Source organism: Tiliqua scincoides, chromosome 5 (assembly GCF_035046505.1).
Source record: "Tiliqua scincoides isolate rTilSci1 chromosome 5, rTilSci1.hap2, whole genome shotgun sequence".
Taxonomy (NCBI): Eukaryota; Metazoa; Chordata; class Lepidosauria; order Squamata; family Scincidae; genus Tiliqua; species Tiliqua scincoides.
Genome location: NC_089825.1, coordinates 142,969,611 through 143,041,699, shown reverse-complemented (window position 1 = coordinate 143,041,699; position 72,089 = coordinate 142,969,611). Strand labels below are relative to the sequence as shown.

The 72,089-nt window shown below is 46.0% G+C and overlaps 1 protein-coding gene and 1 pseudogene across 1 annotated transcript; both read right to left on the bottom strand.

The window, feature by feature from the left end:
* Window positions 1-40,253: 40,253 nt before the first annotated feature.
* On the bottom strand, window positions 40,254-53,070 carry LOC136654033 (zinc transporter ZIP2-like; annotated as a pseudogene).
* Window positions 53,071-54,331: 1,261 nt separating this feature from the next.
* Window positions 54,332-67,016, bottom strand: LOC136654032 (vomeronasal type-2 receptor 26-like). The gene is made up of 5 exons (XM_066630894.1): window positions 66,656-67,016; window positions 63,814-64,097; window positions 57,289-57,513; window positions 56,467-56,581; window positions 54,332-55,242 (listed from the first exon to the last, which is right to left on the bottom strand). Exons 1-5 carry the CDS (start codon window positions 67,014-67,016, stop codon window positions 54,332-54,334), a joined length of 1,896 nt encoding a protein of 631 aa, XP_066486991.1.
* Window positions 67,017-72,089: the final 5,073 nt, after the last annotated feature.

Here is a 72,089-nt window from a genome sequence, read left to right as displayed (position 1 = left end):
CAGGGTGGCAGTTGAGGGCCTGGAGCGCTGTCTGGAAGCAGTGAGGATCTGGATGGGGGCTAATAAGCTGAAATTAAATCCGGTTAAGACAGAGGCTCTCCTGGTTCGGAAATCCTCGATGCAAGTACTGGACTATCGGCTTACTCTGAATGGGGTTGCACTCCCTCTGAAGGAGCAGGTCCGCAGCTTGGGGGTCCACCTAGATTTACAGATGCTCCTGGATTTCCAGATGGCGGTTGTGGCTAGGGGGGCCTTCGCTCAGCTTCGGCTGGTGCGCCAGCTGCGGCCGTACTTGGATGGTGCAGACCTGGCCACGGTGATCCATGCCACAGTGACATCGAGGTTAGATTACTGTAACGCGCTTTATGTGGGGCTGCCCCTGAAGACGGTTCGGAAACTGCAATTAGTGCAGAATGCAGCAGCCCGTGTGGTCACTGGAGCTAGACGGTTCGACCCTGTCAGTCCGCTTCTCCAGCGGCTGCATTGGCTGCCCATTCATTTCTGGGCCCAATTCAAGGTGCTGGTTTTGACCTTTAAAGCCCTATACTGCTCTGGGCCAGGGTATCTTAGAGATCGCCTACTCCCGTACAATCCGTCTCGTCTTCTTAGGTCATCAGAGGAAGCCTTTTTACAAGTGCCGCCGCCTAAGGAGGTACATGGGGGGGTGGCAAGAAATAGGGCCTTCTCAGTAGTGGCACCAACGCTGTGGAACTCCCTTCCCCTTGATTTGAGAATGGCTACCTCTCTTGACACTTTTCAGTGAGGCCTGAAGACCTTTTTGTTTAAACAAGCCTTCTGAGTTCATGGCCTTTTTAAACATCTTTTCTATATCTTTTTAGTATTTTTACAGGCCTGATTCCTCTATGATTTGCTGCATTTTGCTCTTTTTATCTGACTTTTTATCTGACTACTGTTTTTATGGGTATCTGTTAATGTGTTTTAATATGTTTTTATTTGTGGTTAAATTATGTTTTTAATCTGTTTTTAATATGTTGTAAGCCGCCCTGAGTCCCTTTTGGGGAGAAGGGTGGGATATAAATAAAGTTTATTTATTATTATTATTATTATCAACAATGGAGATGAATTTGAGAAACACCACAACGCCATAGTATTCTTACGGAGGTGATGCAGCTATGCCGCAGCAGTGAGGAAGGTGTCATAGACGGACAGGTGCAGGAACGTGGCATTGAGGAACACATCAACTGGTAGAAAATTAAGCAGTTCCTATGTTGACATGTGATGACCCCTGGAAGCTCGGGTTGGGACTGGATCCTGGGGCTGAAGAGCTGGCACAGTCCCCTATCCAGCTGGTATGCCTGGATGCAGGACACATCTGTAAGAAGGGCCTGATGGATGAGAGGCAGGGTCCTCTAGGGGCGGTACCATGTATGCCCTTCCTCTTGCTCGACGAGGTAGTGTGCAGGAGTGGCACATGCAGGGGGTCCTGACAATTGCTGGGAGGGAGGAGTGCCACTGCAAAGAGCTTCCCCAATGGAAAAATGAGCCCCGTGGGATGTGACCTGTGTTTTTTGTCCCACTGGTGTGCATCAGGGTGCTGCCATGGCCTGCTGCTCCCAGCCCCCCCACCCCCAGCTGTGCTTGCCACATACTTCAGTCCAGACCAATTGCTACACCTGGTGCTGCTTGCACAACCTATCCAACCTGTTCCAGCCAATCTTCCCTCAGTCCTCCCCCAAACCATAACCTGCCCTCATGACCCACAACTTCCTTCCACCTCTGACTTATCTGTTCCAGCTGAGCATCTGGAAGTTCACAACATCGCCACAGCTTTTGTGACATGGTTAAGAGGACATAACAGCACTAGAGTGTGAGATCTGCTGCCGTGGGCTCTCTATGGAATTGGGCTGCCCGACTGCTTTTTTCCATGAGTCTATCAGCCCACCAATTTTCTCTCCCGAGGAACTTCCATGGAACAATGAGGCACTACCAATCTTCTTGTTGCCTGTGAATTATTTATTTTAAACATTTGTATCCTGCCTTTCCTATGCTGAATCAAAAGCAGAAAGTGGCTTTTGAGTGGCAAAGAGCAACTTTTGAGTGGCAACTTCAGCTCAGCCCTCAATTTAACTTCCCATCAAACAGAAGGAAAAAGTTTCATTTGCTTTACTTAATAGAGTAATGTTTATAGAGAGATGGCTTCATTCAACGTTATCTTATGACTATGAGGTGCTTCACAAGCACAAAGGTGGACCGGATTTTGCACATGGCCTATAGCCTTAAACAAGATAATACACAATACGGAAAGTGCAACATTGATAAGAGGAAAGGAAGAATTAGGGAGGGACCAAAATTACTTTTTCCTTACTAGCTGTTGCCTGCTATTCAGTTCAGGCTTCAGTACAATAATGTAGATTTTAGGGATGAAGATGCAACCCAGCAATCCAGCACTGGAGGCCAAGATGGAGAAGATCTCCATGGCCACCATGTATTTCCCCTTGGTGCTCAAGTAGGCCGGGATAAATGATACCCAGACACTGCAAAACACCAGCATGCTGAAGGTGATCAACTTGGCTTCATTGAAAGTATCTGGCAGTTTTCTGGCAAAGAAAGCCACGGCAAAGCTGATGATGGCCAGAAAGCCCATGTAGCCAAGCACAGTGTAGAACATGGTGGGTGCACCTTCATTGCATTGCACTATGATTTGAGTGGGTTGAGAACGCATGTCTGATTCTGGGAAGGGGGGAGACGTGGTCAGCCACACTGCACAGATGGCACTCTGAGTAAGAGAAGAGAGTATGATGACTGACACTGCCAGCCTCTTCCCTACCCATTTCCTCATCCTGTTTCCTGGCTTGGTGGCCATGAAGGCCACCACCACAGTGAGGGTTTTGGCCAACACACAGGAAACAGCAGTGGAGAAGATGATGCCAAACACGGTTTGGCGGAGAAGGCAGTTCACCCTCCCAGGCTGGCCAATGAACAGAAAGGAGCAGAGAAAGCAAAGCAGCAGAGAGCAGAGGAGGGCACAGGTGATGCTCCAGTTGTTGGCCTTGACTATGGGAGTATCGTGGTGTTGAATGAAGACCCACATCACTATTCCAGTGACTGCAGAAAAGAAGAGAGCCAAGGAAATCAATGTGGTTCCCAAGGGCTCTTGACTCGACAAGTAAGTTATTGTTTTAGGGATGCACTGATCCTGCTTCCTGTTTGGGTGGTGATCTTCTGGGCACTTGTGGCAATCTTGTGGGTGTCACTCACGGAGTCCTTCTCAAAGGAAGGGAATGTTTGTTCCCTTATCTTGGAGCTGCATTGCCCTTATGTCAGTGCTGGAAAGGGGTTAGGATTGTGCCGTTAGTTATATATCCACATACTGGCATGTAAGTATTGTCATATTCTCTCTATGGATTATGGCAATCCTTTCATCACCAGGATTGGGCTGTCGCATGGAGCTACTTATGACAGCAGAAAAAACATCCTCTGTTGTAAGGTGGCTGCCAGCTTAGTGCGCAGCACTCCGTTGGTGGCCATTTTGTGAGCGCTGCTTCAAGAGGCAGCAGTGCTGCAGCTCAGCCAAACAGACTCTGCAGAATCAAGTAAGGTCGCAGTGGGGGGAGGTGATGGATAGGAGCGGGTGTGGGGGTGGGGGGTGGGGAGGGGTGGCTACTGGCAAAACCGGGTGAGGAGGGGGAGGATCAGGGGCATGGAGGCAGCAGGAGTTGATGTCCCTTTGTATTCTTTTACTTACCTGTCTGGACCGAGATGCCATCTTCAGAGCACTGAGCGCAGTCACAGCAACACACCTGAGCACCCTGACGAACAATCCTGCCGTGTCCAGGAAGGCAACTCTCCACACATGTGGAGTGTGGAAGCATCTGTCAGTAAGTAGAAGGGATGGGGTTGAGAGTGGAGATCATCTGTTTCTTTTCTGCAGCTCCACAAAGTGAGGTTCCCATCCATTTTACACAAGAACACACTAATGACTAATCCATAGTGAATATCTATGGAGCAATCAGTGTTCACAGCAATGTTCTCTGTGATTTACTAGCCTTTTGATTTGTCTTTCTACATTTTACTTTTTGTTTTATCTTTTACTCTCTGCTCTGTTTTCCATTTGCAGTTCAGCCTCACCAGCCATAGGAACTTATACCATCTGCTAGACCAGTGATTTTTCAACCAGTGTGACATGGCACATTAGCGTGTCATGAATGGTCCATAGGTATGCCGCAGGAATTTGGGAGAGGGTCACTTATTTGTGGGGCCATTGGGGATGTGAGCCCCCATCAGTCATATGAGGTGCTTTGTCAACTCTCAAAAAACTGATAGTATGCCTTGACAACTTCACTGCATTGTCAGTGTGCCATAAGGTGAAAAGGGTTGGAAATTGTTGTGCTAGATACATGGTCCCTCTAGACCAGGGGTGCCCAAACCCCAGCCCAGGGGCTACTTATGACCTTTGGGGACTCCCAATTTGGCTCCCAGGGAGCCCCCAGTGTCCAATGAGCCTCTGGCCGTCCAGAGACTTGCTGGAGTCTGCATTGGCCTGATGCATCTGCTCTTAGCATGAGGGCAACTGTTCAACCTCTCGGCATAGAGTCATCCCTGAAAAGTTGAAATCAGAGAAGGGAATGGGAAGGGAGAAAAGAAAAGAGCCTTTCTCTGTTCTTTTTGAACTGGCGATTGTATACTTTAGAAACATGCTAGTGTTTCCCACCTGCTTAAACTTGTGATTCCACACTATGGCACTTTGGTTGATAGTGAACTCTTTTCCTTCAGAAGTCCAGGGATCCATCTTTCCCACGCAGATTCTATGAAAGGACTTATTGGGATAAGTGACTGTGTTCATGATATCAAACGGAGCGGCAAAATCCATATTTTCATCAAAAAATATTTCATCTCCAGCACTATTATTGAAGTGAATGTTTTTCAGAAAGGAATGAAGCTGTCTTGGAGGAGAGGAAGAAAGAAATGAACTTGGGTCAATGATCAAGAACAAGCTGGAATGCAATTTTTTTGACATTTGACCCATAGCCCCCATTTTTTTTTTAACCTTGACTGTACCGGGTCCTGAAGATGTGAAATAACATAGGTAGATTAGAGGTCAGAATGTGGTTGCCAACAGGAACCAGTTACTGGTCAGATCAGCAGTGAATCAAGAAGAATTTGTTTGCTGCCCCCAAAAAGGTGTGGTAGTTTTGCAGGTCTCAGTAACGCTTCCAAATAACCCCCCATTTTTGCAACCTGTGAAAGGAACAGCATACATGGAGGCTGCTATTCATAACATACCTGGTGACTACATCAATTTTCCCAGACAGTTGCAATTGCCAAGAGAATCCACCCTACCTGCCACTGCTGGACATTCCGAAGATCCCATGTGCCTCCATCCCCCATCAGCTTCTGTTTGGACTTTGATGACTCCATGGCATGGAGAGCATGCGCTACAGCATAAACAGCATTGTAGATACCATAGCTCTGCCCAGACAGTTTCATTTCAAAGATGGACTTGGGCAGGCTGCTCAATTTCTCCTCCCCAGTGCAATCTTCTGCTCCTGGTATATGTAGACCAATTGAAGGTACAGAACAGTGAAATACAGTAGACCAGAAGAGTTTGAAGTGATAAAGATTAAAATTGTTAAGATTTATTTTCTCAAGGATCCCTGATATCCTGCCACGTCATTTCTGTGCAGTGAAAAGGACAAAGTGCCATTGAAGGACTGTGGTGTGAACAGATCCAGATGGAATACGGAAGAGAAATCCCAGTGAGCTTTTATGATCCAAACCCTCTCTATTGGTTTCATTTCATCACGTTCACTTGTTGATATAATCTTGCGCAAACCCCCCATAGCGCGTAAACCCCCATGAACAAGAATCACATTGCTTTTGGCTGAGGAGATGGTAGAACGTGTTCGTTCCAGTTGGTCATGAATCTGCTTTTCCATTTCTCCCCAGAAGGACTTGAGCATTGGAACAACTTCCCTAAAAGCGATGCAAATGTGGCTCTGGAGGAGCCTGGGCTTGAGGATCCGCCCAAAGGTCCCTCCGCTGTCATCATCTGAGACAATGAGGCCAACCCAGGTCCATCTGAAATGCTGAAGCAGCTGCACAATCCCATCGTACTGAGCCTTTTCATTTGGGATCATCCGGTATAAGGAGGGGAACTGAGTTTTGTCACTTAAGGCTGGATCAAAGGAGCCGTAGCTGAGCTGAAGGGAACGCCAGGGATATTTTCAGAGCACAGTAGAATCTTTCACAATCTGCAAATGCCAATTGATGCCCCAAAATGTGTGACACAATAGAAGTTTGATTTCAGTTTGTGTTCATTGTCCAGCAAATATTGTGGAGACTTCTGATGCTGCAGTCTGCGCAGGATTACTGGAGTCCTAATTATATTTTATGCATAATTTCACATGTCAGAGTCTAATTAATATTTTTAAAACGTTTAGGAATTGGAATTTGGAGCAGAGAATTGGGTGATATGTGCTGAGCTCTTTCCCTACTTACAGTTTCTCTACTAAAAATTCACTTGTATCTTTCCCCCCTCAGGATTCCAAAGAAAGGCCAACACATGTTAGGGGTTTCCCAGGGAGAACTGGGCTGGAGTCCAGCAGGAGCCAGGAAGGAGGGGAGAGGAGAGAAGCTATGGGTGAGAGACAAAGAAGAAGACGGGTTCCTGGAATTTGGGCTGCAGCTGAAGGCAGGATCTTTTTATAGTTGCCTGTAGCCTGAACCAAAGGAGGCCTGGAGGATCTGAGACCTCTTGCCATCAGTCCTGCTTCAAGGCACACTACTGGCTTGGGTCATGCTCCCTTGGGAGGCACCCAGCACCACATGCATGTGCAAATGGGGCTCAAAATAAAAAGAAATAAAAGTGCTTCTCAAGCAACAGAGCAAAGGAGATTAGATTCTGCTTGGTAAAAAAAAAAAAAAAAAAGTCACCAGGGCTCTAATACACATTATACACAGAAATTCAGGTACTGCATTATTTAATACCTGATGATGAATACCTGAATATCTAACATGTTGTGGGCTAAACAGAACAGAGCCATTTTAAGTCATAAATCTTGATGGGAAACATGCTTCGGACTAAAGAGAGGTTTTCCACCCCCAAGGCTGTAATCCTATAAACATTGTCCTGTGAGTAAATCCCATTGAATTCAATGAGACTTACTTCTGAGTAGAAATGCATAGGATTGTGTTGTGAGGCTTCCACCTGTTGCACCAATACTTATGGGTAAAGACACATTTCATGAAAGAGTTTGCTGAAGATAAAAGGACAAATCCCCCTCCCCCGTCAGTGCAGCCAGAAGTGATGGTTCAGTTCAGTCCCCACCCCCCAATAGCATGGACAAAACAGATGCTGCTCTTAAGAAGTCAGACTCCTGAGTCTTTAGGGGCAATGGTCTAAAAACTCCAGAACATCAGAATCAAAGAGTTTATTGTCAGGTTAAGGAGAGAAAAGGGGATGAAAAGGATGAAGCTGATTCATCATAGTAAAATCCACAGGAAGATAGAAAGAACCACATTGTCCTGTACATTTAAGAATCTGGCAAGCTAATGGAATGTAGAATGGCTGTGAGGAGGTGACTTCCATTTCCAAGGAGGTGGAGCAGAATTCATGCCTCCAGATCACCGGCTCTGATGCTCTGATTATCACGTTGACTAAGAGATTACTTCTCAAGGAGCTTGAGGCAAATGGGTCAAGCCCATTGGTGTCCCACACATCCAAGCTTACCACTTTTGAGAGCAGCCAACTGAGTCTTACTCAGAGTGTAAAGAAAGAGGAGAGAAGAGGTGCGAACCAGAGAAAGCTGCTTCTCTCCTGCCAGACAGGAGTCAGATGCACATAGGCAGCAATCTTATATACAACCTTTCCTGGGAGTCAGCTTCATTGGACTCTCCTTCTGAATAAACATGCATACATTTGCACTGTTAGGAAGATTCCTGGACAAGTATTCATAGGATCAGGACCATTTGATCCAAAAAGAATGATTTTGTGATCGTCCCTTGTTGAAAAGTAGTATGTAAATATTAATCATGTAATCAGTGCTACGTCAGTTTGCCTCTAACGGCTTTAGCAAGATAATCAAGTATCAAAATGGAGTTAGTAAAATGAAAAAAAAAAACACCACTAGCCATAATCTAAAAAATACCTTGTTTAAGGAATGCCATTTGAATTATCTACATTAAGTATACAGATGTAACTGCACATATAATTTGTTCTAGGGTAATGAAGTATTTTTTTTCTGAATGTACAGGAGGATATTTGATCAGACTTTTCACTTGGACAGAAGTTCACTTTTCAAATATTTAGGTACTACTTACTAGCCGTTGAGTAACAAAGGTGGAATTGTACTAAACTGGAACTCGTCCCATATGGGAAGAAAAAGAGAGACAAATTCAGCAACGAACAGATCCTCTGGAGAGCCATAGATACGAGTCCGAGGTCTGGGCTGCCAACCACATCTGTAGCCCTGATTCTGGCAAGTGCTGTGAGGCAGCTGAATCAGAAAAAGGAACAGCAGAAATGGCATTGGGGTGACTGGTAGCAAAGCTTGCTTTCCATCCGAGGTGAGCATATTGAATGTGGCATACGCACCTGACAACTCTACCCCCACAAGCAGCAACCTGAAATGCTGCTTCCAACCTCCCCTGAATCCCCTAATAATTCAACACTCTTTGCACAGATGCCAACCTGAATTCTCAAACATCTGTAGAAAGAGACCTGACTGTCTCCAAGACTGTGTCACCGTTTTTTGAAATGAGTAATTATAGGTTGGGGGAAGGAGCATTGCCAGTTCCTCAAGTGAATCCACCTCTTTTTGTTATTTGTTTTGCAAGTGACTTGGTGTTAGCCATGGGACTTCCAGAACTTAATGACAGTGACTGTGATAATTGCAGGGTTTATAACTGCCCTTCCTAACATCTCAGTTCTTTGCAAAGCTAAAAAATGCTTGATCCACAGGCCTTTCATTTCTTGATGAGTCACAACATTCAGTGGCTGTTAAGTGTTGAGGAAAACTTTCAGAATGGGTGCTGATTGGCATGAAAATTCTGCAAGGAAGAGGAAGAGGAGAGAAGGAAGGAGATCACCGATGACCAGATTCCCATCTATGGCCTCTAGTCACCCCCCCCCCCATCACTTCAGTTAGCATTTTATTTTTGCGACCACTTGGAGATATCCTGGCCCTGAAATGGGTGATGTTTCATTTCGTTCATTCATTCCCTTACCCTGGGGAAAATCTCTGGTTTCCCTTTGGGTTTCCTTTATTTTTTCTGGTGCAGAACTGAGGAGAATAAGGGAGAGGGAAGGAGGAGAGGACATGGCCACACATGAGGGCCACCCCTTCCTGCCCACATTCTACCTCCTTCCCTAACTTCTCCTCATTCAGAAATTTGCCTGTTCCTCCCCCCTACCTCCGTCATCCCTCCCACCACCTGCCCCCTGCTGACTCACCTGGCATGACTGGACAGCGGCCTATTGACAGTACTGCCAGCGACTACACTGGTGACTTCCTTGTGTTCACCAGCATCATAGGCAAGCACAATGACATTGCATGATGCATACCAGATCCAAGCACTTCCACCTGGATCTTGATGCTTCTGTCAGCAGAAAGCATGTCCTGCTTTTGTTACATTTGGGATAGGATTGGGCTGTTTGACGCAACTGCTCTACTCATATGACCCTTGTTTCTTCCTGCATTTTGTGTTATGTCTTTATCCTTCCATAGTAAAAACAGTGGTATCTTGGATGCTGCCTTCTCTTTACTTGTGTAGATCTTCCCTCTGCACCATAATGGGAAAACATAAGAACATAAGAACATAAGAACAGCCCCATTGGATCAGGCCATAGGCCCATCTAGTCCAGCTTCCTGTATCTCACAGCGGCCCACCAAATGCCCCAGGGAGCACACCAGATAACAAGAGACCTCATCCTGGTGCCCTCCCCTACATCTGGCATTCTGACTTAACCCATTCCTAAAATCAGGAGGTTGCGCATACTCATCATGGCTTATAACCCGTAATGGATTTTTCCTCCAGAAACTTGTCCAATCCCCTTTTAAAGGTGTCTAGGCTAGACGCCAGCACCACATCCTGTGGCAAGGAGTTCCACAGACCGACCACACGCTGAGTAAAGAAATATTTTCTTTTGTCTGTCCTAACCCGCCCAACACTCAATTTTAGTGGATGTCCCCTGGTTCTGGTATTATGTGAGAGTGTAAAGAGCATCTCCCTATCCACTCTGTCCATCCCCTGCATAATTTTGTATGTCTCAATCATGTCCCCCCTCAAGCGTCTCTTTTCTAGGCTGAAGAGGCCCAAACGCAGTAGCCTTTCCTCATAAGGAAGGTGCCCCAGCCCCGTAATCATCTTAGTCGCTCTCTTTTGCACCTTTTCCATTTCCACTATGTCTTTTTTGAGATGCGGCGACCAGAACTGGACACAATACTCCAGGTGTGGCCTTACCATCGATTTGTACAACGGCATTATAATACTAGCCGTTTTGTTCTCAATACCCTTCCTAATGATCCCAAGCATAGAATTGGCCTTCTTCACTGCCACCGCACATTGGGTCGACACTTTCATCGACCTGTCCACCACCACCCCAAGATCTCTCTCCTGATCTGTCACAGACAGCTCAGAACCCATCAGCCTATATGTGAAGTTTTGATTTTTTGCCCCAATGTGCATGACTTTACACTTACTGACATTGAAGCGCATCTGCCATTTTGCTGCCCCTTCTGCCAGTCTGGAGAGATCCTTCTGGAGCTCCTCACAATCACTTCTGGTCTTTACCACTCGGAAAAGTTTGGTGTCGTCTGCAAACTTAGCCACTTCACTGCTCAACCCTGTCTCCAGGTCATTTATGAAGAGGTTGAAAAGCACCGGTCCCAGAACAGATCCTTGGGGCACACCGCTTTTCACCTCTCTCCATTGTGAAAATTGCCCATTGACACCCACTCTCTGCTTCCTGGCCTCCAACCAGTTCTCAATCCACGAGAGGACCTGTCCTCTAATTCCCTCACTGTGGAGTTTTTTCAGTAGCCTTTGGTGAGGGACCGTGTCAAACGCCTTCTGAAAGTCCAGATATATAATGTCCATGGGTTCTCCCACATCCACATGCCTGTTGACCTTTTCAAAGAATTCTATAAGGTTCGTGAGGCAAGACTTACTCTTACAGAAGCCATGCTGACTCTCCCTCAGCAAGGCCTGTTCGTCTATGTGTTTTGAGATCCTATCTTTGATGAGGCATTCCACCATCTTACCCGGTATGGATGTTAGGCTGACCGGCCTATAGTTTCCCGGGTCCCCCCTCTTTCCCTTTTTAAAAATAGGTGTGACATTTGCTATCCTCCAATCTTCTGGCACCATGGCCATTTTGAGGGACAAGTTGCATACCTTAGTCAAGAGATCTGCAACTTCATTCTTCAATTCCTTAATAACCCTTGGGTGGATGCCATCAGGGCCCGGTGACTTATTGATCTTTAATTTATCAATGAGGTCTGAAACATCTTCTCTTTTAACCTCTATCTGACTTAACTCCTCGGTCAGGAGGGGCCGTTCGGGCAGCGGTATCTGCCCGAGGTCTTCTGCCGTGAAGACAGATGCAAAGAACTCATTTAATTTCTCTGCCATCTCTAAGTTTCCTTTTATCTCCACTTTCCCTCCCTCACCATCCAGAGGGCCAACCGCTTCTCTGGCGGGTTTCCTGCTTCTAACATATTTGAAGAAGCTTTTATTGTTCCCCTTAATGTTGCTGGCCATGCGTTCCTCATAGTCTCGCTTGGCCTCCCCTATCACCTTCTTACATTTCTTTTGCCACAGTTTATGTTCCTTTTTATTCTCCTCATTAGGGCAAGACTTCCATTTACGGAAGGAAGCTTCCTTGCCCTTCACAGCCTCTCTAACTTGGCTGGTTAGCCATGCGGGCACCCTCCTGGATTTAGTGGAACCCTTCTTTCTTTGCGGTATACACCTCTGCTGGGCCTCTATTACTGTTGTTTTAAGCAGCCTCCATGCACTCTGGAGAGATTGGACTCTTTTTACCCTCCCTTTCAACCTCCTTCTAACCAGCCTCCTCATTTGAGGGAAGTCCGCCCGTCGGAAGTCAAGGGTTTTTGTTAGAGATTTGCCTGGTATTCTTCCCCCAACATGCACGTCAAAACGGATCGCAGCATGATCACTGTTCCCCAATGGCTCAGTAACGTTTACATCTCTAACCAGGTCCTGCGTACCGCACAATATTAAATCCAGAGTCACCTGTCCTCTGGTGGGCTCCGTGACTAGCTGCTCTAAGCCACAGTCATTTAGCACGTCAAGAAATCCGGTTTCCTTATCGTGACCAGAACACAAATTGACCCAGTCAATATGAGGATAATTGAAGTCCCCCATGATTACAACCCTGTCCCTCCTTGTCACCTCCCTGATCTGTTTCCTCATTTCAAGGTCCCCATCCGATTTCTGGTCTGGAGGACGATAGCACACCCCCAGTATTACATCGCTGCACAAGCCTGGTAATTTAACCCACAGAGATTCTATGGTGGAGTCGGACCCACCTTCAATCTCTACTTTGCTGGATTCTATCCCTTCCTTAACATAAAGGGCCACCCCACCTCCAACACGCCCCTGCCTGTCCCTCCTGTAGAGTTTATAGCCCGGGATTGCGGTATCCCACTGATTCTCCGCATTCCACCAAGTTTCCGTTATGCCCACTATGTCAATATTTTCCCTTGTCACCAGACATTCCAGTTCTCCCACCTTTGCTCGTAGACTTCGGGCATTCGCATAAAAGCATTTATACACGGAATGCCCCAGGATGGGCTCCTTATTTGCTCCTTTGTCCCCGCATCCTCTCATTGTGCCAAACCGTCTATCACATCCCATCACCCTACCTTTCCCAATTTCTTCTCCTACCCTGCCTTTGTCTTGTTGTTCTCTAACCTCCCCATACTCATCCCATAGGGATGAGGAGTCCCGAACCGGATGCCCCTCGGCTCCTGTCGGCCTTCCCCCAGGGATCAGTTTAAAAGCTGCTCTGCCACCTTTTTAGGAAGGGCAGAGTTCCTTTCATTGGACTTCCAACTGATGACACTCAGTAGCAAAATCATCCATGGATTCAGGTCATCAGGATTTACTGTTTTTCAAAAGCATGTAACCTACTGAACAATTAACAGAGGAAAAGCAGGCATGACTATGGCGCCTTGTATTCTTAGAATGGGGAGTAGGGAAGGGTGAGAAGAAAGGAGGAAGTCAGTCATGCAACTCAATGCTGTTTTGTCATTGCCCACTTTTCACTGTTCTGCTGTAGTCTCAGTAGAAGCTTCAGGAACATTCAGTTCACTAACAGACCAATCCCAATCTTCCCGGAGCCCGCTGGAGCAGCAGTGCCAAAGTGGACACAAGGAAGCAGTTGGAGGTCTTGGGACCTTTTGTTCCTTTTCTCCGGGGTAAAGCCCCAAGCCCTGCAATGGGGCTTCTCAAGTCTGTGCTGACTATTTTGTCAGAGGTGTGACTTATGGAACATTTGCAACACTCTGCACCTGCAGTATGCTAGCAGGACGAGCTCAGGATTGGGCTCTCAGTCAGCACCACAGGCCGAGGAGAACAAGATGTTTACAACCACCATGTTATTCCCCTTTCCTTGGGACCAAGGATCTCTATCACTGAGAAATGCAAGCCTGCTGAAAGTGCGACATGGATTCATTGAAGTAGCAGAAAACTGACTTGCCAAGAAAGCCAAACTGAAGCTGTTTCAGGACCTGTGACTTTGTAGTACTAAGTAATACTTAATCTGCACCTAGAGCAGCAGTTGAGTTGAACCACCTACCTGTACAATTAGGTGTGGGTGTGCTATGGGGGTGGGGGAGATGTACATACCTATGTTCCCCCTCCTTGAATTGAGATGCATTGTCCAAACTGACCAACAATGAGACCTACACATCTGCCACTCTGCTTGAGATTAGTATTTGTATGCATAGAAACCACCAGAAAACACTGATCAGACTGTTGATTGCTTAAGACGTCCTAGATTATTTTCCAACTATGAAGAAGACACAACTTGTCCGTAGGATTACATAGAGACTGGGGGTGGGAGGTGTGTGATGAACTGGGAACATTAGTTAGTGCTGCAGATGTTTGTGTCTTACCAGCTGCTCTCTGGTATTTAGGTTAGGTCTCAGTACAATAATATAGCACTTGGGGAGAAAAATGCATCCTAGTAGCCCAGCACTGGAAGCCAAGATGGAGAAGATCTCCACAGCCACCATATATTTCCCCCTGGTGCTCAGATATGCTGGGACAAAGGACACCCAAACACTGCAAAAGACCAGCATGCTGAAGGTGATCAGCTTGGCCTCATTAAACGGATTAGGCAATGCCCTGGCTAAGAAAGCCACAGTGAAGCTGATGATGGCCAGAAGCCCCAGGTAGCTCAGGACTAGATAGAACATGAGGTCTGAGCCTTCGTTGCACTGCACTGTGATCTGACAGATCTGGGAGTGCATGTCTAATTCTGGGAATGGTGGGGACATTGCAAGCCACACAGCACAGAGGACAGCTTGAATAAGACTACAGGGAACAATGACTGACACTGCCAGCCTCTTCCCTACCCACTTCCTCATCCTGTTTCCTGGCTTGGTGGCCATGAAGGCCACAATGACAGTGACAGTTTTGGCCAACACACAAGAAATGGCAGTGGAGAAAATGATGCCAAACAGTGTTTGACGGAGAAGGCAGGTCACTGTCCCAGGCCTCCCAATGAAGAGAAAGGGGCAGAGAAAGCCAAGCAGCAGAGAAGCGAGCAAGGCATAGGTGATGCCCCAGTTGTTGGCCTTGACAATGGGAGTATTTTGGTGCTTTATGAAGGTCCACTTCACCAAAACTGTGACCAGAGAAAGGAAAAGAGCAAAAAAGCCAAAGTAATTCCCAAGGGCTCTTCATAGGAGAGGAAGGTGATATGTTTGGGGATACACTGATCCTGGTTCTTGTTTGGATGCTGATCCTCAGGGCACAGATGACAATCCTCTGCATCTGAAAAAAAAGCCAAAAGTTTTATATTTTAACAAGGGGCATCTGTCCTCACAGGTTAGATGACTACAACCTGCCCTAACTGTGACATGAAATATGGAACATAGAAGAGAATTCTAGCAGAGCTTTTTTATTCCCATAGATGAGAATTTTTCAAAAATTAACAGAAAAGAATTCCTGAAGTGCATGTATTTCAGTAACTATCGGAAATGATCAGCGATTTCGACTAAATTATCATTAAAATATTATGGACATGTGTGAAACTATCTTTCCAAAGTTTGAAGGAGTTCTTTCCTGTCCCCCAATATTTGATCGGATTCAGCAACAGAAACCCAATAGACATATCTGGTAGAACTGAAATTCTAACATAATGTGGTATTCAAAGTAATATGTGAGCAATAATAATAATAATGATGATGATGATGATGATGATGATGATGATGATGCTGATGATGATGATGATGTCACTTGTGCCAGCCCATTGATGTCGGGAAATTGCCGTGAAGCACTTTTGTGCAAGGAGGCTGGCACATAGGTGTGCACCGACCTCTGAAGGCCAATGAAAACCCCGTTTGGCCAGCCCAAGAGGGAAGCCTGTGCCAGCCAAATCAGGCTGGTAAAGTGGTCAGGGGCCATGGAGAAGACAGGGTGGAGGCATTTTAGGGCAGGGGAAGGGTGGGTGGTGGCTGGGCTCGTGGGTGGGGGGTCTGGTGAGTGAGAGGTTGGGGCCAGGATCCAGCACTTATGTCGGATCCTATCCCTGGTTCCAGGCAGCCCAGAGCACCTCCAGACTGCTTGGATCTGTGCCATCTCTTGAGGTGGCACAGATCTGAGTAGCCCCATTGGGGCTGCTGTGGCTTTACCTGAGGCAAGGGGAAGCAATTTCCCTTTCCCCGGGCTGAGTCACTATTGGCTCCAACCCTGCTCTGGATGTGGAGCAGGCCTGCTGCCTGCTCCAGGGCAATTTAGAATGGGATGTAAAATACATATGTGAACCAATTGTTCAAATAAATCAATTGATAACCAAACAGCAAATCTTCTCTTTATAGCTCTGCGTTCTTTTGCTTACCTCTCTGGATTGAAATCCTCCCTTCAGAGCACTGAACGCAATCATAGCAGCAAATCTGCGCTCCCTGGCGGACAATCCTGCTGTGGGCAGGATGGCAACTCTCAACACACACAGACTGGGGAAGTGCTTAATGAGAAGCAAAAGGAAGGAGAAATGAGGCACCATCAGTGCGCATGACTTTGACAGGGTACACTACAACAGTGCTGACAGGCTTACGATTCTTCATAGAAATGAGCATCACTTTCAGCTTGATCATTAAACCATAATGGACACCTCCTGTCCTGTTCTGCTTGGACTTGGACTGAACTGCCACACTGAACTAATGCTGGTTCACAGACACAGATCAAGAACCCTTTTCAATATATTGATAAGCACGCAGGCTGATATGGGCAGTTGTATGAGTTGCAGAAGTTGCCTTGCTTAAACCAGTCAAAGACCAGTATCCCTAGTCTCACTGAGTAATGGGTGAAAAGTCTTCTTCAAGGAGTGGTGGACTTGAGGTGGGTGGTGCAGCCCTAACCTGCCTTGACTCCTTCAGGAATTCTCAGTGATAGGTTGGGATAGTCAGCAGACCATCTGGAGCTTGGAGACAGGATGGAAATGCCTAAATGAAAAGTGGGAATATGTGGAGAGAGACTGAGGGTCCAGTCCTGTCCAACTTTCCAGTACTGGTGCAGCTGCAATGCAGCCCTTAGGCAAGGGAATAAAGGAAACTTGTGGAGGCCCCCATAACTAATCTCCCTCCACAGGATGCAACCCATTGGCACAGCTACTGCCAGGGTTGGAAAGCTAGATGGGATTTGGACCAAAAATAGGCAGCATAGTTAAGTCTGACTATAGCTCACACATTTATTATTTGACACTAATTTGGCCTGTTGTATGCCAACACATGTCTTGAGTCTTATGAATGTATATGAGCAATAATAGACGTGCAGTGCAATCCTAATTTGTGCTGGAAACAGGCAGGCCTGCAGGCCTGTGCTGTATCCAGCACAAGTTTCAGGCACTTAGTGTCTCAGCACGGGGCAAGAGGAATTCCTTACCCTGGGGAGAGCCACTGCAGCACCAATGGGGCTACTTGGATCTGCGCCACCTCCGGAGGTAGTGCAAATCCAAGCAGCCTGGCACTCCCCCAGGCTGCCTGGGAATGGGGTTAGGATCCTGCTTAACAGCTGGATCCCGGCCCCGCCTCCTGACCTTGCCCGCCTGCCCCCAGGACTGCCTGCTGCCTGCCCTGAAATGCCTCCTCCCTGCCCTCCCCACGCCCCTCTGACTCCTGTGACAGTCAAAGTTGGCCCGAGCAAACTCACCATCCCCGGGGCCCGCAATGGCGCAGATAGGCTGGCGCCGACCTAACTGCTTCCAGGGTGATGTAAAAGTGCTTTCTGTCACTTTTGCAACACTCCTGGGCCAGCACAAGGGACTTGCGCTGGCCTAACTACTAGTTAGGATTGCGCCCTTATAGTCTTCTGAGTATTTTACATAGTACCCCTGAGTAACAGTCCCCACCTGATGAAACTTCTGGTTCCACACAATGGCACTTCTGGTCATGGTGAATTCTTTCCCCGCAGGAGCCTGGGCATCCATCCGTCCAACATGGGCTTTGTGGTAAGATCTGTTGTGGAAGGTGATGGTGTTGATGATATCATATCTGGCGGGAAATTTCCCATCTCCGTCCAAAACTATTTCTTCCCCAGCACTATAGTTGAAGCGGAGGTTTCTCAGAAAGGAGTGAAGCTGGTTGGGAGGAGGGAAAGCAATCATGAAGCGGGGGCAAGTGGTGATGGATCAGCTGGTGCAACTTTCTTGTAATTTGCCAAATTAATCATTTTGATGCACGGCATCTCTTCAGACCGACACTATCAATGGTTCTCACATCTACGTGTCTGTTTCATACCAGAGATATGGTCAGGTTTCACTTCACCCAGTTTGGAAGGAGAAAAGGAAAAGTGGAGAATAAGAACAACCATCACTATTTTCTAAACATGTTCAGAAAATTGAGGTTTCTTTTTTTTTAACTATGATAGTTATACCCAAGGAACAGTATTGTCATCCTCGCTCCCAGTACGGTGAACAACAAAATACACATTTCTAACGGATTTTCACCTCAGACTGCACACCTGATCCTCCCTTTACTTTTGAATGGCTGCTTGTTGGAGGCTTCTGGGCTGTCTGAATGACACGGGTCTTCAGTCCACCCTCCCTACACTCTCTTTCTCCGCTGAGAAGGCTGAAGGAGGCTCTTTGGGGGTGGAGAATGCTGTGCCTTTCCTTTCCCTTTCAGGTTGAACACTTAAAACTTGGGGGAAACCAGGTTTTATACAGGATTTTATATATAACTAGGACTTTATATATAAATGATGCCCTGCAACCATTCAGGGGATTCCATCTGGAGCTTGCTAAAACAATAAGCAACAGCATCAGAACCAGGATGTCAAATCCATCCAGCGGGAAGCATTTGTCCAACCAGAGTTTAGTTGCAGTCAAGACAAGAGTCAGCCGTCCTACCTGCCATTGCTGAACCTGGCTCCATGTGCCTGTGTCCCTCTTTGCTTTGTGCCCAGACCTCAAAGAATACAAAGCATGGAATGCATGCCCCAGAGCATAAGCAGCATTATAGAGACTGTAGCTGTGACCAGGCATTTCCATTTCAAACAAAGATGAAGGGAGGCTGCTCAGCTTTTCCTCCCCTGTGCAATGTCTTTGACCTTCAAAGTAGATGTTCTCCCCAGGGAAGGTCCATCGAAATGCAAAAGCCCAGAAAAGACAGATAACAAACAATTTAGACTGATAGGGATTCATTGTCTTCAGGAAAACTTCATAGTGACTCATGTGAATTGTATGGAGTGCAAAGGACAAGGTGCCATTCAAAGACCGGGGCGTGAAGGCAGATGGTATCTTAACAGTTGCAAAATCCCACTGAGCTGTGATGATCCAAACCCTCTCCAGCAGATTCTCCCGGACAACTTCATTGAAATGCAGGAGCATTCGTAACCCCTCCATGGACCGTGAATCACCATGAACGAGGATCACTTTGCTTTGGGTGGATGAGAGAGCAGATTCCACTCTTAGCAGTTTATAAAACTGTGATTCGGGTGACCAGTAGAACTTCAGTGTTGGAAGAATTTCCTGAAAAGCAAAACAAATGCTTCGTTGGAGCAACCTGGGCGCCAGGGTTCTCAGGAAGGTTTCTCCAGTCTCATCATTGGAAACAATCAGTCCAATCCAGGTCCATCCAAAATGTTTCAGGAGACCAACTATTCCAGTGTATGGAACCTCTTCATTTGGAAATATCTGGCAGAGAAAAGGGAAATGAGTTTTATCACTCCCTGCAGGGTCAGAGAAGCCCTAACTGAGCAAAGAAGGAAGATAATTATATTGTTAAGAGCAGATTTCCTGAGTTTTAATCACTTCTTCCAAACGTCTGGCCAGATAGAGTGAAGTTCTTGTATCATATACTCCAGGCTGTACTTCAGAAGCAGAACACTTTTTGATACTGAAATCAGGGCAGGATCAGCTTATAAATGTTACCTGCAGATGCAGGTCTTATCGTGCAATCCTAAGCATGTATCCTCAGAAACAAATCCCATCATGGGCAATATGGCTTACTCTCAGGCAAACTTGTGTAGGATTGCTATTGTTCATAGAATTAGGGCGCAATCCAAGGTCAGGCTTTGGCAGGCACAAGTTCCCTGGACTGGCCCAGGAGTGTCAGGTAAAGTACGTTTGCATCTACTTTGGAGGAAGCTGGGCCAGCGCAAGGACACATACCGGCCCATGGCGCAGGGGTTGGAGAAGATGGCGGGGGAGTGGACAGGGGCATTTCTGGTTGGGGCAGGGTGGGCCAGTGGGCAGACTGGGCCTGGGAGGGGGTTCGGACCAGCCTCAACACCTTAGGCCAGATTAAAAAACCCCTCCCAGCCAGCTCAGATTTCTCAGGCAGAGATCAGAATAGCCCCGTAAAGGGTGGCTGGTGCATGGCATGGGGTAAGGGGATAGATATTCACTTTCTCCGAGTTGCACCAGAGCCACCTCCTCACCTGCCTGGATACAGCACAGGCCAGTTGGCCTGCCTGCTCCAGCACAGGTTAGGACTGGGCTGCCTGGACTTTGTGATATGGTTCTCAGGAAAGGATTACCAATGATCTAATTCAGTTATCTGCAAATGCAAGTCTCAGAACCTCAGTTACGTTTTTTGCCCCCAGAGAAGCAGTTTGTACAGTTGAGATTTAGGAGCAGAGCAGCAGGAAGGGGGTGGGAGTGCTTGTTAAAACCCTTTCCATGAATGTTGCTGCCATTGCTACTGTGCACACTGCTGCTGTGGTTTTTCTGTCTTTCACGGCTCATTTATAACAGAGATGGAGATATGCAAGAGGAAAATACCTGCTTTGCAAGTGCCTTCCAACCCCAGTGGAATCCTCCCTTTAAACTGACTGCCCAATCCTAAGCATGCAGAGCACCAGTGCAGCAGCTGGTGCTGGGTGTTGCAAACCTAGTGCCACAAACATTCTCTTACACTGAGGAGACCTCCAGCCTGCTCAAACCCAGCACTGGGTACAGTGTGGGCTGCGTGTCCTGAAGCTATGGATGATCGCACGTACCTGTGGAATCTTGTAGATACTTAAGATGTGAGGCATCTGGTTGGCATTATGAGATGTCAGCCCTCCAATGAAGGTCATTAGCTTCTGTTTCCTTCCACAGTGGTAATTAAGGGGATTTCTCTGCCCTGTGAAAAGGAGATCCCAAACAGGTTCCTATTGCATTGGAAGAACTTTCTAGGACCTTTCTAGGACCTTATATCCCAGAGTCTGGTTGGGTAAGAGGCTGGCATTCTGGTTGATCTCATTCATTGCAAACACAAAGGCAAGGACCTGGTGGTAGTATTTAGGCATCAAGCTGCAATGACAGTTTCACCTGATTGATAAAATAGGTCTTTTTTCATAATTAGAGGCTTTTGCAGACATTCCATTCCGGTGGATCAACAGGATTATAAAAATATTAATGAATAAAATAAATATCCAAAGGGTCAAGACACTCCCCTTCCTTCTTCTTGCAACTGCAGCAGAAACCCCCAAGCAGGGCCAGCCCATTCATGAGGTCAGCTTAAATGGTCACATAAGGCAGCCCATTGGTGGGGGGCACCCAGCTCTGTCCACCTATTTGCCTCCATTGCTATTTGGGACCTTTTTCCACTTTCCTCACTTTTTAAAAATGGTCACCCAGTATCTGTGATTTGTGATCTCCATGGTGGGTCCACAATGGGGACCCTTGGGGGGGGGGGGGCGGCAGATGCTTATATTTGACTATATCCAGGATATAGTATTTTTAATCAGAATTATCATTTGGCCTGACATACAATTTCAAATAATAAAACTTACAACGTTTTGAAAATGGAATGGGGAGTTTCATTAAAGGAAAGCTCATCTAATTCCTTATTGAAGAATGAGGCAAATTCAGCAATGATGATCCCGTCTGCAGAGCCTTGTGCTTCCCCTTGAATTTTAGGCAACACACCCCACCTGGGGTTGCAATTATTGCCCCAAACATGAGGCAGCTGCAGCAGCAAAGGGAGCAGCAGCAGAGGCATCCATATGAGTCTGAGGGCAACTTGGCCCCTGTTCAAGATGACACCCTTCATTGAGACTCAAACACCCAGCTGGTGGACGGCCACAGCCTTCAACCATCAGAGTTACCAGAACCATCAAATCACTCTGCAGGGCAGACCCTCTTCTGAAAGGAGTTGTGACGAATGTTGAGCATCTCATCCTGGATTCAGCTGTTGTTCTCTTGCCAAAGAGTCTTGAATTAGCCTTTGGGCTTCCCACCTATTGATAACAGTGATTAGAAAAATTACAGGGCAGAGATTCCTCCTTACCAATAATTGCAGACTTCTGCAAAGAGAAAGAAAACACGTCTGCTTGAGCCACCTGACCACTGCATGCAGAAGCAAGAAATGACGCAATGCATGTTGAGGACAACATTTTTTACAGAAGTCCACTGGTATGTGAAGTGCAATTTTCCTTCTAAGGCAGGGGTGTCCAAACCCCAGCCCTGGGACTACTTGTGGCCCTTGAGGACTCCCAATCCAGCCCCCAGGAAGCCCCCAGTCTCCAATGAGCCTCTGGCCCTCCGGAGACTTGCTGAAGCCCGTGCTGGCCTGATGCAACTGCTCTCAGCGTGATGGCAACTGTTCGACCTCTCGTGAGAGCTGTGTGACGAAGGCTCCCTCCACTGCTTGCTGTTTCACATCTGTGATGCGGCAGTGGCAGCAAAGGAAAGGCTGGTCTTGCTTTGCACAAGGTCTTTTATAGGCCTTGAGCTATCATGAGACCTTCATTCATTCATATGAGTTCAGTCTCTAAGTGTTGGCAACCTTCAGTCTCAAAAGACTATGGTATCGCACTCTGAATGGTGGTTCTGGAACAGCGTCTAGTGTGGCTGAAAAGGCTGATTCAGGAGTGACAATCCCTTCCACACCGGGAGCAAGTGCAGTCTGTCACTGATATGTCTCCCTGGCTATGGGCCTTCCTTCTTTGCCTCTTAGCCTCAGACTGTTGGCCAAGTGTCTCTTCAAACTGGGAAAGGTCATGCTGCACAGCCTGCCTCCAAGTGGGCCGCTCAGAGGCCAGGGTTTCCCACTTGTTGAGGTCCACTCCTAAGGCCTTCAGATCCCTCTTGCAGATGTCCTTGTATCACAACTGTGGTCTACCTGTAGGGCGCTTTCCTTGCACGAGTTCTCCATAGAGGAGATCCTTTGGGATCCGCCCATCATCCATTCTCACGACATGACCGAGCCAACGCAGGCGTCTCAGCAGTGCATTCATGCTAGGGATTCCAGCACGTTCCAGGACTGTGTTGTTAGGAACTTTGTCCTGCCAGGTGATGCCGAGAATGTGCCAGAGGCAGCGCACGTGGAAAGCATTCAGTTTCCTCTCCTGTTGTGAGCAGAGAGTCCATGACTCGCTGCAGTACAGAAGTGTACTCAGGACGCAAGCTCTGTAGACCTGGATCTTGGTATGTTCTGTCAGCTTCTTGTTGGACCAGACTCTCTTTGTGAGTCTGGAAAACGTGGTAGCTGCTTTACCGACGTGTTTGTTTAGCTCAGTATTGAGAGAAAGAGTGTCAGACATCGTTGAGCCAAGGTACACAAAGTCATGGACAACCTCCAGTTCATGCACAGAGATTGTAATGCAGGGAGTTGAGTCCACATCCTGAACCATGACCTGTGTTTTCTTTAGGCTGATCGTCAGTCCAAAATCTTGGCAGGCCTTGCTAAAACGATCCATGAGCTGCTGGAGATCTTTGGCAGAGTGGGCAGTGACAGTTACATCGTCGGCAAAGAGGAAGTCACACAGACATTTCAGCTGGACTTTGGACTTTGCTGTCAGTCTGGAGAGGTTGAAGAGCTTTCCGTCTGATCTGGTCCGGAGATAGATGCCTTCTGTTGCAGTTCCAAAGGCATGCTTCAGCAGGACAGTGAAGAAAATCCCAAACAAGGTTGGTGCAAGAACACAGCCCTGCTTCACGCCACTTCAGATGTCAAAGGGGTCTGATGTGGAGCCATCGAAGACAACAGTGCCCTTCATGTCCTTGTGGAAGGATCTGATGTTGCTGAGGAGCCTGAGTAGACATCTTGGGGAGAAGATCTTGGGGAGAAGATCACCAAGATCAAAGCACTGGCACCAGCTTGACCTGATTCTCTCCAGATGCTCCAGCCTTCCCAGCATCAAGATCACATGCAGTTATCATGGTGCTGCCTGTGACACTGACTACTCCCTGGTGTGCAGCAGAGTGAAACTGCAAGCAAAGCGACTGTATCACACGAAAAAGGAAGGAAGACCTCACACTGATACCAGCAAGATCCGAGATCAGAGAAAAGTGGAGGAATTTGCACAAGCACTTGAGGAATCTCTTCCAGGCCCGGCCGATGCAAACGCATCCAACAGATGGGAACATTTCAAGAATACTGTTTACAACACCGCCTTGTCCATATTCGGCAAGAGGACCAACATGACGGCAGACTGGTTTGAAGCCCATTCTGAGGAGCTGACACCAGTCATTGAGGAAAAGAGGAGAGCTCAAGCAGCATACAAGGCCTGTCCCAGTGAGTGCAACCTGCAGGTCCTCCGAGCTGCTCGCAGCAAAAACAGACAACACTCCAGCTTATACTTCAAAAGAGCTTCTTTCCTTTTGCACAACCTTGAATATTATTCTTAAACACGGCATCCCTTATAACTCTACAGGACAAGCTATTGTAGAGCACGCCCACCGATCTATTAAAGCCCTCTTATTTAAACAATTAAAAACGGGGGATATGAGACATGGTTTATTTGGGCCAATACATATTCAGGAAACACTCTATACTTTATTATATACTTTAAATTTTTTAACATTAAATGCAGAAGGGTTTACTCCTCACGAAAGACATGAAGGAGTCATGAAACCATTACCCTAACACATGGTTTATTATAGACAACTGCCAGACCCAGAATGGAAAGGCCCAACCCCATTGGCAACTTGGGGGCGAGGGTATGCTGCTGTGCTTACTCCCACAGGAATGCTTTGGGTACCAGCGCGGTGTGATTTGCCAGCTAAGGATGTCGTGGCATCAGGGCCTGGAGAATCCAATCCCCAACTTCCAGATGACGCTGGGACTACAGGAGCAACCAAGGAACAGATGGCCAATGAAAAGACCCCGACAGGAGGCTCATCCCATAACCTGGGGAGATCTGAAGGCGCCGACATCGAAGGCCCAAAGGCAGCTGATGACATCCGGTGAACCAGAAACCCCTGAAAAACTGCTTCTAGCCATGATGGCTGAGGTTAAAAAAACTCAATGGTGTTAATGATGTGTTTTCTACTATTGTTAGTGATCCCGCTGGGGGCTAGTCAACAAGCACCCCATTAAAGGAGCATATAAAATATAATTTATGGGAGCGCCTCACTCAGATTGTTAACACTTCACACTTCTGTCTGTCCACTGAATTCGCTGCGGGGGATCAATTGGGGACATGCCTGATTTCTGCGTGCCATCAACCAGGCGATATAAATAATGATGCCTGGCTATTACAAAATCTTACTAATACCAATTTAACAAGCCAGGGGTATGAAGGATACCTCCAATGGGGAGAACCAGTTAAGGAATTGCCTCTGGATGCATTGTCCTTAAATACACCATATGTGGCTGCTTTCAGTGCTACCTGTGCCCGGTTTGTTAACTGTTCTAAACTCTGCTATCAACCCCCAGGCCCACAACTCAATTGCTCCAACTTTCAGAATGTCTCCTTTGTGTACAAACACACCATGTTGCCCAAGGGATGGTTTTTTACATGTGGAAGCAGGACCTTTAACTTATTCCAGCCAACCTAACCAATGGCGCAGAGTGCTGCCTTTGTCATTTTGTAATAATGTTACCTCCTAAGCCAATTGCTCGAGCCAAACGCGCTCTAACACTCCACAATGATTGTGATTCAAATGTAAAATTGTTAAGTAAAGACGAGTATATTTCATTGGAAACCTCCCTAATAGGAATCCCAACACTAGCGGTGGGCAACGCTAGACAATTAAGAAAATTAGCTTGTTATGCTGTAAAGGCCATTAATGCCACCTCTCAAGCAATAGCTTTATTAAATACGGAACAACATGAATTATGCGAGGCAATTCTGGACAATCGAGCAGCCATTGATTTCTTGTTATTTAAACATCATCATGGATGTTCAACATTTAAAAATATGTGTTGCTTTAATCTAACTGATAACAGCCGCATTATAGATGAACGACTTGAAGAGCTAAAAAATCTTCAAGAGCACATCTAAAAAAAGAGCACAAATACAACAAGATGTAGGCTTTAGCAGGTTTTGGGATTGGCTTACAGGATGGCTACTAAACTTTGCATGGCTTAGACAGACCTTTGGGTATGGGATCTTTGGAATAGCTATTCTAATCATAAGCTGTTGCTTTATTCAATGTATTCCCTAATTGTGTCAAACAATGCGCCTGCTGACCCCACAACACCGGTCTGTGACTCTTTTACTTAGCCGACAAGGCTTAGACTTGCTCCACAAGCGCCTACAAGGGTATTGCCCTCCCCATGAAAAATAAAACAAAAAAAGGGGAGATGAAGCAAATGTATAGGAAAAATACGGAACCTCACTCTTTGCTGACGTGGCAGTCCGGCTAGCACATTTGCCCCCCCCCCCCCCCGCTCGAAGCACACTTTGAGCACGTCCTGATCATGCGCAAACAGCGTGACATTCAGTAAACAATCCTGATTCAGCACAATGGAAAAGAAAGCTTGCAATGTTTACATAACTGACCTTTGTACTGGGCAAAAGGAGAGGTTAATAAAAGAAGGAGGGCAGGCTCGGAAAAGTGGCTTTGCTTCCTTCCTGAACCCTGGAAATGTGACTCCGAGTCTTCATTGAAGATAACTTTTTTTTTTTTCGTGGGAGGGGGGGTTGTTGACAGACATATTATACTGGTGTAGAAAGCGGGTGGAAAGGACCCATCCTTGACACATTGAGATTTTGAGGCTCTTGGTCAACTAAAACATCACATTTCAGACTGGGAAGGAATGAACCAATGTAACATGGATCTTAATGTCACAGGAAATACATAAAGTTTCCTATGACCCAAATTCGAGACCTCTTTTTCCCCTAGGATCCTGTGAGAACTTTTGTGGAATGAGCTCATCAAGACATGTTCGTTTGTGACCTGAGGGCCCGTGATCGCTCAACCCTGGTCCTAAATGGGTGCCATTTAACTATCCACTGCCATAAGTGAAATTGTGATGGCACAAATGTTGCACCACCTCAGCGTCCTGCATTACTGGATAGAAATCTCTTTATTGTCAGGTCAGATGTCAGTGTCAGGTGCGTGACAGAAGCTTATCTAAGTCTCATATCCTAAAGGGATCAACAGAGAACACATTTTACTGCATCCGGGAGGAAAATGAGTCAATTCACCCTCATTTATTATCTAATCTCACTGGTTTCAATCTGCTAAATGCAATACAAATATAATACAAGTTTATATTGCAAAAAATTGCAAGGCACAAACTTGAATGGGAGGAGAAGTATGAAAAGAAAACAGAAGGCCAGAAAGGTACCAAATTTATTTTTCCTTTCAATCTGCTCCCTGGTGTTCAGTTCAGATTTCAACACAATAATGTAGAATTTGGAGAGAAAGATGAAACACAACAATCCAGCACAAGAGCCCAAGATGGAGACCTCAATGGCAACCTTGTATTTCCCCTTGGAGAACATGAAGGCTGAGCCTTTGTTGCACTGCACTATGATCTGACCTATCAGGGAGTGGTACAAGCAAGAACTGACAATCAATCAATCAATCAATTAATCAGTTAATTTAAAGATGCAGTTCACCATCCACATAAACATTTATTATTTTTCTAGCAAACAGCTTAGGATAACTAAAGTAGATGATTGCACTTTGGAGGAGAAGGGAGTAACGAGAAATTAGATTGACCCTGAAATGTCAGATTGGTGAAAGTTGAAAAGAATCTCAGGACTATGTCCCAGAGGAACAGTTGAGAATAAAGAAGGAAGTCACACGAGTTTCTATAAAACAATGGACATATCTGAAGAGGTTCATGCACAATGCTATGGATGAAGGTACTCAAGCAATTCAGTCAGGTAACAAAATTCTTCTTCCTTACTAAGTTCTCCTTGGTGTTAAGCTGCGGCCACAACACAATAATGTAGAATTTGGGGAGAAAGATGAAACCCAACAGTCCAGCACTAGAGACCAAGATGGAGAAGACCTCCACGGCCACCATGTATTTCCCCTTGGTGCTCAAGTAGGCTGGCACAAAGGACACCCAAACACTGCAAAAGACTAACATGCTGAAGGTGATCAGCTTGGCCTCATTGAAAGTATCAGGCAGTCTTCTGGCCAAAAAAGCCACCACAAAACTGACAAGGGCCAGAAATCCCAGGTAGCCCAGAACAATGGAGAACATGAAGGCTGAGCCTTCGTTGCATTGCACTATGATCTGACCTATCAGGGAGTGCGCGTCAAGCTCTGGGAAGGGGGGAGACACTGCCAGCCATGCTGCACAGAGGCCAGTTTGAATCAGACAACACACCACAATGACGGACATGGCCAATCTCTTCCCCAACCATTTTCTCATCCTGTTAGCTGGTCTGGTGGCCATGAAGGCCAGGACCACAGTGAGGGTTTTGGCCAACACTGAAGAAACTGCCCCAGTGAAGGTGATGGCAAACAAGGTCTGCCGGAGAATGCAGGATTCCTTTCTGGGCTGGCCAATGAACAGAAATGTGCAGAGGAAGCAACACAGCAGGGAGAACAGCAGGGCACAGGTGATGTTCCAGTTGTTGGCTTTGACAATGGGGGTGTTCCTGTGCTGAATGAAGCTCCACATGAGCACAAGTGTGATGGTGGAGAGAAGCAGAGCAGAAGAAGCCAGAACGATTCCCAAGGGCTCTTCATAGGACAAAAAAGTGATGGCTTTGGGAATACAGTGATCCTGGTTCCTGCTTGGATGCTGGTCCTCTGGGCAGTCACTGCAGTGATCTGCATCTAAAAGAAACATGCAGGGATTCAACAGTTCAAAGTGTATTTGTGTCAACTCAGCCTGTTTGGCAACAGTGCAGTTCAATCATAGTATGAAGTCTGCTCATTAACACATTCAAAAGAAATCACTCACTCAAATGGTTCTTTGCACCCATCTATGTATGTAACACATCCAGGTATCCTTTGAATGTCAACCCTCAGTAAAACTGGCATCAGGCTTTACCCAAATGTCAGCTGTGCTGTGCCTAGGAAGTGTGTGCTGTTATGGGCGGCAAACAGCCAGCCAGCAAAGTTGCATATAGGCTGCCCGATCACCTGTAGGTCTCCTCCATTTTGCTGATGCACTTCCGGGGAGAGTCAGGGAGTATTCTGAGGCAAGGTTCAAGGATTAGAGCCTGGTGCATGTTGCTGCCTACAGGATTCACCTCCTATCTTCCCTGGCCTGATCTCTCCTCATCCACAACATGCCCCACTTCTGACTTACTGGCATCTGCAGCAATGTGGTTACGGATCTGCAGCTACTTTGCAGCAGATGCTTGGTTTGGCCCAGTGGTGGCACCAGATTCACGCCATCACTGGGCCTTTTACAACAGGAGAAACCTGCCCCACTGTCATAACAGTCCCATAGGACTGGGCCATATGTTCTGCTGAACCGTTGCTTTACTGACTGCATCAGTATTATGAATTGAGGATTGGGCCCTAAGGGTCCAATCCTAAAGGTTCCTAGCACCGGTGCTGAGTTCCAGTGCTGGCACTGGGTGTTGTAAACATGTCGTAAAGGACATTTACGGCACCCTTGGAGTAGGTGGTGCTGGATGAAGAATGCTATGTGACTGCGTGGAGATAAGTGGGACCAATAGGCAGCGGTATGGCCTTTTTGGGATGACATTCTGAGCAGGGGATTTGGGGAAGTGATGGGGTGGGAGGGGTGTGGGAGCGGCAGAGGCCTCCTCCGCCAGATCCTGTCCTCTGTGTCCAACCTAATAGCTTGACATGAAAGTTCTCACAGCTGTGCCAGCAAAATAGCTAGTGCAAACATGAGAAACCCCATCGCGGGACCCGAGACATTCCTCAAGGGAAGGGGACAAAGGTTCCTGGACACCACAGTTCCTCTGAGTGCTGGGAAAGAAAAGATTGGGCTGGAAGACCTTTCAGCAGCTCATTTCCACAAACTTCTGGAACACCCACTGGATGGAGCAGCACCTTCTTCACTTACCCGTCTGGCTGGAAGTCCTCCCTTCAGAGCACTGAGCACAGTCATAGCAACAGATCTGCTCCCCCTGGCGTGCCACCTTTGTCTGTCCAGGATGGCAGCTCTCAGTACATGACGATCGGGGCGGCATCTTCAAAAAAACCCCAAAGGAGAAAGGGTTAGCATGGAAATCAACTGTTTTCTCATTGCTGTGATGTTTGGTTTGTTCTGCACGAGAATACAGTTATGACACACATCTCATGAGCTCTTCTGACCTCTTATAGGTATCAATTTATTTCTATACAGGCGTGTGACACTTAACAACGGTTCACTTAATGACCGATTGCATATATGACGGTGGTCAAAGCACAAAGAAGGTGCTCTTAAGGAGGCAATCACATCTCCCATAGCCTGCAGCAGAGTGTCTGTCTGCACAACAGAGAGGCTCTTAATGCAAAGAAGAGGCCATCTGTCTCCAGTAGCCTGCGCAGCCAGCTAGTGTCTGGCAGGGGGTGTCTGTTTACACAACAAAAACAATAGATTGGACTGAATGTTCATTGAATGACCTAATCGCATAACAGGGATCAGGGGACGTGTCCCTGTCATTAAGTGGTGCACACCTGTATTTATATAAGGCCTTTCTCATCAGATATTACTCAAAATGGTTTACATATGTGGGATGTCCTAGTTAGTTCCAATGAGGGACTTTATAATATTGTTCTATATATAGAGTCCTTCAGTCTCCAGATGTTTTCCTTTATTTCCTTTACATACCACCTCTTCTCATCATCATAATCTGTTCAGCCTGAAAATTCATTGGAAGAGATGGACAAACAAGTGGACCAAACAGCATGGATAACATACATGCATACATAAGACCTTTATTGGCATAGATAATGGAAATACGAAACAACAACCAAACATTAAACATTCAGAACACACAATAAAATAAAGCACTCGTAATCATCCAATACCCCCTCCCCCCATTCACCATAATATAGCGGAAGACCTAGAATTCCGTCCTGCCAGAATCCCAGAAACAAAGTTGGCAACCTTGTCAAGAGAGTCAGTTTCCTCTATGGAAAGAAGAGTTTGTAATTTAAATGAATCCTCCCAGCCCTGCATTTTGTTCAGCAGTGGAGCCAGATAGATCTTACAAAGGGTATCATGGAGTGGGCAGTAAAAAAATATATGATGTAATGTCTCCACACAATTCCTGTCACAGGTACATCCTCTTTCTGAGTAGGGAATGCCACTAAACCTGCCCGCTAGCAGAGCTGATGGAAAGGCATTGCATCTCGCAAGGGAGAATGCTCTGCGAGCCTGTGGGCACTGCAGATGATAAAGGAAAGAAGCTGGCTTCCCAAAGCTGACTGGGATGTGCAGATGGAGAGGGGAGCAAATGGTGTTAGCTGCACAGAGTAGCTCTTGATGCTCAATATCGACCAATCTTTCCTTGATAGTCCTGTAGGCTTCGCTTAAACCAATCATACCCAGGCTTGCTGTGTCTAGTCCTATCGATTTAAGCTTGGTGAGTAAATCCGCAACCTCCACAGGCAGTACTGGATCAGCCAGAAGCTGGTACATTAGCCCATATGGGGCAGCACTGAAGAGGATTGCAAGTCAAAATTTTACTGATCTCAACCAAGCCAATGTTTTGAGTCTAATAAAATCCACTTCAAGACACATAGCAGAGTATGGAACACATCTGGGAAAACCCAAGATCCTCCGCAGGAAGGATGCCTGTATGCTCTCAGTTGAATGATTCAAGGCCTTATGCCAGACTGGACAGCCATAAAGAACTTGCGAAAGTACCTTAGCCTTGAATACCTCTAAAGCAGCCGGGACATATCTGTTACCTTGGCTAAAAAAAAACCGGGAAATTGCAAGGGATGAGATTTTTGATGCATTTAGGACTGCATTACGGTGAGAAACCCACGAATGCTTATAGTGGAAATTAATGCCTAAATATAACATGTCAGCCACATTTGTAGGTGTTACTCTTGCATCACTGTTATGATAATCACAGAAGGCTGGCAGATCCACAGTAAATCCCAGTGAATGCCACAGGGCTTGCTTCAGAGTAAGTGCATCATGTACAGGAATATGCATTCCCAGGCACCTGCTGAAGAGTACTTCAGAGTTCTTCTACAACTATGGAACTAAAGCTCAGAAAATGCATTCAGATCCTTCCCACCTGATCAAACTTCTGTTTCCACACAATGGCACTTCCATTAATGGCAAACTCTTCTCCTTCAGGAGCCCAGGGGTCCATCTTTCCTACCCTGACTCTACGGAAAGAGCGATTGAGGAACGTGACTGTGTTGACGATATCAAAACCTGTGGCCAGTTCCCCATTTTCAAAGAATATTTCTTCACCTGCGTTATTGTTGAAGCGAACGTTTCTCAGAAAGTGGTGAAGCTGATTGGAGGACAAGAAAAATAAAACACTGGGGTCAATTGTGGAGCAGGAGTTCTTTTGAGATCACTGGAATCTGCCACCTTGGTCTTCAGGCAATGCAGAGACTGTGACTATACATGCAGATGCATGGCTAGGTCATTGGACACACAGGGCCCATACATTTTTGACACCGCCCCCCCCAAACAACAAAATTATTTTTAGTAGGAGTCATGACATGAAATGAGTAATTTTCAAGGCCAGAAAATAAAGGCATTGAACATTTCCCCACTAGCAGGGAGTGAAATTCTCTGCACATAGTACTCTGTGATATCCTGCCCCTGCATGTGGAGGTACAATGTGGTCAACATGGTTAATAAACACAGATAGACCTGTAATCCACCATTAATGTTTGGAACCCACTTTTAAAGTCATCTAAGGCAGTCACCAACAACACACAAAGTCCCCAATGTCCCACATTAACTTGCAACCCCTCCTCCTAGTCAGGAATCTGCAGGAATTCCATGTGACCTGAAAGACCTTGCGTGCAAGCAAAATCAACAAGAACATTTTTTTATCTGTAATGATTATAAACTTTACATAGTAAAACTTTCTCAGAGTTATTCTCACCCCCTCCTCCTTTTCCCAGTCCCCATTTCCACCAGAATTCACAATTCATTTCATAACCCCCAATAGGAATCCTTCAGTCTATTGCTCCTCTACTCATCTCCTTTCTTCCAAGATAAGAAACTTTCCCTCCCCAGTGTTATCCCCACCCCCACATGTCCCCCTCTTTGGGATCCAGTCCCCACCAGCTTCTGGGGTCCACTTTAAGAGTGACTGACTTAAAAGTGACAAACTAACTTCAACTCAGTCAGTGACTAACATTACCCAAATATCCCACTAGTGACATGACTAGGGTTAGTGTCACCTCCATTAACTTTATTTATTTATTTATTTATTTATTTATTTATTTATTTATTTTACTATACAACATTCCAGGTGACCCAACAAATCAGTCACCAACAAAAAACAAGTGGCAAACTTGATGACACACACAAAAGAATAGGAGTGCTAGTGTGAGTTCTGATCCATGGAAATTAAGAGCTGACTCAGACTAACACTTATGGGTTCCATGACGTTTTATCACACCTCATTTGCTCTTGGAACAATTTTGGTACAATCCTAACCAACTTTCCAGCACTGACCTAGCTGCAATGCAGCCCCAAGGTAAGGTAACAAACCTGCCCATATGTTGAAGAGGTCCCTTTGACTGCCTCCCCACTGCAGAATGCAGTGCGCGCCACATTGGCACAGCTAAGTTAGTGCTGGAAAGTTGGTTTGGATTGCACCCCAAGTCACATTGGTTAGTTTTGAGTTAAAGAAATCCACTTTTTGTTACATAAGGCAGTTGTGTTTTCCTTTCCTTGTTTTTTGGTTAGAATGTTTGACAGAAAACAGATAACACAGTTTGTTTCATTACATTTTGCATTAAGTTACCTATCAAAGGATATATATCCTGATGGCATGATTTAAAAACACGAAAGTATCCACAGTTTAGGCCACTCATAGTATCACCGTCCCTGAGTGTGTCACATGGTACTGCCTGCCTCTCACGAGCTAAACCACTGTAGACATACTAATATTGTGACATTCCGTTCAGAGGCAATCAACATAGTGGCAGAACTGAGGGACAGCCTGTCACAACTGGGTTCCTCACTGTTAAGAATGACCTTAAAAACGGTTAATACATGGCTGAAGCTGCAGGCAATTAACAACCCAATCCTAGCCACACTTTCCTGGAAGTAAGCCCCATTGACTCTAATGGGACTTACTGCTGAGTTGACATGCAGAGGATTGGGCTGCCAGTCCCTTTCCAAATAGAAAGGACTTGGGCTTAGACAAACTGAAGTGAAAATATTGGCTCACTTCTCGCTCAGTCCAGTTGCATTGCAAGAGTAGATCCAAGTCCATCCGTGACCGTACACAGTAGAGGCTTCCAGGAAAATCCTACCTGCCATGGCTGAACAGCCCAAACATCCCCTGTGCCTCCAGTTCCCTTTGATCTGTGCTTGGATATTGAAGAGTACATGGAATGCAGAGCATGTACTACAGCATGAGCAGCATTGTAGATATTGTAGCTCTCACCGGACATTTTCATTTCAAATACGGAACTGGGGAGACTGCTCAGCTTCTCCTCCCCAGTGCAGTTCCCGGTGTTTGGTAGATAAAAGTTAAATGTGGGGAATGAACACAGAAATGCAGCGGACCAGAAATTATACAAGAAAGAAAACACAGACCGATATGGATTTATTGCCTTAAGGAAGTTTTCATATCTTGGCACATCCTTTGTGTGGAGTGTGAACGACAAGGTACCATTGAAGGATTTGGGTGTGAATAAAAGCGGGTTTAATACGGTTGCAAAATCCCACTGAGATGTCATGATCCAAACATTCTCTGTTGGATCTTGCTGTCCAGTTTCATAAAATTTTAGAAGCATTCGCAAACTTTCCATGCATCGTGAATCTCCATGAACAACAGTCACGTTGCTTTTGGATGCAGAGAGAATAGATCCTATTCCTGGTAGATGGTGTAAAAAGGGTATGGTTTCATTCCCGAACATCTTTGTTTCTGGAATTTCCTTCGTAAAAGCCACACAAATGTTGTTCTGGAGAAGCCTGGGAATGAGAGTCCTCATAAATGTTCCTCCAGTGTCATTGTCTGAAATGAGGAGGCCAATCCAGTTCCATTTGAAATGTCTAATCAGTCGAACAATCCCAGTGTACTGAGATCTTGCATTTGGGACCATCTGGTAGAGAGAAGGGAACTGAGTTCTGTCACTCAGTGAAGAGTCTAAGCAGTCATAATTGAGCTAAGGGGAAAGACAAGGAGCTTTTTAGGGCAGACAAACATCTGATTATTGCTAAATAAAAAGGTCCTCTCTCAAATGCCTGGCAGGTTATATAGTATAATTTTTTGTACTTGATCCTGTAAGAAAAATTTGGAAGTCTCAATTTTCTGGGGTGTAGTGTTTTGGGCAGGATGACCAAGAGGCTTAGGATAATTCATTCAGGCTCCAATTTTGTCCACACTTTCCTGGGAGTAAGCTCCATTTACTATCATGGAACTTACTTCTGAGTAGACAGGCATAGAATTGGGCTCTCAGGACCCAATCCAACTTTCCAGCTTTATTTCAGCTATCATTGTGTTATGCACTGCATCCTGCAGTGTGGGGCATTCACGGAGGCCTCCTCGAGGGAAGGTAGTGGAGAAAATATTTTGCCCACATAGATTGGCTGCTAATTCAGTACAAATTATTCTTAAAGTGGTTTTTTAAGAACTTAATCAGGTTTTGACATTTTCACACAACACTTGATTAACATTTGATTCCAACTCTGTGCTAAATGAACAGAGAAGAGTCTTCTGTCTTCTCTTGTTGTAGCCCAGATTGTCTGCTCTCCTAGCAATCCTAGTGGCTGTACCTCTCTCGAGATTAGGGAACACACATACCTGTGGGATCCTGTAAATATTTAAGATGTGAGGCATCAGCTTCGAATTTTGAGGAATGAGCCCCCCAATGATGACAATGAGCTTCTTTTCCTTGCTACAGATGTAATTAAGGGGATGTCCCCGTTTTGTGAAAAGGAGACGCATAGTTCCAGAACAGGATCCCCATGCATTGTAAAAGTTGTCAGTCAATGCAAAACCCAGTGTCTTGTTAGGGAAGAGGTTGGCAATTTTCTTGATTTCGATCCTGGCAAACATCATGGCGAAGAGATGCTGGAAGTACTTTGGAATTATGCTGCAATGAAATGATCATGTCATCTTGGGCTCTGGTTCATGCAGAGTATGGTGAATGGAATGCTTCATGCTTTTAGCATAGCCCTTCCCTATGCTTAAAATGAAAGTGACCTTGTTTGATTCCACATTCAGCTCTGCTATTATGAACTCTCTAGTCTTCACTATCCCCAGTTACAGGCAAGGAAGCCCTGGTAATATCTCATGATGGCCCAACAAGAAAAAGAGTTGAGAATTGCAATCATTTGGGCTAATTCCCTTCTGAACAAAATGTCAGAAAGGTTCTGGTCACCCTGCCTGTTGGTTGTTTCCATTCATTTGCCCATAGTTTATGGGTGGTTGAACAGGTTGGGTGACAAGTTTCTTCTCCTGGAACAAGCCAATGAGGTAAGTGTAGCCTCAGTTCCCCATTTCCGGAGAAGGGAAGGCTAGCTTGGGATGTTGTTCGTTTTGCTTCTGCCACGGAGGAGTACTTTGCTCATGCCTCGATACCCCACCAGGGTAGAAAGTGAAAAAAGATCCCCTTCTAGTGTTGGGATTGTTGCATTAAAAGCTGGTTTTATTTTCTTTGCCACTATCTGCTTTTCTACCTAGAAATCAATTCCAATGTGTTCAATGGAACTTACTTCAAGGTAAAGGTGTTTAACATTGCAGCCTTAGGGTCCAATCCTATGGGAACCTTCTGTTGATAGAACTAGTCTTCCATCACCGGAATCCATCTCCATCAGCACTTCAGAAGCAGTGACACTGCATGCAATGGGGCGACCTGTGTGAGTGGCTGGCAACCACATGTCCGCACCACCAGAACCTTGAGCTCTCCCTCATAGCACACAGTGAGCGCCTCCATTTTTTCGAGTGGCAGGGGTTGGGACTGAACAGTAAGTCTCTCTAATCAAGTATCCAATTTCACCTGTTCTTATTAATTTTCTTCTACATTTTAATAAACTCTTCTGGTTTATAAGAAACCATCAACCTGTCTAGTTGAGAGCTCTTTGTTGCATCCTCACACTCTGGAAGATGGCTTTGGCCAAATGCTCCAAGGGGTTTGTCCTGTGGTATCATGCAGGGAAGGTCAGGGAAACCCACAGTTGGCAGAAGATGCAACCAACCTCCATGCTGAGGTTGATGGGTTTCTGCTGGATGGGAGGGAAGGCAAGAAAGGAAGCTTTCACAAAACCGCTTCCCAGATTTTATGCTAAGACAGAGCAACAACAGCTAGGAAAAGGTTGAGGTCTCCCTTGATGAATGTTAGGTGACTAGGGGAAGCTCAGTTTTATGTGTGAGGATTTTGTTTTCCGAAGGGAAGCTAAATTCCTGATTTTTCACCTTTTGCACCCACCTTTAAATCAGGAAATAACTTAGTGCCTGATTCTATCCAAGGTCAGCCCAGAATGGGCAGTGGTGTTGACACAGCCTCCACTGTGTGCTATGGGCTGACCAGGGACCAGGAAGCGGCGGAGAAGTAAGTTAAGAACTTGTAAACGTAGCTACTCTACTGTACCCTGGACCCCACGTGGCCTACTTAGATCTATTCTAGCTTTTTTGCTGACATAGATCTGAGTAGTTCCAGGGGGACGCGTTCAATCCATTCAGGGGGCATAGCATATTGGTGCTGGTGGCCTGGGCACTGCTGCAGCCAAGCCTTGGGCTAAAGGCTCTTGTCACTTGTATGAGTGACTGGTGAATGCACTCTTTTGCATTTTATTTTGACTCCGCATTTCTATTATTATGATATTATCCCCACAATAAAAGTCATCTATTGTTACACCATCACCATTGTGCCCCATTGTTCTTGACTGTCATTCCACAAAGTTGTGCCTTTGGCCCCCACACTCGAACCTGCAGGCATATTAGCTTTCCTCCATGTGTGTTCATGTTACATGTTTTTAAAAGCACACCCACTAGCAAAACCACTTCAGAGCACTGGCTGCAGCTCGCATAGCCAAATGTTATGTTCCTTCCTGAAAAGCAAAGTCTCTGCACAAGGATAATTAGCATGGCACATCAAACGAGTTCTAGCCTAGTGTTCATCTTGACGTTCCACTTCTCTAGGTGCAGGGGTCTTTTTGCTCATGTGAACCTGAACTCACTCCATGCCACCACTACTGCTCCCACTATTGCCACCAGTCCCAAATCCCAAGGAATTTTTCTATATTTACAAAACTAGTTTTAATCAGAATTACTCGACATCAAAACCACAACGCAACTTACTATCCTCTTAGGGAACGAACACCTGGAGTTTCTTTAAAAGAGATATCTGTCAGGTTAGCAATTGAGAGAGAGGCAAAGACACCAATAGTAACGTCCGGAGACTGATGAATGCTCTTCTGCCAACCCCACCTGGAGTGGCAGTTGTTGCTGACCCCATGAGGCAGCAGCAGCAGCAGCAGCAATGTTGACCATCTGAGCAAGAGCATATATGAACCTCAGTCCCGCAGCTTTCAATCAACTTTCCTATGAATATGAACCGAACCATCAATCACGTGGAGAAACGACCTGAGAGGAGCTGAGCAAACCACCACTGCAAAGTTTCTCCCTTGAAGTCTTCACAGTCGAGCAATAGATAATCTGCTGTTTACAGAGAATACCTCAGAGCTGCAGGGCATAGCTGGCTCTTCCAAAACTGAAGTGCAGATGGAGCACATTTTATCCTCAGCTTCTGAGGTGGCGTCAGTTGTTTTTGTTATGAATTTTGAAGGTGGCTTCAGATTATCCCTGGGACTTCTCTAACAGAAGGCAATGATTTAGATAACTACCATGCAGATGATCACATTGATGATTTCAGATCCCTCATACAGTGAATGTTTGTTACATGAGATCAAATGCATGAAATTTGTCTGAACTAATGGTCTAATCCTATGGGCCGGTTGCTCTGCCTGAATTTGCATTCCAAGTGTATACCATGTTTTTTACAGCAGTCACAAAGCACGATCCACCATTCAGCACAGCCAGGTCACTGCCACAAGTAGTAAGTGACCACAGCTACATGTTAGTGGTCTCCTGAACAGCCCTGGCACCAATACAATGGCACTGGGGTTGGGCTGGGGTGAGCAGAACAGAGAGTGGAAGGAACAAGGTGGAGACAGGGTCAGCGAGGTATGTGTTTTTTGAGAACAGGGAATGGGCAGTACTGATGACAATAGCCCCATTTTATCCTATCCCCCTTTCTGGCCCTTTCTATTCCACTTTTGCAGGTCCACTTACACTTGAGTGAGCAAACTTGATAGGTCAGAGTAGACCCATAATAGTAGCAAAGGGTTACTCCCAGGCAAGGGAACAAATGTTCCCTTACCTAGAGGAGACCTCCAGGATTATCCCACCCCTCACAGGATGTAGTAGGTGCTTTGATGGTGCAGCTGCATCAGTGGAATGGGAACGTAGATAGAATGGGAGTGAAAGTTATTTCACAATGAAATGAGACAAAAAAGCTTAGCCTTTCTTCAAACCAAATCCACTGTAGTCAAAATTCCTGACAAATTCTAATCCAGCAGTTTCTCAATTTTTTCTTTTTAATTCCTTTGTTGGAAAACAGTGACTCTCAGGGCCACAGTCGAGGTCCATGGAAGTGATGACACTGGACCTGCACTGAATTAGATTCAACTTACCACTGTAGAGTAGAAATTAGCAATTCCAATAAGTGGCGTCCCTAGGGGGTGTGGGGGTGCAGTTTGCACCGGGAGATACGCATGGAGGGTTGATGTGCACTGGGGATTGTCACGCTAAAATTGCGGTGGTTAGAAGTAACCCCAACATATTATATACCTTTGGATGTGGAATTTCAAGCAGAAAGCAATGCAGAAAACCAGAGTGAAATATCTCCTTTCTATCAAAAGTTATGGCCAAAAAAGGATAATAAAAATGCATGGATCTCTATGGAAAGTGAGCTGTATCATACATTTACTCATGAGTAGGCAAACTTGTCTTAGTTCATCGGAAAGGGCACGCTGAGAGGAAACCAAGGACATCGGAACAATCCTGATTCAATGAATGCAGCCCCCAAAAACACCTGAGAAGGAAGACCCTCCCTCCAAGCAGATGAATGTTTATCGACTCCTGGCAGATCCAGGATAGAGGATAGTGAGCTATGATGCATGATTGCCTTGTACAGGCAGCTGTATCATCTTGAAACTTAGTTTTCTCCTGAGCAGTTTCCTTCAGAGTTGTTGTTTAAATGTTTTGTTTTTTTTTTCAGTTTTTTAACAGTTCTTTAGGTTGAGAAGATGTTGATGGGTTCCCATGATGACATCAGCATTGGTAACCCTTCATGCCCAAATGGCAATGATGGCCATGACAGAGAAACCAAGGCCAATGAAGAAGAGCTTCGCAAGGAGGCTTTCATGTGAGCGCAGCTCATAGGGTAGTATCTCCAGGAAGGTGACATACAGGAAGGTGCCTGCTGCCACTCCCTCCAGCATAGCCTGAGCCAGGCTGCTCCCATTACCATTGGAAAGCGACACCCCAATGCCCACCCCAATGCCAGCAGGAGACATCAGAGCGAACACCACCAAATATAGTAGTCTCCACCGGGCATCAGTTTCACTCTGCACCAACTTCATGGCCAAGCTGAAGACCACAATGGCCTTGTGGATTAGCACTGCTAAGCAAAACTGAATGGCAGCCACTTCCTCCTTCTGCACTCCAATGGCCAAGCCCTCAAAGACAGAATGGAAGGACAGCGAAATAAACAGCACAAACGCCCAGAAAGAGCTGTGGGTCCACTCTTGTGATCGTCGTGACTTTCGTGGTCGCCATGGGAATGCACAGCCCTGGGGCAGCACTGAAGCACGATGCTTTCAATAAAGAACACCAGGAAAAAACCCAGTGAGATGATTAGTTCACCAAATGGGTATCCCTGTTGTGTGGAAAAGAGAGAAAGAAATTACTATCCAATTCCATTTCCCTCTGCTACTAGCCCAGGGCCTGAAATGCTTCCACATATATATTCCTGATTCTCTTTTCTTTTCTACTTTTTATTCTTGCTTGTTCTTTCCCCTGCTTCACTGAATTTTACTTTTAATTTTAGAATGGCAGGACAGAATACATCAAGCACATGCCTGCCCTGTCTCATCCACTGGTTTTCTCCTAGAAATAAATGAACTAAACAACTAGCTTTGCACATCCAATGAGGCTATGGATGGGTGTTTATGAAATGATATCTCTTCAAACCACATGGCAAATCAGCCTTGAAAACTGCCTATCTTTTTTTTTTAATACAACTATGTACGTGTGTCTTTCAAACCTCAGTGGGTAGGGTCTGATAAGTGAACCCCCATTCACTTACCAGAATCATGAATTAAAACTAGCAGTTAAGGAACTGGTCACTGTTCTGCATTGCTAAAAAAAACCCAATAGGTTGTAAAATTAAGATTACATCAGTAGGTGGCGACCAAGGGTCGTTAGATGCATGAACAAGAATGCAGCAATCCTTACCATGTCTACTGCAGCCTATTATATTCACTGCTAATTCTTACAGATTGGCATATTGGTGTTATTGGCATATAGGACGTGATTGCATTCCCACTGCTGTGTATATATTTCCTCCATGTACAACCATGCACATCTCTTGCTCATGTCTCCCTTTTGCAGAATGAGTATGCTATTCAGGTGTATCCCTGCAAGAAGACAGTCAGTTGCAAAGTAGCTCCAGTTCAGGGCATCTATCAAAAGGGACTGCAGATGTGCAACATGATCAATAATTCTTTTTCAAATAAGTTGCCTGTCTGCCAAGTTGCCCATTTTCCGATCAGGTTTTGCTTTGGCGTCAATATTTTCATGCACAAACTTAAGACAAATATTTGAGTGGGGCATGGTACAGTCACAGAGAGAAAGAGCACACATCAGCAAGGGAGCTTGAAATTGCAGTCCTCAAATATCCCACCATTTCCAGCGCAAGCTTAACACAGTGACTGAATTTTAGTCTACCTCAATCCTCTCCTGTTTTCCTCCTCTTTCTTTTCCAAAACAGTGAACACGAGGAGGAGGCAGCAAAATGGACAGAAGGCAGTGACTTTCCTCTGCCAATTGGCTGCCTGAGGAAACTAGCTTCATAGACGGGCCTTTCCTAGGTGGCATCCAGGAACAAAATTTGTTCTATTCCTGTTCCCCAGTGTGCAAAATCCCCAATCCATCTATCACAGTAGCTGCATCCCAACCTCCTCTCAGTAACCCCCAAGAGGCATGAAAAGGTGTGCTCAAGAGATGGAGCACTTACGTCAGAGTCGTCATCTTCACAGGTACTGTTATGCTTCTGTGAAAAGTTCCCTTGAGTGTAAACACAAGGGCAGAATTAGATGCATTTCGAGAATAGGAGTGGCACAAAGACATTAGGCTGCATTCAAGGAATACGAATCCCGGCCAAGCACCATCACTGAGACAAGTTATTCATGGCCAACTTCAGTCCCATTCATTTCAGTGGGATAAAGTCACAAGTAGCATTCCTTGGATACAACCCCCTTGAGTTTAGGCAAGTGAAATCACTTTGACACCAGTTTAAACCTGCCTGGCACATCTTCAAAAGTAAAAGTGCATCACTCAGACGCCTGCACCAGCTGAATGCATTTCTTCCCATGCCCTAAAGTTAGAAACAACTGCAGATGAGAACTTAGTATCATTTCCTCATTCCTCATACGTTTTTATCTTAAAAGAGGAAGAAGAAGAGGTGCATGTCTAGTACAGCCACCCTAAGAAACTGTTTATGCAATCTGAAAACTCCTACTACGTTGTTAGGATTGATTGACCCCCAATCAGTTACCAAAAGGGCTGTTTTGTTTAGGGGAATTATTACACTGCCCTTATTGGAACCTTAGGGTCGTAGGCTGGATAACAAGAGGGTGTAATGCAGAGAAATTCCCTTTTTTTAAAGAGGAGACTGAGAGAAAGATAACTTTTAATAAAAGATTATAGTTTTATTACAGAAGCACAAAGGTAAACATAATGCACATGGAAAAATGATAAGTATATGTTTCTTGGTCCTAGTACCTGAATCTAGTGTACCTAGTTTTTATGGTGGTTGCATGTAAAAAGTATTTGGTGCATCTGAGGAAATTAGAAAAGGGAAAGTTTGTAGGGAAGGATTTTAGGGGTCCCTGGTCTGACAAACCCAGTTGCTAACTAAAGATGGGGAGAGAAGGGGAGAAAAAGGGGGGAAAGAAGGGAAAGAGTTTCAGGCGCAAGATAGTTACCTGTCCTGTAGAGCAGTTGGGGTGGGGGGAGAGTCCTGTGTAGAGGACCCTCCGACACAACACAGATGTGTTGTTCCTTGGAGGGGGAGCCAGAGAGAGAGAGCGTGTGGCAGGAAGCCCTCTCTTAAAAAGGGGTTTGCAAACAAAGCTGAGCTGGATTGTAGCTTGCTTACTACCACCCAGCGGGGTGCTTGGAGTGTGTAAAAAATTGAAAGGATTATCAGCAAAATTCAGTGGGGTCTGATGGCTGGCTTCCTAGATGGGGGAACTTAAACAATACAATGAGTCAGCAACACACAGAAGGCAGTTCAGGTTTGCATACAATACTTAAGCAGTGACTAGGTTAAAACAATACAATGAATACAGTAATGTAGGAGACTGGGTTAAAACGATACAACGAATGGGAGACAAACAATGATTTAAGATTTCAGACTTCTTCCTATAATGTGTGATCATAGGGAGGTGGATTTAAGATGCCAGACTTCCTCCTACAATGTGTAACCACAGGGAGGTTGTGTAAGCTTGTGACTTGACCTGATTGTGGCCTGTGTGCTGAGGTTTAACCTGCATGATATTTTAGTCCATAGTACATAGCCAGATAGAGAGAAAATCACAACTAAAAGGCAAAAGGGGATTTTCAGGTAACAAATCCATTATTTTAGCGGGTTTTAAATAGTTAAAAATGCTTTTTAAAAGGTAAAGAAATTTGACTTTTTTTTCCTGCAAAGATTAACTAGGCTGTCCTTCTGAATGAGTGTTGCTGTTGCGTTCTAGTTTCTGCCCAGCGCACAGGTGTACACATTTGATCCCTGTTGCGTATATGCAACGTTGGGCAGAAGTGGCTTAATGGAATTAAACGCTTGGGAGGGGGGTGAAGAAGGGAAATAGTACCTGCCCCCAAAATTTTTGGAATGAGTGCACTACTAATCAAAGATACATAAACAAGCAGATGGGATTTACTCGCTGAACCTCAGCCACACCCAGTTGTAAAATGGAACTTGGAATTTTTTTTTTTTTCATAATTTGCTGTTCCTCAAAACTTATCCATAATTGGGCATGTACTAATTAGCGTCTTCTTTCATACCCTTGAATATTCCTCAGCTGTAAAATATATGTTTAAATGTTTCCTTCAACTCAGTCATTGTTCATGGGGGGGGCGGGCATTTTAGTTTTGGATTAAATCCCAATCTGTAATAATTTACAGCCTAATCCTAACCAACTTTCCAGCACCTATGCAGCGGTGACAAGCTGGTGCGTGCTCCATTCTCTGATGAGGGGGGGGGGGAGTCATGGAGACCTCCTCAAGGTAAGGGAATGTTTGTTTCCTTACCACAGGGCAGCATGACCACTGCTTTGGTGCTGAAAAGTTGAATAGGCTAGTCATCAGTGTATGTCTCTGCATGAAACCTCTGGGAGAGGTCATCTGGGGTGGGCTGCAGTAGAGGATTACTTACATACACACACACACCCAAACACTATTTTACACTGCGATCCGATTGGTGAACCACATGGGATTCTAATAAAAAATGCACAAAATAAATCCCCTCAAGAGGAACTGGTCTGTTCATTAGGATAACTGAGGCAGTTGCAGATTAGCAGAGGGGCACCCAACCCACTCACTCATCTCTACAACTCCTTCTCCGTTCCCTGGATAGGAAAAGGAAGAGAGGAAGAGGAAGTGTGGAGGAGAGGAAAAGTGGCAGGCTACGGTGTCTCCCTTTTCCAATGAAAGGAATGGGAAGAGGAACTAGAACAGATCTAGTCAAAGAGGGGACACAGCATTTGTTTCAAACCTCCCTTTTCTGGGCAAGATGATGGAGCAGGCGTTAGTGTTAGCTCCAGAGGGCCACGGACAAAACAGATTATCTGGATCTCTTTCTGTTTGACTTCAGAATGGAGATGGCCTGAGTCACCCTGGTGAGTGACCTGATCCAGGGACTGGACGGGGGGGGATGGGGGGAGTGTATCCCTGTTGGTTGGTCAGATTAGGGCTGAGAGGCACGGTTTTGCAAAGGTTCCACTCTTTCCTGCTGACGGGTCCCATTGGGTGGTGCTGGAGAAGGCCTGTTTGACACCCTGGCTGTGGTCATGCAGGGTGCTGCAGGGGTTTATTTGGTTCCCTTTCCTGTTTAACATCTGCATGCAACCTCTGGGAGAGGACATCTGGGGTTTGGAATGGGATGCCAGCAGTATGCAGATGATACCCAGCTCACTTTTTTCCACCAAATACAGGGGGGGGGAGGGTGCTAGAGCATTTTCTAGGATGTATTAATAAGCTGACATTAAATCCAGAAAGAAAACAGGGGTTCTCTTGTTCCAGAAATCCACAATACAAGCAGTAAACAATTGCTTTGTTTCTCAATGTGCTAACGTTCCCTGTACAGGAGCTGGGGCAGTTTGAGAGTCCTCCTGACCCCACAGCTGCTCCTGGATGGAAGTGGTAGCTGTGGCTGGGGGGGTTGCCCAGCTTTGGCTGGTGCTCCATCTGCAGCTATACCCAAATGGACTGGACCTCAGCACAGTGGTCCACACCTTGGTGACATCCCATTTAGATTACTGCTCCATGCTCAACATGGATATGGTCTGGAAACCTGGTGGCCCATGTGGCTTCTGTGGCTTAGCAGTAATTCTGTCAAACCACAGCTCTGGTGACCACTGTTTCACTTCCAGGCCCAATTCAAGGTGTTGGTGTTCATCTTGACATCTCAGGACTAAGATACTGGAGGGAACTTCTTCTCCCACACATTCCGTCCTGCTCCCTGAGATCAGAGGCGACCTCTTACATGTGCCAACTGCAACAAAGTGAGTGGGGTAGTTAGGAGGAGGGTCTTCTCAGCTGTGGCACCAGAGTTAGTGAACTCCCTCCCTTATGAATTGTGAACTGTCCCCTCCCCTTGAACACTGGCATTTATGCAGTGTAGAGCTGTGGTGGGGATTTGGGGGGGGGGGAGATACTGTTTTTTTTAATGTTTTATGTCTGCTTTTGTTACCACTTTTGCTTGCTGCCCTTTATTGTTTATCATCATTTATTGCTGCCTTTATGCTGTGCTGCTGCATTTCTGTGTTCCCATATTTTATGTTTTTATTTACTCTTGACACTTTTATGACTTTTGTGCTGTGGCCTCTGGTTTTTGGCCATTTTCTTGCTGCACTGATTTTTTATCTATTATTTTATAATGAAAACATTGTTCAATGCTATGTAAGCTACTCTGGGCACCCACAGAGGTGGCAGAAAAGGCAAGGTAAAAATGTCTTCATAAAATGAGGTCCACCACCTTGGGTGTTCGAAGATTTTGCGCCAGTCCTATTCACAAGCTTTGAGTCCCCCCAGCTCTTGTCTATATGTAAGTGGTAAAGAAAGAGCAATATTACCATACTGTAGACTGGGAGTGATGCAGACACTCCCCCTCCCCGCCCCAGTCTCTGACAGAGACATGAGAACTGCAGCCTCCAACACTTCACAGATGGAACGAGGAGCCTGCTGGCACACTGACTGAACACTCCTGATGACATTTCCAAAATCATTGCTGAGCATCCACTGCTTGTGCCTAGACATTGCCAAAGAGGCCCCCTTCCAGCTGCTGTGTACTGTCTTTATTCTGCAACAGCCTGTTCTGTTTAAAAGCAAGGAGGACACTGGCCTTTTCAGGTCCAAGGGATACTAGAAACTAACACACAGAATTGTCCTACAAGGTCAGTGGTCCAAAGTGAGCCTTGTTGGCTGCAGCATTGTGATGTGGCAGTCTGCAATTCTGTGTCGTATTATAGTTCACACACACACTTCCATGACTCCACAAAAGTTAACATGCCTTTATCCACTGAAGGCTGGCACTTCCATTACGCAGATCGAAACAGGCACTAAGGGGCAAAGGCGCTCACCTTGTCCCTGATGACCCACTCACTGTCCCTGATCCTCCTCCTCCACCCACTCACTGAATTAAAAGAGGGAGACACTCTAGCCCACTACACTCTTCTCCACACTTCCTTTTCCAATCCAGAAAATTAGAAGAGCAAAGACTGGAGCATCACTGGTTAAGGGGGGGGGGGTGGATATAGCATTTGGCACATCATCTCATATGCTAAAAGGTCTTGAGCCAGACTTGCACCTTGCATTGAGATTTAGTTTCTAGGAGTTGGAAGGGGGAGCAATGGACACCTGAAGGACCATTCTAGAAATTCACTCTAGAAATTCCTAGTGGCATTTTTAAAAGGTGTCCAAAGGCTCATAAAGCTGCCCTGCTTTCATCTCCCTCCCCTTCTCTTCATTTTATATTTTGTAAAATAGGATGTGCATTGATGGTCCTATTAATAGAATAAACATTCTTGACAGCAGCAGGAACCGAGATTTAAGATATATCCTCGCACAGTGATTCTCAAACTTTTTAGCCCAGGACCCACTTTTTATAAGGACAATCCATCTGGGACCCACTGGAAGTGATGTCATTAAGCTGGAAGTGACATCATCAAGCAGGAAAATTTTTGTAACAATCCTAGGCTGCAACCATATCCACACTTACCCAGGAGTAAGCCCCATTTACTATAATTGTTAAAAGCATATACATTGCAGCCAGTTAAAAGTACAGATCTCCCCAAATGCAGACACATACCATGTTGGCATCAAGTCTAATATACTGGAATGTCTAAAATACTGGATTGAATGGTGCCACTTGAAATTTTCTCATGACCCACCTAGTGGGTCCCAGTCCAGTTTGAGAAACAGTGCCCTTGCAAATGAGAACCATTGGCATGAATGGACACCTGAGTTTTTGACAAAGAAAATATTTGAACTGAAACTTCCAGGGACACAGGGAAGACTGCTCCAATAGTCATGAGATCAAATAGTCAACAAAGGGGAAAAAACAACAGTCAATGCCTCTCTCCTGCCACCATCTTAGCTCTGGCCATGCTGCTGTGGAACCATTTGATCTGTGATGGGATGAGACCACAAATGAGCGTAATCACCAGTAGACCCACCAAGCAGCCACCAAGGATTGAGTGGTTTAAAAAACGTTCATTTATGAATAGAGGCCTTCGTAAACAGTCCACAGACCTTAAAAGCGCTTGATCAAGAATCACATTAATTTGGGTCAATAAGAGAGTAGAACTAATTCTTTCTATATTTTCATATAACTTCTTTACTTCCATCCAGTATGACTTCAGGGTTGGAATAATTTCCTTAAAAGTGATAGAAAGAATTTAGATTTCTTTGTTTTCCAATTAGGAGCCGAAATGAAAAATCAAGAGTAGCTCTCTTTCAGATGGTTTATTATCTAACAGGCTCAAACAGACTTGTCAAGGACAAGACCATACTCCCTTGTACCTCCCCTTTTGTGATCACTTTTATAACAGTAGAAAAACAACTGTCCATAACAACCATGACGCAGTTTGGCTTCTCGGGACTTTCCAAACTTTCCAGAATTCATAAACCTGGTTCATTGCGCCCTAGTACTGTCTGACATGATCTTCTCTGTTCCCTTGCAAAAGTCCCTGGCTGTCAGCCACAGTTTAAAAGCTGAAGAACACATTCCTTCTTATCTGCGTAAGCAGAGAACTGCACAACCAAAGTCTGTATCCATATTTGTAGGCCCGAGAACCAGTTTCAGAGAGCAATATACATTACTTGAGTTAAACAAATACATAAGTTTACATAAGAAGATATATCAATACAGGTAAACCTTAAAATTCTCCCTCAGTAAAACACAGCAAAACACATATTGCTCTGGAGGAGCTGAGGAATGAGAGTCCTCAACAACCTTTCCCCGCTGTCATCTTCAGAAACAATGAGGCCAATCCAGGTCCGTCCAAAATGATTGAGTGGTGCATCAATCCCAGCATACTGATCATTTTCATGGGGGACCATTCAATAAAGAGATGGAAATTGGGTTTTGTCGCTCAGTGCAGGAACAAGAAAGCCATAAATCATCTAAGAAGGAAAAGAATGGTTTCTTTGATATGACAAAGTTACAATTAATCCTGAATATAAATGACAAATGACAAACAAGGGAGAAGTTTGGTCTCATGGTATTTGATCTTCTTGTATATACGAGAAGGCTAAAAAGCCTCGTATTAGGCTCATATTTAGCCTCATATTAGGCTAAAAAGCCATGGATACTGCACCCTGGACACGATTCTACACGATACTAAAGAACACTGCTCCTTCCTCATCTTGAAACATGGGTCCCTTGTATTACGATAATCCATAGGAATGGAGATAAAGATACATTCAAAGTGGCTGGTCACATAGCACTTAGTCAGTGACAAGCTAGTATGGCCTGGCAATCCAATATGCACTTATGTGGGAGCCAGTTCCTCTGAACCAAATGGGGTTTACTTCTGAGAACACATGCATAGGATTGCACTGTCCAATGCTCCATCTTAAAGGCACAGCAGGTTAGATTGGGTTAAGGGTGGGTGGGATGATAATATGGAATAATCACATATTTCTCTTTACTGTTCAAGTTCAGGAAGAGAGAATACTTCAGTATGTGACACCAAGTAAATTAGCCAAAATGTATGAAAGTATGTCCAATAGTTGTTGGAAATGTAAGAAACAAGAGGGAACCTTTTACCACATGTGGCGGACATGTTCAAAAGTAAAAAAATATTGGTTACAAATTCATGCACAGATATAGCTGATCTTAAAAACAAATATATAGTTGAAGCCAGAAGTATTTTTATTAGGTATGACAGATGAATATGTGGAAAGAAAAAATGAAGTTTTATTTTTGTATATGATAAGCGCTGCCAGAATATTTTATGCTCAAAATTGGAAGACTATAAACATACCCTCGATAGAAGAATGGTGGACAAAACTTATGAACTTTGCTTAAGGAGAACTCAATAAAACACTTCTTGAAAAATTGGAAACCAATTATTGACTTTTTGAAACAGAGAGAAGACAATGATTTGATGTATTATGGATTTGAAGATTGGTTTTGAAGGATTAGATAGTGGTATAGACTACCATTTGTTAATGTTTGGACTTTATGTATCTAAAATATAACTAGTAGGAATCTTTTGGCTTCATTCTTGCTACACCATTAGAATATTGTTTATGTATTTGTTTATGTATTTTATGTTTATTATCGTTAAATAAATAAATAAATAAATAAAAGGAAGAGAGAATGCTTCAAATACATGCTAAAGGCAAAAAGTTTATTGACTATCGATGTGTTTCAGTCACATGGAGATGCCAGCAAAAAACCTTCCCCCTAATGCAGAATCCCAAAAGGACAGGTCTTTTTTCATCGTCCTTTTCTTCTCCACTTGTTTTGGTTTCTTCTCTCTTTCTTCTGCCAAGGCCCAGAAGATGTCTCTTTTCACCCCAACTATCAAGAACCAAGAGATCAGAGTCACTTTTGGTTACCCAAAGCAACTCAGCGGAGTGTTGCAGTAACAGCTCTGGTACTTATAAGGATGGCCTTGCAGTGTTGTAAAATCAGGTCAATAAATCCTTCTGCCTGGGAACTCCCTTGGTGCTTACAGCAAAAGGCACTCTACAGTTGGTGCAAAAGTCTGAATTTTGAGATTTCTGGTTTCTTGCAGCTTCTTCACCCCAAAGCCCCCTCCCCCCATACTTTTGCAAATAAAGAGTTTAACACTCAGCTAATTTGTATATGATGTGAGCAGAGAACAGGTTAATTACTCACCTCTGCCATTATCCCAATCTGATCCCCCTTTCTTAAAGTGCTTTTAGAGAGAAGGCATCAACATTGGAATGTGTGTGTTGGAATACGAGTAGATAGTGCAGTTAACTTTGAACCAAGAGATGAGGAATATCTCATTTCTTTGGAGTTGCACCTCTCCATGTAGACAATTGCACCTACCTGTGGCATCTTATAGATATGTAGGATATGGGGCATCTGCTTGGTGTTTTGGGGGATGAGCCCTCCAATGATGGCCACCAGCTTCCTGTTCCCACCACAGTTGTAGTTCAGGGGGTTCCCCTGTCCTGCAAAAAGGAGGGACATTGTTCCAAAGCTGGTTCCTAAAGCATTGTAAGCATTTTCATAGATCTTGTATCCCAACGTGCTATTGGGTAAGAGGCTGGCATCCTTGTTGATCTCACTCACAGCAAATGCCAAGGCCAGGACATGGTGGTAGTACTTGGGAATTATGCTGCAATGAGATTTGCATGTAGTGTGAGGTCCCAATGCACATTGCTGGATTAATGTACCCACCATGGCCTTTCTGACTCTTGGAAGCTATTACCAAAGGGACGTGAAGAGGGTGGGGAGGCAGGTGAGGCAGAGCCTCCCTAGAAGAGTTCTTCAAAAAGTGTTGATGCCATAAGAGGCACCCAAACACCCACAATCCATGTACAGAGCGCATGGGTTGTGGGTCCTTGGGCAACTCACACGCCGGCGGAGCTTCTCAAAGAACTCCAGTGGGGAGGCTCTGTCTCATCTGCCTCCCCACCACTGCACACCCCTGTGTCACTGGCATGCTAGTCACTGTGTAGATGCAGCACTAGGGCAAAACATTCATAAATACGCTGTCATTGTGAAAAGATGGTTGCTATATTACTTTGGTCTGCCACTGTTTCCCCACATCTTTTCCATTTCCTAAATCAGGTTTTGAATCTTTTGAGGGTTGCAGTTGATCAGATACATTTGTTGGTCACTGCTGAAATCTGCCCAGAGTCCAAACAAATCAGTCAATTTTACAATTAAGGAGCAGGTGATTAAATCAATAAAAACACACACACTCAAGATGCCAACCTATGGGTTGGGGCATTGGTGTTGGTGGTGGTTTTTGTTCTGATAGCAGCCTGACAGCTCTTCACTGCCTTCTTGCCTCTTAGACCAGATGTAGTTCTCAGTACAGAAATAATTCTGTGCCTGGCTGTGCCACTTCATATGCTCCTCTGTACAAAAATAAAATCCACACATGCAGAAAGCTAGTATATGAAGGACAAGGGTTCTAGACTTGTGTCCTCCTTGAAATTCTAGTTTTCTTTCTATTATTATCTATCATAATCGAAAATATTTTTAGAGTTTCCCCCCTCCCTTCTACACCTTTTCTTTACTACAGAAATCAATGGGGAAAGAAAATGATCTGGAAAAATCCGTGTCAGGAGAAGAGTATTTAACCTCAGTGATGATCAGGTCTAATAGAAAGTCCATACGGATTTCAATATGTGGTGTGACTCTCTTGAACATCTCCGGAATATATCATGCAGTCCCAACATCCAGTCTGTACTGGAACCGACCAGACACAGGTTCACTACCACATTGGAAACTGTGGCTTAGTTTTAACGAAGAGCAGATTATCAGTTCAACTCAATAATTGGGGATGTTTCTGTGTCTCTCTCAAAGAAAGAGAAAAACTGTGGGAATCCAGCATGAAGCAGATACTACAGGGTTGTGTTTGGATACCAGTAGCCCAGACTCAAATCTATGATTAGTTACAAACTCTCCCCATCACCTCAGAGAAACCACAGGGACTCAAGTCTACTTATCAGGGCAACTTTGAGAATTAAAATGAACACACACAGCTGCATGGATGGGCTGAGAAGAGGAGGCCACTATCCAAACTGCACTCAAAGGCATTCGTGGTGACATGGATGCTCACAGCGCTATGACCACACAACCATTCATGGGAAGCAGGAGAACCAGAATGCCAGTGTGGCCCTTGGTATATCTTTCAAGCAGAGGAGAGCTACTTACTAAGCCTCCAGTGAAGACACATCCGGAGTTTTGCTGAAAGAAACCTCCTTCAGTTCAGCAACACGGAGGGGGACAAATTCGCCAATGACAAGATCATCGGAAGAAGAATCTTGGAGGCTGCGTTGAATGTCGGGCAGCAGACCCGAACTGGATTTCGCGTTCTTGCTGACAACATGGGGCAGAAGCAAAAGCAGCAGCAGCAGCAATGAGAACAGCCTGAACAAGAGCATATCTTGGTCTCAGTCTCAATTGCACTCAAAGACTCTCAAGGTGACACGGACACTTGCAGTGCTGGGGCCACAAAACCATCGGCCTTTGCAAACAAGGAAACAAAACTATGGAAACAACATTGACAGCCAAAGGGGTGAGGGAAACAGGGCCTTTACACCATGTCTAAGTCTCAAAGATCCACTGAGGAAGGTTATCTTCAGTTAGGGCACAATCCTAACCAGGTCTACTCAGAAGTAAGTTCTATTTTGTTTAATGGGGCTTACTCCTAAGAAAGTGTGGTCAGGATTGCAGCCTTAGCCTCCTAAATCTACATGATGCACATTGTTTTGAAGAGAGGCTTGAAGCAGATCACCAGCTCCCAAGGAGAATTCAAGGGTTTTAGTTACAAGATCCTTAATTGCCTGTTGTCTGCCCAGGGTACTTTCATGAGCTGAAGGCAGGGATTATTAGAATTATAGGACAGGTCATTGTAGACCAGAACTTTTTTGACTATCAGCAGTAGTAAAGAAAAAAATGTTTGTCTGATCCATAGCCAATGGTTGTGTGTCTGTTCCCCCCCCCCATGGGGAATTCAGTGGATTCAGAATAACCTGAGTATTGAAGATGACTTTGGAGGGGGTGTGTGTTGACAGACATGTCATACTGGTGTAGAAAGCAGGTGGAAAGGAGTCATCCATGACTCATTGAGATTTTGAGGCTGTTGGTCAACTAAAACATCACAGTTCAGACTGGGAAGGAATGAACCAATGTCACATGGAGCTCAATGTCACAGGAAATACATCAAGTTTCCTATGACCCAAACTCTAGACCAGTTCTTCCCCTAAAATTCTGTGAGAACCTTTGTGTTGTGAGCTCATCAAAACACCTTTGTTTGTGACATAAGGGCCTGTGATCACTCATCTCTGGTCCTAAATGGGTGCCATTTAGCTACCCACTGCCATAACTGACAATCAATCAATCAATCAATCAATTTAAAGATGCAGTTCACTATCATCATAATCATTTATTATTTTTTGAGCAGTTACAAACAGCTTAGGCTAACTAAAGTAGATGATTGCACTTTGGAGGAGAAGGGAGGAACGAGAAATTAGATGGACCCTGAAATGTCAGATTGGTGGAAGTTGAAATGAATCTCAGGATTATGTCCAAGAGGAACAGTTGGGAATATAGGAGGGAGTCACATGAGTTCCTATACAACAAAGGACATATCTCAAGGGGTTCATGCACAATGCTACGGACGAAGGTACTCAAGCAATTCAGTCAGGTAACAACATTCTTTTTCCTTACTAAATTCTCCTTGGTGTTCAGCTGAGGCCTCAACACAATAATGAAGAATTTGGGGAGAAAGATGAAACCCAACAATCCAGCACTAGAGACCAAGATGGAGAAGACCTCCACGGCCACCATGTATTTCCCCTTGGTGCTCAGGTAGGCTGGCACAAAGGACACCCAAACACTGCAAAAGACTAACATGCTGAAGGTGATCAGCTTGGCCTCATTGAAAGTATCAGGCAGTCTTCTGGCTAAAAAAGCCACCAAAAAACTAACAAGGGCCAGAAATCCCATGTGGCCCAGAACAATGGAGAACATGAAGACTGAGCCTTCGTTGCACTGCACTATGATCTGACCTATCAGTGAGTGTGCGTCAAGCTCTGGGAAGGGGGGAGACACTGCCAGCCACGCTGCACAGAGGCCAGTTTGAATCAGACAACACACCACAATGACGGACATTGCCAATCTCTTCCCTAACCATTTCCTCATCCTGTTAGCTGGTCTGGTGGCCATGAAGGCCAGGACCACAGTGAGGGTTTTGGCCAACACTGAAGAAACAGCCCCAGTGAAAGTGATGGCAAACAAGGTCTGCCGGAGAATGCAGGATGCCTTCCTGGGCTGCCCAATGAACAGAAATGTGCAGAGGAAGCAACACAGCAGGGAGAACAGCAGGGCACAGGTGATGTTCCAGTTGTTGGCTTTGACAATGGGGGTGTTCCTGTGCTGAATGAAGCTCCACACGAGCATAAGTGTGATGGTGGAGAGCAGCAGAGCAGAAGAAGCCAGAACGATTCCCAAGGGCTCTTCATAGGACAAAAAAGTGATGGCTTTGGGGATACAGTGATCCTGGTTCCTGCTTGGATGCTGGTCCTCTGGGCAGTCACTGCAGTGATCGGCATCTAAAAGAAACATGCAGGGATTCAACAGTTCCAAGTGTACTTGTGTCACCTGAGCCCGTCTGGCAACAGTGCAGTTGAATCATAGTATGAAGTGTGCTAATTAATACATACAAAAGAAATCACTCACTCAAATGGTTCTTTGCATCCATCCATGTATGGAACATATCCAGGTATCCTTTGAATGTCAACCCTCAGTAAAACTGGCATCAGGCTTTACCCAAAGGTCAGCTGTGCTGTCCCTAGGAAGTGTGTGCTGTCATGGGGGGCAAACAGCCGGCCAGCAGAGTTGTGCATAGGCTGCCCAGTCACCTGTAGGTCTCCTCCTCCATTTTGCTGATGCACTTCCGAGGAGAGTCAGGGAGTGTTCCGAAGCAAGGTTCAAGAATTAGATCCTGGTGCATATTGTTGCCAGCAGGATCCACCTCCTCTCTTCCCTGGCCTGATCTCTCCTCATTCACAACATGCCCCACTTCTGACTTACCGGCATCTGTAGCAATGTGGTTCCGGATCTGCAGGTGCTTTGAAGCAGAGGCTTGGTTTGGCCCAGTTGTGGCACCAGATTCACGCCATCACTGGGCCTTTTGCAACAATAGACACCTGCCCCACTGTCATGACAGTCCCATAGGATTGGGCCATATGTTCAGCTGAATTGTTGATTTACTGACTGCATCCGTATGATGAATTTGGGATTGGGCCCTAAGAGTCCAATCCTAAAGGTTCATAGCACCAGTGCTGAGCTCCAGCGCCAGCACTGGGTGCTGTAAACATGTCGTAAAGCACATTTTCAGCACCCTTGGAGTAGGTAGTGCTGGATGAAGAATGCCATGTGACTGCATGGAGATAAGTGGGATCACCAGGCAGTGGTAAGGCCTTTTGGTTTTGGGATGGCGTTCTTAGCAGGGGAAGGGGGATGGGGGAAGAGATGGGGTGGGAGGGGTGTGGGAGCAGCAGAGGCCTCCTCCGCCAGATCCCATCCTCTGTGTTCGACCTAATAGCTTGACATGAAGGTTCTCACATCTATGCCAGCAAAATAGCTGGTGCAAACATGAGAGGCTCCATAGTGGGACCTGAGACATTCCATGGGGGAAGGGAACAAAACTTCCTTGAAGCCACAGTTCCTCTGAGTGCTGGGAAAGAAAAGATTGGGCTGGAAGACCTTTGAGCAGCTCATTTCCGCAAACTTCCGGAACACCGATTGGATGGAGCACCACCTTCTTCACTTACCCAGCTGGCTGGAAATCCTCCCTTCAGAACACTGAGCGCAGTCATAGCAACAGATCTGCTCCCCCTGGCGTACCACCTTTGTCTGTCCAGGATGGCAGCTCTCAGTACATGTCGATCGGGGCGGCATCTTCAAAAAACCCCAAAGGAGAAAGGGTTAGCATGGAAATCAACTGTTTTCTCATTGCTGTGATGTTTGTTTTGTTTTGCATGAGAATACAGTAATGACATATATGTCACATTTCTGTAAACATCTATATTCGACATGTGCTCCTTTGACCTCATATACTGATTGATTTACTTCTATATTTATATATGTTTCTTGCCAGATATTAATCAAGGTGGTTTATGTAGGCAGGCTCTAGACCCAATAAGTGTCTTTTCAACATTGTTCTATATATGAATCAAGATGTTTTCCCTCCTTGGTTACTTACCCTACGTACCATCCCGTCATCATATTCAATTCAGCCTCACAATTCATAGGAAGATATGGATAAACACAAAGACAAAAGAGCACGGATATCATATGCCTGGGCATGCATGAGCTTTGCATGTATTATCCATGGTTATTCATTCTATTCTACAAGCACAAGCATTATAACAAGGCTGCCCCATTTGTAGGTGTTACTCTTGCATCACTGTTATGATAACCACAGAAGGCGGGCAGATCCAGAGTAAATCCCTGTGAATGCCATAGGGCTTGCTGCAGAGTAAGTGCTGCATGCACTGGAATATGAATTTCCAGATATCTGCTGAAGAGTACTTCTATGTTCTTCTGTAACTATGGAACTATAGCTCAGGAAATACATACAAGATCCTTCCCACCTGATCAAACTTCTGATTCCACACAATGGCGCTTCCATTTATGGCAAACTCTTCTCCTTCGGGAGTCCGGGAATCCACCTTTCCCACCCTGATTCTATGGAAAGACAGATTGTGGAATGTGATGGTGTTGACAATATCAAAACCTGTGGCCAGTTCCCCATTTTCAAAGAATATTTCTTCGCCTGCACTATTGTTGAAGCGAACGTTTCTCAGAAAGTGGTGAAGCTGATTAGAGAAAAAGAAAAAGAATACTCAGGGGTAAACTGTTGAGCAGGATTTCTTTTGATATCACTGGAATCTGCTACCTTGACCTTCTGGCAATGAAGAGACTGTGATTATACATGGAGGCGCATGGCAAGGTCATTGGACACTTGTGGCCCATATATTTTTGACACCTCCCCCTGTTTATGACAAAATTATTTTCAGTAGTAGTCATGACATGAAATGAATAATAATCAGGGCCAGAAAATAAATACTGTGAACATTTTCTGAAAGACTGCATACAAGCAAAACCTACGAGAACATTTTTTTTTCTATGTGATGATTATAAACTTTACATAGTTAAACTATCTCAGAGTTATTCTCACCCCTTCCTCTTATTCCCAATCCCCTTTTCCACCAGAATTCACAATACATTTAATAACCCCAATAGTAATCCTTCATTCTATTGCTCCTCTAAATTAAGCCCCTTTCCAAATGGAAAGGACTCCGGCTTAGACAAACTAAAGTGAAAATATTGTCTCACTTCTTGCTCAGTCCAGCTGCATTGCAAGAGGGGATCCAAGTCCATCCGTGACCATACACAGTAAAGGCTTACAGGAAAATCCTACCTGCCATGGCTGAACAGCCCAAACATCCCCTGTGCCTCCAGTTCCCTTTGATCTGTGCTTGAATATTGAAGAGTACATGGAATGCAGAGCATGTGCTACGGCATGAACAGCGTTGTAGATACTGTAGCTCTCATCGGACATTTTCATTTCAAATACGGAACTGGGGAGACTGCTCAGCTTCTCCTCCCCAGTGCAGTTCCCTCTCTTTGGTAGATACCTGTTGAACTTTGGGAGTGAACAGTAAAATGCAACTGACCAAAAAATATATAAGAAAGAAAACACAGGCTGATTCGGATTTATTGCCTTAAGGAAGTCTTCATATCCAGGCACATCCTTTGTGTGGAGTGTGAATGACAAGGTACCATTGAAGGATTTGGGTGTGAATAAAAGCGGGTTTAATACGCTTGCAAAATCCCATTGAGATGTCATGATCCAAACCTTCTCTGTTGGGTCTTGCTCTGCATTTTCATACGCTACTAGAACAAATCGCAAACTCTCCATAGATCGTGAATCTCCATGAACAACAATCACGTTGCTTCTGGACATAGAGACAATAGATCTTACTCCTTCTAAACGGTCATAAAAGGGTTGGTTCTTTTCCAAGAACGTCTTTGGTCCTGAAAGAACTTCTGTAAAAGCCACACAAATATTGTTCTGGAGGAACCTGGGAATGAGAGTCCTCAGAAATGTTTCTCCAGTGTCATTGTCTGAAACGAGGAGGCCAATCCAGTTCCATTTGAAATGTCTAATCAGTCGAACAATCCCAGTGTACTGAGATCTTGCATTTGGGACCATCTGGTAGGAGGAAGGGAACTGAGTTCTGTCACCCAGTGCAGAGTCAAAGAAGCCATAACTGAGCTAAGGGGAAAGGCAATTAGCTTCTTAGGGCAGACAAACATCTCCCATTATTCCTAAATAAAAAGGTCGTCTCTCACATGCCTGGCAAGTTATATAGATCTTTTTGTGCTTTATCCTCTATGGAAAATGCGCAAGGCTCAATTTTCTGGGGTGTAGCGTTTTGGGCAGGATGACCAAGAGGATTATGATTAGTCATTCAGCCTACAATCCTTTCCACACTTTCCTGGGAGCAAGTTTCGTTGATTATCATGGGACTTACTTCTGAGTAGAGAGGCATAGGCTTGGGCTCTCAGGACCCAATCCTGTCCAACTTTCCAGCTTTGATTCAGCTGTAATTGGATTATGCACTACATCCTGCAATGTGGGGCTTACATGGAGGCCTCCTCAAGGGAAGGAATTGGAGAAAATATTTTTCCCACATAGATTTGCTGCTAATTCAGTACAATTTATTCCCTCCTTAAAGTGGCTTTTTAAAAACTTAATCAGGTTTTGACATTCTCACACAACAATTGATTCACATTTGACTCCAAGCTATTTGCTAAATGGGCAGAGCAGAGTCTTCTGTCTGCATTTGTTGTAGCCCAGATGGTCTGCTCTCCTAGCAATCCTAGTGGCCATACCTCTCTCCTGATTATGAAACATAAATACCTGTGGGATCCTGTAGATATTTAAGATGTGAGGCATCAGCTTCGAGTTTTGAGGAACGAGCCCCCAAATGATGACAGTGAGTTCCTTTTCCTTGCTACAGATGTAATTAAGGGGATGCCCCTGATCTGTGAAAAGGAGACCCATAGTTGCAGAACAAGATACCCTGGCATTATTATCATTTTCAATTGATAAAAAATTCAATGTCTTGTTTGTCAAGAGGTTGACATCTTTCTCGATTTCGAAACTGGCAAACATCATGGCAAATATACGATGGAAGTACTTTGGAATTGTGCTGAAATGAGACAATCATGTAGTCTTAGGCTCTGGTTCATATTCAATATGGTGAATGGGAATGCTTCATGCTCTTTGCTATCCCTTACTGTGCTTAAAATCAAGTTGATGGGCCCTCATGCAGCTTTGCTTTTATGAACTTTCTAGCTCTCACTATGCCCAGTTACAGACAAGGAATTCCTAGTAACATGTTTCAATGGCCCAACAAGAAAAAGAGATGGAAAATAAAATAACCCTATCACACTAGTTCCTTCTGAACAAAAGTCAGAAGGGATCTGGTCACCTGGCCTGCTGGATATGTCCACTCATCTTCCCATAGTTTATGGGTGGTTGAAAAGGATGAAAAGTTTCTTCTCCTGGAACAAGCCAATGAGGAAAGTGGAGCCTCAGTTCCCCAACTCCTGAGAAGGCAAGGCTGGCTTGAGAGGTAATGTGTTTTGTTTCTATCATGGAACAGCTTTTTGCTCATGCCTTGATGACCTTCAAGGGTAGAAAGTGACAAACAGATCCCCTTATAGTGCAGGGAATGTTTCATTAAAAACTGGTTTTGTTTTATTTTGGAGATGCTCTAAGAGGATTTCCTGCTTACAGGCAGGGGTTGGACTAGATGACCCTTTAGGTCTTTCCAGCTCTAAGATTCTATGATTCTTTACTTTGCCACCGTATGCATGTCTCCTCATTGTGTTCAATGGGGCTTACTTCCAGGTCAATGTGAATAGCCATGCAGCCCTAAAGCTTAATCCTATGGGCACCATCTGTTGATGGAGCTCGTGTTCCACCACTGGAATCCCTCTCCACTACAGAAGCAGTGACAGTGCATGCAATGGAGCCACCAGTGTGAATGGCCGGCGACCATGTGTTGTGCACTACCAGAAACCTCCAGCTCCCCCCAGAGCATGCAGTGTGCACCTCCACCTTTTAGAGTGGCAGGGGATGGGATTGGACAGTATGTCTCTCTAATCAAGTATCCATTTTGCCTCTTTAGATCTAGTTCCTTCTACATTTTAAACTCCTCCGGCTTTTAAGAAACCAGCTTTGCTGCTGACATAGATCTGAGTAGATCCAAGCGACTGCATTCAACCCGGTCTGGGGGCTTAGCATAGTGGCACCACTACTGTCATTGAGGCTCACCCTCGACATGCCTCCCAGCCTGATCCTTACTCGGAGCACATCCTCTGCTGACCCACCTGCTCTGGAATGGGATCTGCACTCCTTCCGTGTTCAGGGGCCTCCAGCCATTTGTGCTGGGGGCCTGTGCACCGCTGCAGCCCAAGCCTTGGGCTGAAAAATTGCAAGTGCCATAAGCACAAGGCCCGGATCACACTGGGTCAGTAGTCTTGGCAAATTAGCCTCATGATTCCTGCAGCTCTTCAAACTCCTGTAGCAGATACAGATAGATCACCTTTGGCAAGCCTGGCCAGTGACTCACTAAGCCTCTCTAGCTTCTTGTCACATTTGTATCCAAGTGGATGACACAATTAGCACCTCCATCATGTTCTCCTTGACATGTCTGAGTCCAGGACTCTTGTCTAGGTTGGAATCATTTAAGGGGGAGGCCTAAGATCAGCCCCAAACATTCAACATTTGATATGAACATGTGGTAAGCGTTTATGGGATTGCAGCCCTAGCAACTGCTTATGATTATGCCTAGTTGTATGAGTGAGTAGTGAATACACTGCAGCAATTTTCATCCCCTGTGAGTGGCACATTGGTGTGCCACGCACGGTCTGCATGTGTGCCGTGGCTATTTGGGGAGGGTCATTTATTAGGCCATTGGGTGATGTGGGCACTCTGACTGGCAGCTGGGTGTGCCTTGTCCAAGAACTCATGGTGAGTCTTTACAATTTTACACCCCTGATAATGTGCCATGAGCTGAAAAAGGTTGAAAATATCTGATACACTGTACTGCTTTTTATTTTGACTCCACATTTCTGCTACTGCATTATTATCCCCACAAGAAAAGTGATGTATTTTTACACAGTCATCTTTGTGTCCCATAGCTCTTGTGTGTCATTCCACTAAGTTGTGCCATTGACCACCACACTCGAACCTGCATGCCTATTAGCTTTCCTCCATGTGTGGTCCTGTTCCACGTGTCTTTAAAAGCACACCCACTAGCAAAACCACTTTAGAGCACCAGCTGCAGCGCACATAACCAAATGTTCTATTCCTTCCTACAAAAAACTTCTCCACAGGAGGATAATGAGCAGGGAACATCGAACGAGTTCTAGCCTAGTGTTCACCCTGACATTCTAGTTCTCTAGGTGCAGGGGTCCTTATGTCTATGTGAATTTGAACTCACTCCATGCCACCTCTACTGCCCCCACTATTTCCACCAGTCCCAAAGTATGTAATCCCAATTATTTTTTCTATATTTACAGCACTGATTTTAATCAGAATTACCAGACATCAAAACCACAACCCAACTTACTGTCCTTTCAGGGAAGATACATCTGGAGTTTCTTTAAAAGAGAGATCTTTCTGATCAACAATTGAGAGAGAGGCAAAGACAGCAATAGTTATGTCTGGAGACTGATGGGTGCTCTTCTGCCAACCCCCCCTGGAGTGGCAGTTGTTGATGACACCGTAAGGCAGCTGCAGCAGCAGCAGCAGCACTGTTGACCATTTGAACAGCAGCATGTCTGAACCTCAGCCCCACAGCATTCTACCAATTTCCAATGACTTCCATACACGAGGCACTATGAACACAATCCTCAGTCACAAGGAGAAAAGACTGTAGAGGGGCTGAGCGAATCTCCACTGCCAAGTTTCTCACATGAGGTCTTCATACTCAAGCGACAGACACCTGTCTGTATGCAGTGAATACCCGACACCTGCCTCGAGTAGATGGCTTTTCAAAAACTGAAGTGCACATTTTATCCTCAGCTCCCGAGTAGAGTCAGCTGTTTTTGTTATGAATTTTGAAGGTGGCTTCAGATTATCCCTGGGACTTCTCTAATGGAAGGCAATGATTTAGATAATGACCAGGCAGATGATTGCATTGAGAAACCTTTTCAAATGTCTGCAAGGCATTTGGTGCTGCAGCACTCTGTAAATGCACAGGTGCTCAGGGGCTACCCGAGACAATACACATGCAGAGACTCCTTTTAGGAGTGTAAAGGGTTCCAGAAACCAAAATGTTTGTGAACTGCTGCTCTCACATCACCCTGTGCATGACTACTCAGAAATAAGTCCTACTGAATTCAATGGAACATATTGATATCCTATAAACACTTCCCTGGAAGCACATCACATTGAGCTTAATGGTACTTTTGCATATTCACGCATGGAATTGTGCTGTTTTTTCAATAATTATTAGTATACCCACTTGCAGCTAAGGCAGAGAGGGAATGTCTTACATAAATGGAGAATCGCACCAGGCAAATCCAGATTCTTAGCTCATTCAGTTCGCCAGGATGCTACAATAAAGCTCTCATGATATGTCAGGAGCACAGTATCACTTTGACTATTTCTTCCATCTTGGCCATCAGCCTGTTGCTTCAAGGCATAATGATCTCTGAGTGTTGCATGTTCATCAGGACAAGCAGGAAATCACAATAAATAAATAAATAAAATTACATAAAGATCCAGTTCACCATCATTATAATCATTTATTATTTTTTGAGCAGTTAGAATTTGCAAATGGCTTTGGATAACAAAAGCAGATGACTGCACTTTGGAGAAGGGAGGAATGAGAAATTAGATTGACCCTAAAATGTCAGATTGGTGAAAAATGAATCTCAGAATTATGCCCAAGGAGGAACAGTTGGGAATATTGAAGGAAGTCACATGAATTTCTATTTTAAAAAATGGACATATCTCAAGGGTTTTCTGCACAATGTTATGGACAAAGGTACTCAAGTACGCCTGTCAGGTAACAACGTTCTTTTTTCCTTACTAAATTCTCCTTGGTGTTCAGCTGGGGCCTAACCACAATAATGAAGAATTTGGGGAGAAAGATGAAACCCAACAATCCAGCACTAGAGACCAAGATGGCGAAGACCTCCACGGCCACCATGTATTTCGCCTTGGTACTCAGGTAGGCTGGCACAAAGGACACCCAAACACTGCAAAACACCAACATGCTGAAAGTGATCAGCTTGGCCTCATTGAAAGTATCAGGCAACCTTCTGGCTAAAAAAGCCACCACAAAGCTGGCAAGGGTCAGAAATCCCATATAGCCTAGAACAATAGAGAACATGAAGACTGAGCCTTCGTTGCACTGCACTATGATCTGACCTATCAGTGAGTGCGCGTCAAGCTCTGGGAAGGGGGGAGACACTGCCAGCCACGCTGCGCAGAGGCCAGTTTGAATCAGACAACACACCACAATGACGGACATGGCCAAACTCTTCCCTAACCATTTTCTCATCCTGTTAGCTGGTCTGGTGGCCACTTTTTTCCACCAAATACTGGGAGGGAGGGTGCTAGAGCATTTTCTAGGATGTATTAATAAGCTGACATTAAATCCAGAAAGAAAACAGGGGTCCTCTTGGACTAGAAATCCACAATACAAGCAGTAAACAATTGCTTTGTTTCTCAATGTGCTAACGTTCCCTGTACAGGAGCTGGGGCAGTTTGAGAGTCCTCCTGACCCCACAGCTGCTCCTGGATGGAAGTGGTAGCTGTGGCTGGGGGGGTTGCCCAGCTTTGGCTGGTGCTCCATCTGCAGCTATACCCAAATGGATTGGACCTCAGCACAGTGGTCCACACCTTGGTGACATCCCATTTAGATTACTGCTCCATGCTCAACATGGATATGGTCTGGAAACTTCAGTTAGCCCAGGACCTGGTGGCCCATGTGGCTTCTGTGGCTCAGCAGTAATTCTGTCAAACCACGGCTCTGGTGACCACCGTTTCACTTCCAGGCCCAATTCAAGGTGTTGGTGTTCATCTTGATATCTCAGGACCAAGATACTGGAGGGAACTTCTTCTCCCATGCATTCTGGTCTGCTCCCCAAGATCAGAGGGGGCCTCTTACATGTGCCAACTGCAACAAAGTGAGTGGCGTAGTTAGGAGGAGGGTCTTCTCATCTGTGGCACCATAGTTAGTGAACTCCCTCCCTTATCAATTGTGAACTGCCACCTCCCCTTGAACATAGTTCCTGGCATTTATGCAGTGTAGAGCTGTGGTGGGGATTTGGGGGGGGGGGAGAGGAGGTATTGTGTTTTTTTAATGTTTTATGTCTGCTTTTGTTACCACCTTTGCTTGCTGCCCTTTATCATCATTTTTGCTGCCTTTATGCTGTGCTGCTGCATTTCTGTGTCCCCATATTTTATGTTTTGATCTACTCTTGACACTTTTATGACTTTTGTGCTGTGGCCTCTGAGCCTCTGAGGTGTGCCCCGCGGTCCTGGCCAGGGCCCCGTCTACGTCCTCGTGCCGCCGAGCCCCTGAGGACTGAAATAGGGTTCCGCCCTGCCTATGCCGCCTGAAGGTGCATGCCAAAGTCCCATTCACGCCTCCTAACCCGCACCACCTGCCACAAGGAGGGGTCAGCCTAGCACTTGACCCCCCTGCTCCCAAACAGGGGAAGAAGCGACTTAAGGCCATCCTGCAGGTCCTTAAGAAAGATGTCTGTGCCTTCCTCTGACAAATGAACACTGTTGCCCCTGTACATTTAAGGTAGCGAGAACACAATCACAGGATGCATGACCACCCTGCCACCAGCGCGAGACACAAAGTTGCCAATGCTCCTGGTAACTTTCCTGCGCATCCTCTTAACCTCAGTGCAGCAGAAAGCCCCCCGCCACACACGACGCTGCAAGAAATCCAACCAAACCAAGGTGGTCTCCGGTAGCCAACCCATAAGGGTGGTGATGTCCTCACGAGCTCTGTTCATCAGAGCCAGACCGGACATCCTGCAAAGGTCATTCTTGCCCAGGTGGAGCACCAAAATGTCCGGTGGGGGGTTCACATTCAGGAACTCCATCAACGCGGGCAGCAGCTGGCCCCATCTCATGCCCCTCTTGGCTAACCAAGCAACTTGCACTGCCGGCTGAGGCCCAGATGTGATCCGAGGGGGGTAGCAGCCGCCCTCTTATGGGCCCAAAAGATAATGGAGTGGCCGCAGATTAACACATGTATTGGGCTACCATCGCATCCTGCAAGATGAAAACAGAGATGTTATTGCAAGGCATCCCCTTTAACACTGCTCCCCCCACAGCTTGGGGTATGCCCGGATGCCAGACACGTCATTTGCGCACGTAGCGCCTGTAAGTTGACGAACGCCAATGACCTATCCTTTGTATGTCCTCCCCTGACAGCCCTAACTCAGCTGCTGCAGAGGCTGCGCCAATGCGGAGGGAGTGTAAGCCAAACTCCCTAGGCTGCAGCCCTAAAACCCTCAGCACTCGTGAGAAAATTGCCCAAAACTGGAACAGCGCAAGAGGAGAGCCATCCCTATGCTGGAAAAGAGCCCCTGAGCGCTCCCCAGAGAGCACAAAATATTCCCTTAATGCCGCAACTGGGCACAATGGCATTCCTACCACCTCCTTAAGGGTCACCGAACAACCGATGCCCCTTTGGTCCGTCTTAGACCATCTGAGGTTAATTGAGACTCCTCCGGGCACCCAGGTTAGGTCCGCCCTCAGGAGGGCCCAGGCAGATTGATCAGTCTTGTTTTTTGCCAGGAACTTGCTGGGACGAAAAGCGCCAAAGAAGGCTGTAAGCAATGCAGCCCTGAAAAGTTGAACTTCACATGGCGACGAACAGAGGGTCATGAAGGTCCCTGCGATACCCCTGAGCAACTCTGGCATGATGGGGCGCCTGTGGTCCCGGACAGGGGGTGTTTTCCTGGCGAAGCCCTCTAACATCCTCCGCACTCTGAAATCTTGAGTGAAATCGGGGTAGCCCCCTGCTTTTGAAACAAAAGCTATAGCAGACATGAAGCCCGGGAGGGAGCTAACCGCCCTTCCAGACCGCTGCAGGTGTAGAAGGAAAAGCAGCAGGTGCTCAACTGGTGCCGGCCACAGGCTGGGCAAGCTGGCCGCCAGTCTAAAATCATCGAACTCCGTTATGTTCCGGGAGTAGCCCCTCTGCGTGCTGGGCTCCAGTGAGGCGCATATGACCTCGTTTACTTCTGTAAGCCAAGGAGGCATGTGGTCCGGGGTTGGCGCCGCCCCAGGGGCGAGTTCCCAAAATCAGTTCTCCTGAAATCGAGACAAAGCATCCGCAATGCAATTCTCCACCCCAGGAACATGCTGAGCTACAAAAAGAGCGTTGATGTGCAGGCATTGCAAGACGAACTGCCGCACAAGTCTCATGGCCCTGGGGGATTTGGAAGACATCGAGTTCACTACTGCCACCACTGCCTGGTTGTTGCACCAGAAATGCATCGTGGCATTCTGGAACTCCCCAGCGCAGATGTGCACCGCCACCACTATCGGGAAAAGCTCCAGGAAAGTAAGGTCAGCCGTAATGCCGACCTGCACCCAGCTCTGTGGCCACGGTGCAGCGCACCATCGGCCGCGGAAAGAGATGCCAAAACCAACACCTCCCACTGCGTCTGAGTGCACCTGCAAGTCCACCCTGAGCAGCTGCTCAGAACGCCAAAATGAAACCCCGTTGTATTCCTCCAGGAAACGAAGCCAGACCACCATGTCTTCCCACATGGCCGCTGTGACCCGCACCCTGTGAGGTGGCGAGCGCAACCCCACCATGGCCTTGCACAATCTACACAGGCAAGCCCTCCCTGGTGCGATCACCCTGCAAGCAAAATTCAGGTGCCCTACCAGCGCCTGTAATTCTCGCAGCATAACCTTCTTCGCTTGCATAACAGCCTGCAATCTGGACACTAGCGCAGTCAACTTGTCGTTCAGGAGCCTGCTTGCTGCCACCACCGAGTCAAGCTCGATGCCCAGAAAGGTCATGCAGGAAGAGGGGCTCACGGTCTTGTCCTGAGCAAGCGGGACCCCTAAATCGCGTGTCAGGGCCTCGAAAGTGGTGAGCAGCCTCTCAAAATATGGGCCCATAAAAATAAAGTCATTGAGATCATGCGCCGTAGTTCGCGTTCTGCACCGCCTCCGTAGGGCCCACTCCAGCATTGTGCTAAAGTGTTCGAAAGTGGCACAACTCAGCGAACACCCCATTGGGAGTGAGCGGTCCAGATAAAACTGGCCCTGAAAGGCAAAGCCTAGCAGGCAAAAATCTACAGGATGCACCGGAAGCAGGTGGAAAGTGGACTCGATATCGCCGCAGCGTCTCAATATGCGTACTGCTTGGTCAATAGACGTGTAGTAGACTGTGCAGTACTGGTCGGGGATTCCGTCATTCAACGATGTCCCCTTGGGGTAGGACAAATGGTGAATGAGGCAGTATTCCCCTGGGGCCTTCTTAGGCACCACCCCCAGTGGAGAAACCTTAAGGTCAGGCAAAGGGGGAGTAGGAAAAGGGCCCAAAACTCGCCCCAAACCCACCTCCTTAGCAATCTTCCTCTGGACTATGTCCTCCATGCCCGTGAGTGACTTCAGGTTTCGAGCTAAACTCACACCCTTGGGATATGGTGAGTGTATACGGAAACCCTGAGTGAAACCCTCCCACAGGAATTCTGCTGCAGCGCGATCAGGGTAGTCGCGCAGCAGCTCGGCCAACATCGGCAGCCTAATCGGACTTGGCCCCTTTGGAAGTGGAAGCGTCACCTGCACCTCCTCCCTTCTTCTGACCAGAGCCTCAGCGCCTAGATCTCCTGTCGCGGCAACCTCTCGGGCAGGAGGTGATCGGGTGGCCTGCACCACACAGTCCACAGTTGTGCAGGAAGGTACAACTTGATCTAGAACAGTACCCTGATGATGCATATTAATAGCAAGCATGCAGGTGTTGAACCTGTCAGCCCGGTGCTCCCGCCTGCGGCGGCCCCGCTGGACGCGAATTGCTGCTCCTGGCAATCAGGTGGCCGCTGTCTGAGTGCTCGCCCTCAGCAGCACCTCCCGCCATCACAAGTTGCATCCACAACTCTGAGTTCTTCCTTTCCCAAGAAAGCTGCGGATTATTTCCCATGCGCATGCGGAACTGCTCATCCTACGCCAACCAACCTGAACCCAAGTATCCCCTAAAAGCCCTGTGAATCAAGTCCAGGTACTTTGCCAGCACCAGGCCTTTGGACAGATCTCTCTGCAGTACTACCCCCATGTAGATGGTAAACCCTGCTAGCCAATTAGTCCAATTCCGATCGATTTTAGGCTTATGCACTGTCTGATGTTCCCCATTGCACTCCCCTGGCCTGATCTCAGGCTCTGGCTCCCTGTGGAGAAGGCTGAAGAGGTCCACATACTCACCCTTCCATATCTTTTCTTTAACCGCTGGGGCCAGATTATCCCCAAGTGGAAGAGCCTCCTCCCTGTATGGCATAGGGGGAAGGGGGAGCCCCTTGAACCACCGCCTTGGAAGCTGGTGACGATAGCGGCCATGCGCCAGCTGCCGGCCCAGCCCGCTCTGCACAGGCAGCCCAGCATGCCAGGCTTGGGCTGCATTGGCCAGCTGTGACGCTGAGTAAGCCTCCCTTGTGCCTGCGGGAGCTCGCCTGGCACTGCACAGCCAGCTGTGCGCTCGCTCCCTGGGCACCGTCCTGCGCCTGAGAGGGGCCCGAATGCAACACAGCCCCTGCTTGTCAGGGAAGAACCGCCGGCGCCGTACCACCCTGCTGATATGCAGCCTGCTGGGCAGCCCATCCCTGTGGGGAGGCTGGCTGTCTGCCCTCCAGCAGTTGCGTAGATAATGACAAGCAGCGGGGCTGCGTAGTCTCCGCCATAGCCATGACGGGTGAAGGCTGAGGCAATCCTGGTTGTCCTTCTGGGCCATCCATTACAGACCCTGGGCGCCCACACTGGTTGTGCGGAACAGCGTAACCTCACCAGACTTCCGCCATTCCCATCAAGCCTCTCCCTTCATACTCACCCATGTTGGCCAGGGCCCCCGTGTTGGGGTTGGGAACTGCAACATACACGGATGGAGCCACTGCTGCATCACTGTCTGCAGAGGCCTCTGGAGATTCCCTCACCAGGGTCAAAGCTGGGCCTGTGGCAGGCCTCTTCTCTGCCGCTGGTGTCGCCGCTGCCACCGGCCTGCAGCCCTCCAAGGCTGTAAGCCTGTCCAAAATCCCCTGCAGGATATCAGACAGGGAGGAGCACGCCTGCTTCTTGGGCGGGGCATTGCCCCCCACTCGGGGAGTACCTGATGAAGGCACCATCTCCCCTTGTAATGCTATGACCTGCGCAGCTATGTTATCCAGACCTGATGCGGGGACCACCTGCCCTGCCGTAGAAGCCCCCATGCTCCCAGCAGGCAATGCGGCAGCGGGTGCCTTGCGGTTGGCTCTACGCTGAGACCTACGCATGTTGAAGAGAGATTGAGCAAAGAAACAAAGGAGCTAACCTAGCAAGCCAAAAGTCTGCTGGAAAGCACCAACTGATGCTATTCCCACGGTGCCGACGTACACAAAGAGGAAGAGGGCTGGGTCTCGTGCCCTTTTTAAAGGTCCACTGTAGCTGTCAGACCCAGCCCCCTTCCCCTCCCCCTTGGGGAGGGACTCTCGTGTCCTGGCCAGGCCAAACAAACTCCAATCACCTCTTTAATTGGGCGATCGGGATTGCCAAAGAGGCCCCCTTCCAGCTGAAGTGTACTGTCTTTATTCTGCAACAGCCTGTTCTATTTAAAAGGAAGGAGGACACTTGCCTTTTCAGGTCCACAGGATACTACAAACCAACACACAAAATTGTCCTACAAGGTCAGTGGTCCAAAGTGAGCCTTGTTGGCTACAACATTTTGATGTGGCAGTATGCAATTCTGCGTCGTATTATAGTTCACACACACACACACACACTTTCATGACTCCATAAAAGATCAAATGCATTTATCCACTGAAGGCTGGCACATCCATTAGGCAGATTGAAACAGGCACTAAGGGGCAAAGGCGCTCACCTTGTCCCTGATGACCCACTTGCTGTCCCTGATCCTCCTCCTCCTCCACCCGGTCACTGAATTAAAAGAGGGAGACCCTCTACCCACTACACTCTTCTCCACTCTTCCTTTTCCAAACCAGGAAATTAGAAGAGCAAAGACTGGAGCATCACTGGTTAAGGGGGGATATAGCATTTGGCACATCATCTCATATGCTAAAAGGTCTTGGGCCAGACTTGCACCTTGCATTGAGATTTAGTTTCTAGGAGTTGGAAGGGGCAGCAATGGACACCTGAAGGACAGTCACTCTAGAAATTCATACTGATATTTTTAAAAGGTGTCAAAAGGCTCTTAGAGGTGCCCTGCTTTCATCTCTCTCCACTTCTCGTCATTTTATATTTTGTAAAATAGGATGTGCGTTAATTATTCTATTAATAGAATAAAAATTCTTGACAGTTGGCAGGAACCGAGAGTTAAGATATACCCTTGCACAGGGGTTCTCAAACATTTTAGCCCAGGACCCACTTTTTATAATGATAGCCTATCTGGGACCCACTGGAAGTGATGTCATTAAGCTGGAAGTGACATCATCAAGCAGGAAAATTTTTGTAACAATCCTAGTCTGCAAACCCTATACACACTTACCCAGGAGTAAGCCCCATTTGCTATCATTGTTAAAAGCATATACATTGCAGCCAGTTAAAAGTACAGATCTCTCCAAATGCAGTCACACACCATGATGGCATCAAGTCTAATATACTGGAATGTCTAAAATACTGGAATGAATGGTGACCCACCTGAAATTTGCTCATGACCCACCTAGTGGGTCCCAGTCCAGTTTGAGAAACAGTGCCCTTGCAAATGAGAACCATTGGCATGAATGGACACCTGAGTTTTTGACAGAGGCAATATTTGAACTGAAACTTCCAGGGACACAGGTAAGACTGCTCCAATAGTCATGAGATCAAATAGTCAACAAAGGGGAAAAAACAACAGTCAATGCCTCTCTCCTGCCACCATCTTAGCTCTGGCCATGCTGCTGTGGAACCATTTGATCTGTGATGGGATGAGACCACAAATGAGCGTAATCACCAGTAGACTCACCAAGCAGCCACCAAGGGTTGAGTGGTTAAAAAAATGTTAATTTATAGAGCCCTTCGTAAACAGTCCACAGACCGTGAAAGCGCATGAACAAGAATCACATTCATTGGGGTCAATAAGAGAGTAGAACTAATTCTTTCTATATTTTCATATAACTGCTTTACTTCCATCCAGTA

Coding starts and splice junctions, on each gene's coding strand:
- LOC136654032 (XM_066630894.1), bottom strand. CDS start 67,016: ATGCCTCCTTGGCTTACAGAAGTAAACGAGGTCATATGCGCCTCACTG. Junction 56,582..57,288: donor GGAATCAGAAGTTTGATCAG/GTGGGAAGGATC, acceptor ATGCCGCCCCGA/TCGACATGTACTGAGAGCTG. Junction 55,243..56,466: donor GAGGATTTCCAGCCAGCTGG/GTAAGTGAAGAA, acceptor TGTTTCTTTTAG/ATGCCGATCACTGCAGTGAC.